Here is a 72,089-nt window from a genome sequence, read left to right as displayed (position 1 = left end):
GCTGGAAGTCTGCTTTTTGGGCCCTCCAAAGAGGGATGGATGAGTGCTTTGGATTGCCAATGGCTATCACCCTCATGACTTGCTTGTGGGCTTCCCAAAAGTGTCTAATTGGCCACTGTGAGCAACAGGGTACTGAGCTAGATAGGCCTTTTGATCTGATAATCCAGGCAAGCTTTTATGTTCTTATACAGTTTATTTCTCACATTACATTCAAGTCACAGCAGCATGCCCTGGCACATGACTTCAGAATCACTGCCTTAAACCAAGGGTTGCTCTAAATCTCAAAATTGTCTCTAAGGAAGTAACAACCTCAGAGCAACATGCAAAGTTTTTGATAAAATAAGCAGAAATTTAAGAGCCCTGCTGAGCAAATGCCTTCTCACTGCCTATAGTCCTCACTGTGAGATAGATAGATAGATGATAGATAGATATAGACACACACACACACACACACACACACACACACACACATATTTTGGGTTTTGAAGTGACAACTAAGATTCCTGGGTCTTGCCTGCAATAACATATGTTATATTACTGCAGACCAGACTTAGGAATATCAGTTGTCACTTCAAAACCAAAAGTAGAATCTCTAGTGCTCCTGGGTTTTGGAGAAAACCTTGACAGCGTGAAAAATGGAATGTAACCTCAAGGCTCAAGAGACCTACCTGGCTCAAGAGAGATAATAAATGAAACCCAGCAAAATGGCCACACATTATTAGGTCTTTAAAACTGCTCATGGCTTGAAGGGGGGAATACTTGTAGTTGGAGCTATCCCAGCCCTTAGGGTGTTCAGTGCTGAGAACAGTTTCATCAGCATTTTTATTTCTCCCTGGCAGGGGTGCTGGACCTTTTAACGGAAACCATCCTGAAATTATGTCACACTTTTTAAGGAGTTAAGTGTCCGCCTCAGCACACACTGTCCCAATTTAGACAGTACTAAGCTCTCCTCTATAATAACCTCATTTATCGATTATCTGGCAACAGCAAAGTGAGCTGACATTATTCAGCCAGTGAAACTTCTCCAGCAGCCCTTCAGTTGCTGAATTTCACATGCAAATGTTTCTGGCATAGAAACACCCCGCCCCCAAAATAAGAAGTTGGCAACATCTATGTCAAGTTAAGAGGGGAAAGGCTGAGGTAGAAGCAGCAAGATCGACCCTCTGAGGTTCTGTACAACCTGGGAGGGTTTGGGTCACAACAGACAAGATACACAGACGCCAGGTAGATGGACTGCTGAGCAACACATGACAAAATGTCGACTGGGATCTTTTGTTGGAACTATGGGCACTAGTAGATCAGCAAGGATTTCTGACTCCCAATAGTTTAGCAGCAGCGAATGAAAAATGTTCTGTGCCATGACTGGCCTTGTGCTATTTGCTCCTTTTGCTTCACTAAGGAAATTTATGAGGACGATCAGGGCCGGCGCGTCCATTTAGGCGAACTAGGCAATTGCCTAGGGCGCCAAAATGGAGGGGGCACTGGCCAGGCTTGGGTGGGATGGGCTAGCAGCAGCTTCTCTGCTGCAGATGAGAGGTGCTGCTTGCCCCCTACACCACCACCCCGGCTCCCGCTAAAGCAGGATTTGGGGGGGGGGTGGGACGGGCGAGCAGCAGCTTCTCGCTACAGCGGAGAAACTGCTGCTTGCCTCTCCACCACCCCCACCTCCCGCTAAAGCAAGCTTTGGCGGGGGGCTGGGGGCGCCAGAAGGTGTTTCGCCTAGGGCGCAAGAAGCCCTAGCACCGGTCCTGAGGACGATCCTGCAATCTTACACAGTCTCACTGAACTCGGTGTTGTTTACCTCTGTGTAGACATGCATTGGGTGGTCCAATTGAATTGGTAGCTTGAGCAAGTCTTTGTATAGCTCTGCTGGCCAGTTTTCAGTTTTTGGTTATACTACACGTGATGTGCAGTAATTTAGATGTAGATTGAGGTGTACCACTTATATATTGCCAATTATAAGATAATGAATTATCAAAAAAAAGGAAGGAAAGAGGATACAAATTTGCATTAGAATGTGCATGTGACATTCTTTGTGTATAAATTATTAAGTGTAATTTAAACAGAAATCTATTTAAATAGATTAAATAGGCATCTCACCATAGCAGGAAAGACTGTGACCAGGTAAACTTTGATTCCTCAGTCTGCTGCCCAGGTAACTAGGTTTTGATAACTTCAAGGTTTTTAGGAGGGATGAAAATTCAGAGCAAGGTTTAAATACAAGCTTGTGCATATATTAAATAGCCAAGATACCATGCATTTCAAAAGAATTTGATGGAAATGCTTTTTAATACTTCAGAATAACCAGAGATAGAGGGGAAAGCTTTGATAGCAGTGCAGTGCTGATCCATATTTTAAAATATGTGTGATATTGTTGATGTTTTGGAGTGGAGACAGTCATTTGAAAAACGAAGTGAGGAGCTACTCCTGCCACCACTATCTAAATGTATTTGTGCTAAAACACGTAAGCCCACTCTGAATGGCGCCTGGGGCTCCCAGTTTAATTGCCTGACGGCAATTGAAGTCAGTTGCCTTGTAGCTAACCTTTTGGCATTAGAACATTGGACACAATGCACTTGAAGTGGATGCAGTGCAAATGAGGATATAGAGGGCTGAATTAGGATATGGATAGGCATACAGACGGCTCCCCCCATATGCTACTTTTGCATGTGCTTACCCAGAAGTGGCTGTCATAAGGTTCTCTGCTTAAAGGCAAGCAGGTTAGCAAAAAATTAGTTCTATTAAAGAACTATGTACAACATGTTTTCTCTCCTTTAGCTACTTTCTCACTAGCTACTAGCCCTGTCTCCTGCTTGGGCCTAACATCCTAAACTAAATATGGGAGGTGCCTTTTAAAGGTATAGGCACATTTTACCTAATTCTAGTGGGGAGGGCAGAAAACAAGACTGTTGAACCTTACCAGGTTTCTCCAAGCACAGATATAGTGCCCACAGTATGAGTGAATTACGCCCATTGCAATATGTTGGCAAATACACACAAGTTGAGTCCCATGTTGAGTCATCTTGGGATACATTGGCAGCTGGCTGCCTTTTTTTTAAGCCCTGGCACTGTTCATTTTCAGGAGCCTGTTATTTTTGCTTGTTTAATTAAAAGGTAGCTTTGCCTACATGAAAGTAATTGCTACAGAAAAAAATAGTTATCATGCCAGGTGCTCTTTTACCCATCTCAGATTATTAAGCCTGATGCCAGGATGTTGTGCATGGCTAGGGGTGGTGGAATAAATTGCTGTAGAGACTACTTCAGCCCAACAGCTGTGGTGATCCTCTCCAGGCAAAGAAGGAGGCAGGAAGAAAAACTTCTGCAGTGCTGACTGCTCTTGGCTCTCACCCATGCTGGCTATGCCTACAAAATTCTAGCATTCCTCCTACATGAATGTTGGCTGTGTGGCTGCAGAAGGAACCTATGGCACAGAGGAGACAAATGCTCAGACACAATAATGAATAAGGCTATCTGAAAGCTCTCCTCATTTGGATATAGAGGGATCCACCTCACCAGCACAATAGCTTCCATATGGGAAAAGCAAGCAGAGCCTGTGGCTCTGACCCTGCTGTGCATATCATCAGAGGGATTTCATTTTTCCCCCCTTTCCTTCTCCCCAATGCAGGGCAAAGTGGCTGTCAGCCAGTGAGATAAAGCGCAGTGTGAAATGTTATTGGCAGAGAGGAGGAACAGCCTTCCAGCAGCTGTGATTCGGGATCCCTGTGGTAGCGAGAGCATGGTGGGGAATGGAGATGAGCACAAGCACAGAGTTGCCTGCACTGCCCTTTAACAGCACCCATCAATATACATTTATGGTTTAATCAACATATGTCCCTTTAACGGAGCAAATCAATAGCGACTCGTCAGAAAGAAAATGAGATAAACAGCAGCTCTAATAGCATTGCCTTCCCCCCCATGGTTACAAATTCCAGAATTGGAGCAAAGCAACAGGGCCGCCGGGTTGGATGCAGTGAAACATGCTATAATTTCAGGAACGCAGGCCTTTGACATTTGCCTGGTTTTTAAAAAATAATGTTCTTTATATAATCACCATTGATCTTAATGAGTCGAGGGACAGGGATAAAAAAGTTTAGATAGTTATTCAGTGCTAGAAAATGGGTGAAGTAGAGTATCTGCTACAAAACGTCACATGCCTAGTCAAGGGGAGAACAGCTGAAGGATGAAACCAAAGATTTTGTGGGAAAGGTGGGCTTTCATGAGGGAGTTTGTTTTTTGGTGTGTACAGTTCGTAATTACACTTTTCTGTTCAGTTCAATGATACGCGTTACTCTAAACTACCTGTTATAATGACTTTAGAGATAAGCAGCAAGTTTGCTTAGCTGAAAACACACACACACACGTCTGTTGCTGGGCTATACCATTCCAGACTGCAGGTGGGGAATCAAATGTTTAAATTCCTGCTACCCCAAATAAAATAAATAAAATTTGCTGAACATTGCACACTAGAGAAAAGGCAAGAACTGCAGTGACAGAGACTGGGAAAAGATGCAGTTAAAATGAGTTTTGCAAAAATGAGTTTCAGAGAAGGATGGGTCGATATCATTCAGCAAACTGCACTAATGATATTAGCCTAATGAGGCCTGCCCTATCCTCTGAATTTTCAGCCTACCCTTTCAGGTTTCAGGCAAGTTTCTAATAGTCTAATTCAAAGCAGAGGCATGAAGACAACAAATATGGGTAGAGAAAGAGTGTAGCATGGCCGGGGCTGTGCCAAACAATTTTTGAGGTGAAAACAAAGGATATGGTAGGATCACATATATCATATAAAGATTGAGAGGAAATGTTACCTTGAGGCGATTCTGTCACCTGAAATATGGTTGTGGAAATGGGCTTATACTTCTTCATCCACCAAGGAGTCAGAAATTGTATTTGCTGCGGTTTCAACTGACAGGCTTTTTAAAAGTTCCCACATCTAGGATGCTGTCAAAGTTGCAGGTGCACAAGCCAGCCTATATCAGTCACATGAGTCTCCTGGCCTGTAGGATAGGACGACTGTACTCTTCCTCTTTTTTAAAGTATAAAGTTTAGGTTCAGTTTCATCAAAATCTCTGTTGCCTTTTTGGGAAATGTACTTAAAAACGGATATTTTTCCAAAGCTTCACATTTTCAAGCTGTTTTCAGCCAGATTGGTAGCAAGCTCTACTTCTGGGTGGGTGAAAAGAGGCTGTTGAAAAGTACACACACACACACACACACACACACACACACGTTAACATTTTCATTTTCATTTTTGATCTGAGCCAAAAGAGCAGTGTTGGTTGCGAAAAGTCAGGCACTGCAAAAATGGAATGACAAAACCAAACCAAGCATTTCTCTGGTGTATAGTTGGTGCCACATGGCAGAATGAGGCCGTCTGCTCAGGAGAGGCAATGGGGGAGTGATGGTGAAGCACCGTCAATCTGCCCAGCACTCCCTAAATTAGCTTGTTGCCCTCAGGTGTGGCAGAGGATGATTTCCTGTCAGCAGTACTGAGGTAAAAGTCAAATCCAAGAGTCCAGACAGCTTTTGTATGTGGAATGGGGTGAGGGTGGGATCACCATTTCGTCTTTCTCCTCAGGCAGCAAAATATATTGGCCCAGCCCTGGTTAGGAGACTTCCCTGAGGGGCTGAAGGTGGCATTTGTGGTTCCTTCCCACAATGACCCGATGAGAATAGGGTATCCTGAGAGACAGAAAGCTGGTCTGCACAACACAGTAAGCCAGACTATGGTTTAGTGCCACTGTGAGAATGTGCAGGCTCCCATGAAGGAACTGGCAGCTGCCTTGGCTACAGCTTCATGGCTAGTGAGGAGCCCTGTTTAGGGAAGTTTTTAATGTTTGATGTTTTATCCTGTTTTTAGTCCTCTGTTGGGAGTCACCCAGAGTAGCTGGGGAGGCCCAGCCAGATGGGTGGGGAAAGATAATAAAATTATTACTATTACTATTACTATTATTATTAGCTTAACCATGAGTCTCACTTTAGAAGGCACACTAAGCTAAACCTTGGCTCAGCACAGCAGTAAAAAGGACTAAGCAGGAGCAAAGTTGTTGCCAGCTCCTCTCTGGGAGCTAGGTCATAGTCTCACTAAGCCATAGCTTGATTTACTATGATTTGTGAACCAGTGTCCTGAACCCTTGGTCTACCAGGTGAAAAGTCACTAAGTCAAGTCCAAAGTTTAAAATCCAGGGGACAATCCACGCAAGTGAAATCCAAAGTCCAAAGGTCAGGAAACACAGCCCAGGATCAATCCAAGTGATCCAAACCTGAAGTCCAGCAGTCAGGATACAGTCCAGAGTCAAGCCCAAAGCACAGTCCCATGGAGGTCCAGAAGAATGCAAGCCAATGTGCATCAACAAGGGCAGTTGAGCAGACCCAGCACCTCAGCTCTGCTTCCTTTGTGTACTTTGCATGCTGATTGCAGCATCTGGGCTTGATGAGGCAGGTGACCTTCACCTGTTCCAAACCTACTCCACCTGAGCAATCACACACCTCCTCACAGAGCTAGCGGGCCTCACCTGGCCAGCTTGCCTGTCAGCCTCCTGGAGCACCCCACCCACTGTTCCCTACGCCACAGAGCCCACCATGTTCATGGAGACAGGGGCCCTTCTAGCTCTGGTGATGGGTCCTGTTGTTCTGGTTCCATCCCCTCGCCATCCCCTGTCACCCTGTGAGTACTTCCTTCCTCATCCCCTGCTTGTCCTTGTGTGTCCCAGTCCCCTCCTCCTCCTCCCTGTCATCCTGCCAGTTCACGACAACAAACTCAGACTGGTATAAGCTGGCTGAGTGGAAATTAGGACCCAGGCAAAGCAGTGCTTCCTTAAGAATCATCTGGTGGGTGTGTTCTCTTTTTTATTTCTTGTTGCTGATATGAGATTTCCTCATTATCTCTGTTGTGTGCAAAGAGCTCTGAAGGGGGTGGCTGGAAGTCCAAAAAACACTCACAAACCCATAGTTTTAATTGGACTGTGCTGCAGGGAAAGAATGAGGAAGAGGTTGGGGAAGTAAATGAAAATGAAAATTATATATACATACACACATAAATATATATGTACATAGTCTAAGTTAACTGGTTTACAAGTATGTACTAAGGTGAATAAGAATAAACTTGAAACACATTTTGGGGATTATTTTATAAAAGAAAAGTGTTGAAAAATGCAAACTAAAACATGAATCCTTTGAATTTCAGCTACACAGCTTTGTACAAGCCTCATCTATTCTGACTTACAGATGGCCCTAAGGGGTTGACTGTGGCTTATTCACATTGTGATAAATGGAACTACAGCACAATGCAATGATGAGAGTTGCATCTCTCAGCACCAGCTCTTCTGTCTTCCAAATAGGTTTTCTTCAATAGGGAGAAAGAGTGCCTAAAAGTAGCACTGACTCCCATTCATAAAGTGAGGCTTGGATGATGCTTTCAAAATTGATTCTGAGTTTGGGGAAGAAGGACTAGGGCAGGGTGAGCAACTCTCAGTCTAGGCCTGCAGCCGGATTTCATTAAGCCTTCTGGCTCCCAACCCACCAACTGCTCTTCAGCAGAGAATGGGGAATGGGCTTTGATGTTGTGCAAAGTGTGCACATTGAGGCACCTTACTCTGCAAAAAAAGATCTGCTGAATTAAAAAAAAAATGGAAGGGAAAATTTCTCAGCAGACTTCTGTTCCTTGGAAACATGCAAGAAGTTGTAAACTTCTGCAACTGCATGTATGCAATTTTCAGAAGGCAACTGCATTATAGTTCCTGCCTTTGTTTGAATAGCTGTAACTCAGGACTTGCAGTTTAGCTGTGCACCGACCTCATTGGCATTCTTCTGCTGGGATTGCCAAATCTCTTTGTCTTTTGTAGGGTCAAAACTTGGAGGACGCTGCCCTATACTGTACTGAGTCACACTACCTGTCAATCTCTATATTGCCTACATGGACTAGCAGTGGTTCCTCCCAGCCCTACTTGTAGATGTTTGGGATTAAACCTAGAACTTTTTGCAGGCAAAATGTGCTCTACCCTTGACCTATGTCCCTTTCCCAAAGAGAGAGTTCCCTATACATAAAGTATAGGGTCTTACTATTTGAGGGCTTGGCTTTGACAACTTCTGAAAAGCAACCCTCAACAGCACTGGAGTAAAGTGGCCATTGATAAAGGTTCTTCACCTGTGGTCTAGAAAGTTGCAGGGTAAAGAGCAAACTCAGGAAAGGAAGTGGCTTCGTCCTTTTGTACAACACATTGACTTCACAGCAACAGTGTTCAGTACCGGCTGTCTTAGTGTAGCATAGTGTTAAGATGACAGGATTGTTTTATAATGGCAGAATACAGTTTAGAGCCCAGAGCCCAGAGTTCAGTGCTCTAACTCAGGGCACCCTAGTATTGCACAATCAAGTCAGAACTGAACAAAAACAACCAAGATGGCGGTAGAGGTGCCTGAAATGCTTTACTAAATTTACCCTAGAAACACTACTAATCCCTGATCTGGATCTGTGATGCAGTATAATTTGGGTGGTATGGATTTATATGGGTAGGCCAGCCTTCTCAACTTGGTGCACTTGAGCTGTTTTGCACTACAAATCCCACCAGCTTCTCTGGTGGTTTCTCCACCAACTTCAGTCTGCCCTTACCCAGCCCTGGCTGCCTGCCCTACACCCAATCCAAGGAGTGACACTGGCTGTCAAGCTTCCTCTTCCTTAGTTTAATATTGGCACTATAAAATTCAGGAGGGAGGAAGTTAAGGGCAAATTAGTTGGTTCCGGCTGCCATTGGTTCTGGCTCCACCTACAGTTGGCCTCTCTGCCATCTGCTCTACTAGTTTCCACAGGCAACCACCACCACTGGTTCTAAGGACAGAAAAATAATAGTTGTTGACTTTTGTATTTTCAAAAGGGACCATCACATAGACTCAAGGTTCATAAAAGTGGAGAACACAGCTGATGCGGAGAGGGCTGGAGGTAGCCTTTTTGTAGAGATGAGCCTAATTTGCTTCAAATAATTATTGTCAAGACCCTTATCTGTATTTTAATGGCAAAGATTCTCTGTGGGTGTTTTTTATTTTGATACACAGCATTTTGACATCAATGGTTTTCAACTGCTGTTCATTTTAACAGTATTTGATGAACAATTTGAAATAGGATTTAGGAAGTTCTCTATTTGTTCCAGTCATTTGTTTATATCACCTTAGATGAATGACTTTCCAGTCTGAATTATGGGATTAAGTTTTGATTCTCAGAACGCAGGTTCTGGAACAGTTCAAAAATTTCATTTCAGCTCTGCTACTTTGACAGGTTTCTGTAAACATCTATATAACTGCATAATATCAGTGTTCTACTTTTATAACAACCTCAACTACTCCACACACTTTTTTAAAGGCCACACAATAGTTGGGAGAGAATAGGTTAGAGAATGTGTGTGATGCTTGTCTCTGGCTGTATCCAATAGGTGCCTGAGCCAGAAAAAAATTTCTCATGGCATTATATTGCACCAATTGCCTTTGGCCGGCAACCACAATCTCTTTGCAACAGATATACTGCCTTAAGGGCAAGATATCTAGGTCCCCCTGCAAGAGTAACTGCGTACTTACTCATAGCTGTCAACTCCCCCCCCCCTTTTTAAGGGAAATTCCCTTATTCCGAATAGGATTCCTTGCAAGAAAAGGGAAAAGATGACAGCTATGTACTTACTATACTAAAAAAGCCATCGATTGAAAAGCCTTGCAGACCTAAGGAAAGATGAAAGTACTCATTTTTTCAGACAGGTGATGTATGTACTCATTATATCAGGGGTGGCTAACATGTGGCCTTCCAGGTGTTGCTGGACTCCAGCTCCCATCTGCCCCAGCCAGCAAGGCCAATTCCAGCAACACTGGAGCGAGCACAGGATAGTCACTCTTGAATTAGCTGAATTGGGTCAGTTGAACCAGCCCTAAGCTTACTGCGCAGACACTCAAAGTGAGTTGCAGACTGTTGCAGACTCCAAGTGAGTAATGGTGACCTAAACCAAGGTTTCGTCACCACTGGCAATCATCCCTACCCTCTGGAAGTGGCCTACTGGGTGTTAAATGTGTTTTTGTTCTCCTGTTGTTTTACCACCATGCTGCACTTGCCAAAGATGGATGCAAGCTGTTACATAAGTACGCCCATCGGAATTCTTCCAGCCCTTTGACAGTGATATCCACGGTGCTCGTGTGCCATCTAGGGGCTACACTGCACACATAACCTTCAGCAGGAAGGGGTATTCTCCAAGACCTTTACAATTTGGTTTTTAAAATCGACTCCCTCAAGAGGAGAAAAAGGAGCCTGTTGCTGGAAGACAACCCCCCCCCCCCACCTGTAGCGGCTCATTAATACTTGAGCCTCGCCGTTCAGTGAGGTTTGCACAGAGGCAACACACTGTTTAGGGAGACAACATTGAACTCCAGAAGCCAGAAATTAAGGACGAGAAAAATGGCTCTAATGCAGCATGCAATTAAAACCACCAAAGGATTAAGGCAAGAATCAGATAAACACAAAACTACTAGAATAAGGAATGTTATTAAGGAAACCCCAGGGAGGAAGCGATTGTTTTCCATTGCGCTCTCTCTCCCCTCTCCAAAGGCCCAGATCTTTAATCTTAGCTGCACCAGCCTGCAGAGTTAATTTTTAAATATGCCTGGTGAACTGAGGCTATTAAATATTCATGGTTTTATCTTCAATAAGTTTGGGTTCTTCCCCCCTCACCAAAAGTAGTTTAGCTGTATATTTTATTTGTGATTACAAGCTGTCTGCTCTACTTAAATGTGGAAGGAGCTGATTACATAATTCCCATTCACACATGATTTTGGACCCCCGCTCCCTAGTTCCCATGTAGCACAAATGCCTGTTTTTCTGTATTCGTGCCATGCTAATTATTTATTATTATTTATTAATTAACATTGTATACTGCCCTATACCTGCAGGTCTCAGGGTGGTTTACAGGATACTGTATTAATGAAGGATACTAATGAAGTCAGAATGCCAGATTTCATGCTGGTACTGCCAAGAGTCCTTTTGCCAGGGCGTATTTGCAGGTAGAACGGATGGATTTTAATTTTATTCTACTTTCATAGGAAAGCAGATATTTCTAACAGCAGCCCCAGGTGGTCTTGTTGCAAGATTCTGTAATCATTAGTTTATAATTAAGACATTTTGGTTTGCATCTGATGCCGAGCCAACAGGGTTTCAGTCACACAACAGGACTTATTTTCTTCTCCTCACATGCACCCCCTAAATCTGCTCCAGAGGGCCCCCCCAACCTTCTGGAGCCAATCTTGAGGGTGCATATGGGGCAGGAGAGGAAAAGGAAGCTCTATTGTATGCATGGCAGTCCATTATGTCAGCAGAGCTGCAGCACTGGATAAGGCCCATTGATTTTCAGTTTCAAAATACTGATTTAAAACCCCAGCATGGATCTTTGTTCAGTGGGATTCAGCTATACTGGCAAGTACAGTTCTGGTTCACAAACAAATAGCAGTTTGGAACTAAGCTCCTTGCCTGGACAAGACATACTCAGATTGCAAGGATGCCTGTGAAAAAGGCAAATACTACCCTTCTGGCAAAAGCTCTGAGTAAGCGGGGCTTCAGCCAACTCTTCGTGAATAGAGGCTGTTTTGACAGCTGGCAGCAAAGCTGGAGCCTGTGCCCTTCTAGAAAAGCAGTTTTGGCCAAGGCAGTTTGAAATTTGCTGCAGCTGAGAAACTGTCCTGTGGGTGACGGTATTTAGCTCGGCAGCAGCAAGAACAGCTAAGAGAAAAGTAGGGCAAAAGTTTTCCCTCCTACTAGAAGTGGCATCAGGCCAAGTGTGTGACTTGAATATCAAACCTGAGTCAACCATCACTCCCTGCAGCTGGGGTGCCCAGTGCACGTTTTTTCCAGGGCTCATACAGGTGTGGCCTGCTGGTTTAGTAGGTAGCAAAGATAGGATTTTACTACCAAGAAAGGGCAGAAAAGGGTGGAGCAAGTCAAAGGCTTGGGAGCATCAAGCAAGCAACATGGCAAAGGGGAATGGGAAGCCAGGGTTTGTTTTTTTGGGGGGAAGGCTTTGTGTTAGGGGGGCAGAACTGAGTTATACACAACATAATTGGTCAGTTAGTTATGTATTTTATTTATATACTTGATGGGGGGGGCAGTTGCCCTCCCTGCATCCATCCTGGCTACGCCCATGATGGAAGCTCAAACATCTTCATCAGAAAAAAGACTATCATAATGAATTCTAAACCAGTGCATTCCTGCAAGCTAGTAGAAAATGGTAGAAATGTACTGGAAACTGTATTTAATACTAATACAGTGGTACCTTGGTTCCCGAACAGCTTGGCTCCCAAACAAATCGGCTCCCGTCGCAAACCCGGAACACCTCCGGCTTCCAAAAAACTAGAAGTCCCTAAATTGGTACCTGAAGCTCAGCCAAAGCAGCAGGTGGACAGGTCTGTCAAATATTTCATTCAGTTGCCTCAGAAAGCTCTGCTCAAAAGTATCTTTTACTCAGGGGACTGAGTAATGGTTAAGCCATGAAGGCCATAGCCCTACATTTGTTAGCCTAGGGACTTTTAATTCCCTGTGCAGATAAATGCATTTGGTGTCAGCTGAAGAGGCACAAAACATTATCTTTCCCTTGGCATACACACATTTAGGAACTAAGTGATGCAAAAGGTGTATAGCTTGAATTCAACAGAAAATAATTTGCTGTTCAGCTGGAAAGCAGAATACTGGAACAAAGCCGTGATAGATAACACAGTACTTAATTACAAAATTGTGAATGGCTGCCATGGCACATGCAAGCAGTTAAGTGCCAATTCTCAGATATGGGACGGCCAGTTTCGAAACATCCAAATGCCAGCTGGCAGTCTTTTTAAAAATTAGGTTTTATTGAATTCTCTTTTATGAGATTGGTCCACCATGTGCAGTTCTGATACTGAGAATGATGGAAGGAAGGCAGGCCGTTAAAGACCATGCAGTGTTGTGGACTTCAACTCACAACAGGGCCAGCCAGCAGCTGGTTGGCCCAGGTTGATGACGGCCATAGTCCAAAGCATCTGAAAAACACCAAATTGGGGAAGGCTGTATGTAATACACCCTTCTCAAATCTTTTTTCAACTACTTCAGACCTCTCACAAAAGATATTCAGATTCAGTATTTTGCTTTCCTCAGGTAACAGTGGCTTAATTTAATACATTTTAAAGATTAATATGGTGGGAAAAATAGTGAATTCACACAACCTCGCTTCTAGACCAGCATTCTGATATATGTTAAAGCATGTAACCCATCCATGGGTAAATGTGGAAAATGTGTTTCTTTAAATGAAATCTTTGATACCAGATGTCAAAGTGAACACAGAGCAAAGTCTGTTAGTGAAGCACAACTCAACCCACACTAAAGGCCAATTTTAGTTACATGCTGCTTCTCCCTCCACATATATTTCAAATTGAATGGCTAATTCTGGATACAACGCTACCTTGCCCAATTAAATCTATAGTGTGAGTTGCTTTCTTGATCCAAGCTGAAGGTGAGGAGCTGCACAGCTTCGTAGCATCCAAGTATCTGGGTGCTATAAGTCAGCAAATTCTTTAGGACTCTCATTTGTTGGGGTCCACATGCCAACATTACAGCAAATAGAAACTTTGGTATACACTTTTACTGATACTCAGATGTTGGGTGCAGATTGAAGTTTCATGCCTACCTCCTTTCTTCATTATGCTTATGAGAAGCCCTGAAAGTAATTATGGGGTAGCAACTTATTTATAGCAGCATTGACAGCCTAGTACTCATAGCCCTGCAATATGTTCATATCATTTGCAGACAATTCTTTTCAACATATGCTAGTGGCTTTAACAGATAAGTGAAATACCCATGTCTTCCCAATGTAGTTTCAAGGCTGTAGCAGCTACCTAAAGTCTTTTTCATGGTGGTAGCTTATTATCATGTCATTGGAAATCAGGGCTCAGGGGTGGATAAAAATCAAGTTCAGACTCACTCTAGTTATTCAGCATGCTCAGGACAGCCACTTACAAGTTACCAGCATTCCAAGGAACGGAAATAACACTCAACAGGAACTCCGTACAAGTGTAAAATATATTCATACTGGACACAAGAAATGGACTACGCACTTAGTTCTTTGTAAGACTTTCCTCTTCCTCTATTTACAGGTAGGTAGCCGTGTTGGTCTGCCATAGTCAAAACAAAATAAAAAATAAAAAAATCCTTCCAGTAGCACCTTAGAGACCAACTAAGTTTGTTCTTGGTATGAGCTTTCGTGTGCATGCACACTTCTTCAGATACACTGAAACAGAAGTCACCAGACCCTCTATATATATATATATATATATATATATATATATATATATATATATATATATATAGCTCTACCTCTATATTTAGCATGAAAAACCAAGGAGTTCACTGTGTCTCTTTATTGGATGAAGGTATATTACAATAGACAAACATATTACACATGCTATACAAAATATACATTCTGATAAGTGAGAAAAATATAAATAGATACAAGGAAATGACAGCTGCAAGCAAGGAGGCATTGGTTTGTGCTGCCTTAGAAATGTCCAGCTACAATTACTTTGGCATTGGCAAAAATCAAAGTATTAGTCAGTGGAAAGAACTTTCCTCCCATCAATTTAAACCCAGAGAAGAGATGGGTGAAGCATGTTTCAAAATTAAGTGCCCTTGCTTCAGTCCCAAACAATATCCCTTACAGTGCCTTTTATTTTAGAATGAGAGAAAAAATTCACCCAAGGAGTCCCCCCGCCCCCCACAATTTATACCACACATAGAATGAGGCACTTCACAATTCTTAGATTCTTTCCTCTGTGTGCAGGAATATTCTCAGCTCAAAGATCCAGCTCTACTGCTAAATCCCAACACTCCTCTGAACCTGTGTGAATTACTTTACACAACAATCTTGCCACGATGGTAAAGCACTGAAGTTGAGTGACTGATGAAAAGGCTTGGGCTGGTAAATTTCTCTCTGCATTCATGCTTTTAAGTTTCTAGCATGAACACTCAGCACCAATTATGCCATGGTTCATTTGAATCCTGGCATATCTCACTCCAGTAATGCATGTCGATACAGGATGAGACCCTGCCACTTAGCCAGCCTCTTTCCTAAAACCTGCATAAGGCATACCAGATTTTTTATGGGAAAGTCAAGCTGTCCTAACTTTTTGGGGGTGGGTGGGTGGGTGGGAAGAGAGCTGCAAGTGCTCATTTACTGGAACAGCTTTACATCAGGCAGGAGAGGAATGCTTTAACTGGAGGCATGTGCTGCTGTACATGCAGAATCAGCAACATGAGATACCACTGCAGTACAGTCTTCCATTAATGAATGATTTTAACCACAGTGTGACATCATGACACACTTTTGACTTGGATTACAAAAGAGCAATTCATGCCAGTTGCCCTTTCTTCAAAAGATGTGAAGCAGACCAGATCAGCTTTAGCTACTGCATTACTCTTACCCTTAAAAGCACGCAGTACTTCACAAGGGTCTGTCTAAATGAAAGACACTTCTCTTGCACAACTCTTGGCCTAAGACCAAATCCCCTGACATCTGAGACTAAAGTGCCTTTGTTCTGTGAATGGTGGAATGGCTCTCCTCCTCCCCCTCCCCACCCAAATATTGCATATCCAGTATTTTCACTTTTACTGCTATAGATCAGATATGGGCTATCACAGACAATAAGGCATCAAGCAGTGAAGGAGGCGGCAGTTAGCATTGATACTCTAATGCTGATCATATACATTCAGTACTGTGAAGCAAACAATTGGCAGAGACAAAGATAGATGGCTACATCTCTCTGCTCCGAGAAAGAGCAGGTTTAGGTTTCTTGTGGACCACAAACTGACTTGGCTTTAGATGTTTAAGACACTTTTGAAGGCCCCTGCTTTAGAACCCTGTAAGACTTTTGGGCGTTATATAAAGCAGGAATAAGCAGCATGAGAGTTGGCACTATCCACTACTGCCAATAAAATAAAGGCAAGGAACTGCCATGAAATGAGTTTGCACTTGTATAGCTTAGGTGCCTGGCTGGGCTCTTGCTGTAACTGGGACAAGCCCTCTGGGGATTCTTAAGTACAAAGGAAGAAGAAAGCACAGTTGTTCTCAGCTAGAACTCCGGCTTCATGTAAGAGGATACACAGCCATAAGAGAATCCCAGAATTCTAACTACTAAAAGAAAGCCTGCAATCAACCTGGTCCTGTCTGATTCATAATGAGTTGTATGCAAATTAGTTAAATTAACTAGGATCCCGATTGTCCCAGCAGGACTTTCTTACCCACATCATCTTAATATAAAATAATACCCAAACAGTCCAGGTAACACCTTTTACTGGGCTGTAAGGAAAGATGGCTGCACGGAACTTGGGTTGTGGCTAATCTGCACATGTACCGGTAGTTTTTCATGTGTTTTCTGACTTAAGAAAATGCCAGGCCATAGATAATATAATTATCTCTAATTCTATATTTACAGCTTGCAGGATGTCTTCAAGCTGCACTCTAGAACCCCAAAATGTCACAGCATGTTAATATTAGTAAGAACTAATAGTGTGGCCTTCTTTACCCTGAGTTAACATTCCTTTGCTTGCAATTTCTCCCCAAATCCCCTTACTTTTGATCATGTGTTATAGGAGACAATTTGGGGTACAACAGCATGTTTGAAGGGTGAGAAATTCCTTTCCATTCCTGCTGTGACAGCTGGAATAACCAAGATTTCCTCTATGGCTAGCTACAGGTGTTCACCTCATTAAATCTGAAGACCCATGTATGTCCAACACTTGATTTCTCTCAGATCTCACCGGAAAGCATTATTTGAGATAAAAAAGTTCTACCTAACCTTTGACAGCTCATCCACATATACACGTTATCACTTCCATCTTTCTAATCTCTAGGACACAGTGCTGCCATGGTGTTAATCTTTCACAGCAGTCGTGAATTTTAGAAAATGACCCAACTTGACAGCTCATTTACCTGAGACTTTCAACAGTAACAGACACAGGAAAACACTTGAGCTAAGTTTGGTGCCCAAATTACATATATCTAACCTTGTTTCTGCTCCTCTGCAAGGCCAGCCCTACCATTAGGTAGAATGAGATGGCTGCCTCAGGAAGCAGAAGCTCGGGAAAGGGTAGCAGCAGTGCAGTGTTGGAATACACACATTTGAGTTGCCCCCATGGCCTACCCTGCACTTCTTAGCTAGTCCGTTGCCCTTAGATGTGACATGGATACTGCCTACTACCAGTGTTCAACCATCAATCCACTTGGCTTCTGTACAGAAAAGGGGCAGGGGCACCATGTTTTCCTTCCACCTCAAGTAGCATAATGGCTTGGGCTTGCCCTGGTATGGACCAGTTCACATGAAAGCCCCATGCAAGACAGACAACAATGTATGTGTGAAGAGCCATCACACAATGAAAACTTCTACAAACAAAGTATCATATGGTAATTATAACCATTGGGGGCAAAACATGATTGTATGAACTGGCCCTCAAGCCTTCAATCCTAGGAAACAAGCCATTTATAGTATCTGGTCAGCAAATGTCCAAATGACAGGACAATAAGTAGTTTTGGCATAGTGTTGTTTTTTTTAACATTTCAGCCTGATGTGTTTAGTAGTGTATACAAAATATTTATATTATGCAAATGTATTTACAACTGAAGTATTTTAGTCACAGAAAGGGTAGAGTAAGTTTATGACTGGGCACAATGATATGAGTCCCTGCTAGTCATCAGAAGGAGAAAATAAGTCAATCAAGTGCTTCATGCTTACGATTACTGAGGGATCTTGAAAATGGGCTCTTAAAGGTTTATTTCTTCAGCAGGAAACAACATCTGTGAAGTTTTCAGGGGACTTCTCCCAGGCAAACAAAAACTTCTCATTTATCATGTCCACTGCTGTGTATCCTTTATTCTTTTCTGCCCACCATTCAGTTCATTAGACTGTTGAGCCTTGTGCACATCTTATGCAGAACAGAAGGAAAGGACTCTGTCATTCCTTTCTCCCTCTTTGCTTGTAGCTTGTAGTCACTGATTTTGTCCACTGATGCTGCAATGCTACACACATACACATGGGAGTAGGACCCATTTAACTTGAAAGAGACTTACTTCTGGGTAGAGATGCCTAAGATTGTTCTGTAAGCCTCTGTTGCAAGCATGGAACATCTTTGACCATGAGGCCAAACCTGAGGTAGTAAAGATACTGTTAACTCCAAGCCTGCTGCTAAGGCTTCTTACTTTTGATGCATTTTATGTAGCTTCATGATGTTCCTGTATGTTCCGAGTCCTGTTAAAGTCAAAGTTATGTTCATGTAACCTGTGGCAAGGTTTGGGGGACATAGCTTGCTCACGTTCAGTCTCTGTGATGCATTCACTTTGCAGAACTCGAGGCACCTCATAGGTCTTTGGTTGAGTTGAGAAGTGAGGATGCAATGATCCCATATCTTTATTGATGCCCCATAAAGGCAGCTGAAAAGGATCTGTGGAAGGAAAATGGGGAAAAAAGACTGAATTTTTAAAGAAAGTTCCTAGCACAACAGTTCTCCATTATCTTTGAAATTCTGGCAGCGAGAGGCACATTATTAAGTCAAACTGGTTTTGCTCTTCCTAATATTTCAAAATTATTGCTACAACCAACAAACACAAGCCTAAGAAACAAGAGGCTCCCTACAAAAACACAACCACAAGAATATTCTGTTGAACCTTACTTAGCTGAAAATGGAATAATTTTAAAATCAAGAGACAATAGCATTAAAATACACCACTTACCACTGCTGCATGGTTGAGAGCATGGCTTCCTCTCACGTAGTCTGTCTTGATTGTTAAGTAAAGCAGACATGTCTCTGTCACCTGAGAGACTATCCAGAGTGATGGCTTCATGCTGGGGGCATACTGGATAGGGCTCTTTAGACATCTGCACCATTAGGCTGGAAAGCGTTTGATCAAGTGGGTCATCTTCAGTGATGTATGTGTAAGGACAATATTCTCTGGTTCTGGAGTAGATGTTGGCATTGTCATAGCAATCTGAGCAGATTACCAATGGCCCTGTGCCACCTAGTGGAAGCAGAATAGTGAGTAGTTAGCAGAATATTCTGGCATGGGCCATCACTATAGACCCTTACAAGGTGGCAGAAGCATAAAGTCTAGCTTGCAGAGATGGCAGTCCTTTGGGCCAACTGGCTGGAATTGGCAGCTGTGCATAATTAAATTCTGTGCATACAGTGGTACCTCGGGTTGCGGACACAATCCGTTCCAGGGTGCCGTTCGCACCCCGAAAAGTCTGCATCCTGAGCGGCGATATTGCACTTCTACGCATGTGCAGACCGTGCGGAGCGCTTTTGCGCATGCGGCAAAACCGCGTTCGCAACCTGCAGCGAACGTAACCAGAGGTATGACTGTATTAGGAAACAACTTTGAAAGCATAGAAAAGAGTCCTATCAGCAAGTGTCACAGCCCCAAGAAGAAAGCTTCAAAATAAAAGTTAAAGAGTGAGGCACTTATAACACATTTGCCGAAAGGGAAAGGACTGTTTTCCCCATCACAGTTAACATAGTAGCACTTAGGTTTTTTGGGTTTTTTAAAGAAGCACAGGAAGACAAAAAAACAGCAACAACAGAGAGCATGGGTGTGTGTCGATTCCAGTATTTGACAATTTGCCTACACAGGATAGAAGCTGTGGGCATGTATTTGGTACAAGTACCTGGTTATTTGAGAAGATATCTGCTCCCTTGAGGCTAACTGTGATAAGCCAACAGAAGTAGAAAGGAAGGCAGAGGGGACTTTCAGCGATGTAGCAAGTGAAGTCTCATGCTGGGATCACTTAACACGTAAGTTATGCTTTGAGCATGCACTTTTGCTTAAGAATGCAAAAAGTGTTTTGCTCGATCACATCAAGCACCACAAAGTCCAGCATTCTTTGCAATAACTTCAGCAACTAGCAGGCACTTGGTGAGCCACTAGAAATTGGCCAGTGGACCATGATCTATTTTCTGTCCACCTCTGATCAAGAGAACCAGGGCTTACCATCTGTGCCTTTGTGCACATATCCATTGGAGGGCGGCATAAGTTGCTGGTTGCTTCCTGCTTCAGAATTACTATAGCCTTCCTGTGGCTCTGACAGAGTCCCTTGGGAGGATAAGTAACTGGGAATGTCAGTAGGTAAATTTACCTCCTCTGAAAGAGAAAAAACAATAGTAATACGATACTGCATTTTTGCTTTGGCAACAAAATCATCCAGCAGATGTCTGTAAAAATGATGGTGCTCACATAGACCTCACAGTATACAAGTAAATAAAGATCACCTTGTGGGGATAGAATGCAGTTCCTAGGAATATTTTCCTTTTATTCTTTTCTAATGCTAATTTATGGCAATCTTTCACAACTGCAAAAATGAAATTTCCCCACTGCGATACAACACCCCTTTGTCAAAGCATAATGAACCAATATTCTGAACATCTACCAGTTATGATGACAATTTCCCTCTCAAATTATGTGGCTTTGTTGAAAAGCTACAAGATCATCACAAGCAGCCAGACTAAATCCTGTCTATGCTCATTTACTGGTTTGTAATACTCTCCTATGCAACCCCTACTTCGTCCCTTTGCTCATTTGACTGTTACATGGTAAAGCATCAGAGACTGTCCATACTTATGTGCATATGTCAATTACCCTCTTCAGCAGATGTCAGGCTATTTTCCAAATGAAGAACCACCCTGGCAAGGGGATCACATACCAAAACTCCTAACCATAACAGAGGATTTTCTTCTGGTCATGCTGGGCTGAAGGACTCCAATCCCTTATCAAAACACACATACTTATGCCGAGTGCTCCTCACCTGTGCTAGTGATGCTGTAGTCTTCACTCTTCCTTCTCATATGGTAGATAACAATAACCCATATCAAGGAGGTGCCCACAACACAGCAGACTACAACAATTATCACAATGCCAACTGTCGTCCAACCATCTTCTTCCATGCCACTTTGAGAAGTTTGGGAAGAGTCGCAGTTTGGTGAGGATATGACATTCAGGTAAATATGGCCACGCACTGTGCCAAGTGTATTGGACATTATGCAAGTGTATTTTCCAGCATCCTCTAATCCAGCATCTACAATGATGAGGAGTTGATTGGCGGCAGCAAAAAAATGTCGTTCTGTTACTGTGAGGGGCCCATCATCTTTGGTCCAGTTAAGGCGAGGGGCAGGACTGCCACTAGCAATGCACTGCAGTACTGCTGTTTCACCTTGGGCCACAGTCCTGTCTTCCAGGGGCCTGACAAACGAAGGTGTTTCTGAACACACACAAAAAGGACCAGATTACATTTAATGCTACAGAATTACAATGACAACTGCATGAAACCAAATTGACAGCAATGTAGGTCATGGACAAAATAAAAGGGGAATGTGTGTGTTTTAGGCTATACTCTGACAGGGAAAGACTCCTGGTGTGGCTCACCTGTGGCCTTCAAATTGTTGTGGAATTACAACTCCAGTCAGCCCCAGACTAGAGGGCCATTAGTTAACTACCTCTGCTAAAAGTGTCTGGGGGTGTTCTGTTTAATTACAAACTTTGTCCAGTTCATATGCCAAAGCTCATGGGAGTATGAGAACAGCAACCTTTAAGAGTTCTTGGTTTTCTAAAGACAAAGTAGTTTCAGGGGGACATATCATTTGTTTAATTAAATTCTTACTGCACATGCATGCCCTATACAGAGTCTAAGTCTCTAAAAACTTAGCACAGAAGAGCACAACAGTGACAGCATATTAAACCAGATCTCTTTCAAATTATCCAAAATTAAGTGGGTCAGCAGCAGGCAACCATACTAAAAACAGATGCTCTTGAAATATTTGTGTTAGGAAATTTTTTTTAAAATGGGAAATACCAGACCAGCTTCTTCCCAGGCTGTAAATCAAACAAAAAAGGAAGGAGAAAATTGTGGTGTCCCTTTTCAATGCTGCAATTGCATCCACTGGAATGAGCTCAAAACTACTTTTGAAAAGTACCACATAACTTTAGCAAATCCAAACCAGTAGGTGAAGCTGATTCAATTAACTTATCTCCCAAGTTTGTTCCTACCCCCCAAATAAGGTGAGACTGAGAGCAGTTCTCAGACTTGTAGGCTTCCTCCTCCTTCTTGTACGCTTCCTTCATTTGCCTGTGGGATAGCTCAGTCGGGAGAGCATGAGACTCTTAATCTCAGGGTCATGGGTTTGAGCCTTATATTCGGCAAAAAGATATCTGCATTGCATTCAATTCAATTCAATTCAATTATCTTCTCATCAGAAAAGGAAACATCTAAACTGAGATCCTGTACTTATCTGAACATCTGGCCTACTATAATAAATAATGAAACTTCCTTTAGTAATTTGAGTACCTTGGGTACTAAAGTAAACATGTTCAGATAAGCATGGGCTTTCAAGATTGGGTGTTACCTTCTCCACATGGTGAATGGAGATGAAGATGAAGTGCGTGACACTTTACTCCTTCTGCAGTCAGAGCATTCAGGCAGGCTTACAAATACCACCAATTACAAGCATGAAAATATACTTCAATAATTTGCTTACCTAACACTGTCAATGTGGCATTTGCCGATAGACTCCCGGCCACATTTTGCGCCATGCAGCTGTAGATGCCCATATCTTCTATTTTCACATTTGCTATGAAAAAGACATCGTCTTCTGGCATCACATGCATGCGCCTTTCACGAGCTGCAGGGAAGTCTGTGCCTCCATCTTTCTGCCAGGAAATCTGAGGTGGTGGATGGCCTTCTGCAGCACATTCCAATTTAGCTACAGCTCTAGTCCGGATTGTTAGATCCATTGGAGTTTTCACAAAAGAAGGCAGCTCTGAATGAAGACACACATTAAAATAACCAAGTAAGGTTTCCTAATACTAGTCACAGTATCCCTAACTTTCACTTTGTTAAGAATGGGCATTACCCTTGTTAAGTTTTTCAAACTCTTTAATTTAGATCTGTAAGAATTCTAGCATACTGCTCTTAAAAACCACCCTAAACAGCAATTCAGATCTCATGAGAAAGGAGGATGTTACAGCTAACCTTTTTTTAAAAAAAATAAAAAATTGGCACACAGCAAGCTTTTGAGTGCTCATCATGTTTGAGCTTTTTTCTTGAATGAGGTTGCTTACAGAAGTCTTAACAATTTTTCACAGGAAAGACAAATGATATTTTTGTCTTTTTCGAATATGCCACCCCTCAAGAGCTCTCTTTCTGTCCCTCTTACACCCATTAATACTGATTACAACGGATGTAAGTTATTTTAATTCTGCCAAAGGTAAGTAAAAATCTGCCCTTGCAACGACAACCTCATTAGGCTGCTTTCATTTAGTAAAGGGTAGTACACAAGGGAATAATTTGAAACTGGCTGCACCTTTAGCAAGCCAAGAGAAAATCTTTATTTGCCTAGCATAATAAGCAGCTGAAGCGGCTTCTTAGACATGGACTAGTTCTAAAGAGGCAGTCTTGGTTTGTAAGAGATTAAAGCTGGTACAAACACTGCTCATTTCCAAACTAGAAAATGCTCAGGGAAAATGCTGCTGTTTGGGCAGCTCTTTAAGTCTGGTCAGAAGGAGTCTCTGGGGACTTGTGCAATCCAAGCTTTTCTACATCTAAAACTATTCCAATGTATTCAGCTCCCCTCTAGTGGATTAAAAAAATGAGAAGAACTCTGGGGGTGCCTTTCCTTTAGGTCTCTGAGTGAAATATCCAAAGTTTCCAAACCTTTTTAGTGATTTATTATTATTATTATTGGTAGAAAGGAAAAACAAAAACTACTGCATACCATTGACAGTCAACTTGGCCTTGTTGGAATAATTAGATCCAAAGTGATTGGAGATGATACACTGGTATTTTCCTTCGTCAGTGAAGTTCACATTGAAAAGGTGCAGGAGAGTAGTGTACTCCAGTACTTCGCCATCTTGCTGCTGGTACCTCACAAAATTCTGAATGTCTGCATCATACAGTATCTCACTGTCCTTTCTCCAGGTGGTGGACATAGGTGAATCACTGCTGCTCACCGCTTTGCAAGTCAGGGTGACGTTGGTGCCTCTTAGTGCAATGGCAGTCTCAGGGTGCGCTCTGATCTGTGGCTTGGGAAAGTTATCTGTGAAACACAGATCACATTTCTTCAGCATGTAACTAAGCTAACAAATACTGATGCAAACTGTAGCAGTTGAGCTTGTGCTGGAGGTGACACTTGCCCTTAATTCCTCAAACTACGAGACATCTATTATCTATGTGTTCACACTAGAACTGGCTATGTGGGTATGAAGCAGGATCAGGGGCGTAGTGAGCCGCTCTGCCACCCAGGGCAGCAAACTTCAAGGCACCCCTCCCCGGGGGGCGGTGTACTGCTCCCCAGCGCGCACGCCCTCACGTCACGACGTGTGCGCAGCCTCCTGGGTGGACTGCGCATGTGTGGACATGCGCAGTCCACCCAAGATGGCGGGCGCGGTCGGCCGGCGCCCCTTTCAACCGGCGCCGTGCCGCAGCCTTAAAACGCGGCACGGTGCTGGTTGGAAGGGGTGCCGGCCGATTGCGCCCTCCATCTTGGGTGGACTGTGCATGTCCACTCAAGAAGGCGGGCGCGATCGGCCGGCACCCCTTCCGTGCGGTGCGGCAACCTTTAAGGCTGCAGCGCGTGAACAGCAGCACAGGCGCTGTGCTGCTGTTCGCGTGTTGCAGCCTTTTAAGAGTTGCCGTGTCGACGGTGTCGATCGCGGGGGTGGGGCCTGCCCCCAGAGTGTGACCCTCCCCAGGGTGGTACCCGGGGCAGACCGCCCCCACACCCCGCCCCTGAGCAGGATGTCAGTGTTACAAGTACAAGCAAGATGAAGGGATTTTGTCATGAGTCCTTAGAACTCGCCATTATGGAATATGAACATGAATAAATCTGCAGGACAGTTGCAAGGTCTCTTAAAACCCAGTTGACGACCTCAACTGGAGGGGAAAGAACCACTTTATGCATTTACCACAAGTGATATTAACACTTCCTTGTCACAATGTTTGCTAACTAACAATCTGAATGCAACCTGCTTTCAGGAATTAAGCCATACTGCACTGGGCGATATTAATTTCCTTCCCTAATTACAATTTAGTTGTTCACACACACTCATATTTTTTCTGAGTATTTTGGCAATGCATATGTGGTGTGTGCAGCCAATTGTTGCTGGAAGGAAGAGAGATAAAGCCCGATACTCAAGCTCTCAGATACTGCCTGCCTAAAGGAGATTCACTGACTTCAAGAAGATCCAGACTACAATGTTAATATCTACAATTGGTGTTTTTTTTAACCCAGTTTAAAGTCTTTGCAGTTAGGTGCAAAAATTCAAGAGTAGTACTAAACAGCAATACTGCAGCTTCTTAATACATTTTTGGATTAAGGGGTAGTCAACATGCATCTGTCAAGGTCTTTCCTAGAAGCCCTGAGAGGACCCTCCTCTCCCTGCTGCAATTAGGCTTGAAAAAATGTCATTTATTGTGGCAAATAGAAGGCTTTTTTTGAAGGCTAATTACAGCTTGGGCTGAATTTGGGTGCGGACACCACTGTGACATGCCCCACCTGTCAATTAGCCATGAAAGAAATTTTCTATTGGTTACAGTCTCTGCAACAGAGGAGGGAAAATTTCAGGACTGCCACAGCTGGGGAAAGGAAGAGTTAACCCCAGAAAATGTAGCCCACTCCGCAATTAGATTTGAAAATTAGATTCTTGCAAGCCTAATTGTAGCAATGTCTTTAGGCTTGAAACAAACAAACAAACAAACAATTGTTATTTTTTTGCAAGTCTAATTGATGGGGCTGGAGTTGTAGTGTGGGCTGGGTGGTCCCCTCAATACTTTCTTATGTTCTGAGATGTGCCTATGGGCCAAATAAAGGTTGGCACCCCCTGTCTTAGATCTTGGGAGAGGAAGAGCTTTTACGTTTCAACATGACATAATTTCACTGGCTTCAAAGACTTCTTTCACACTCTCTGCCCCTAACTCTCTCCCCCCACAATAGATTTCCCATAGGCCCTTCAGTTATTGCTAGACTATGACTCCCATAATCCCCACATACTGTCATGCTAGCTGGGGCTGATGACAGATCAAAGTCTAACAACTTCTAGAGGCCCACAAGTTCTCCACCCCTGATTTACAATGAGTAGCTATAATGGTTCCACTGTGGGGAAATTCCTACAGCCCTTGAAACAGATGATGATCTAGAAGTATCTTTAAATGAACCAGTGGAAGTATTCCAGTTAATCTCTGGAATCTGGACACAAGAGCACCCAATATACATAAACAGGAAGCATAAATGTTCCCTTGTAACACTGCAGGGCATCACAATCCATGAAAATCCAATTCCGGTTGCAATCCAAAACACGCTTACATAAAGTAAGCCACACAAAACTCAATGGGGCTTATGTCTGACTAGACATGCATAGGATTGTAATATATCCACTGAACAAGTCAGCGAAGCCATCTCCCCTCTCCCCAACTCTCACAACATCATTATTTTCCAAGGCAGATGTCGTAAGAGCAATGTGCCCTGGGAATCTAGATACAAATACAGCAAATAAATAAAGCCGTTAAGAGCACAAACCGCAGATGAAGTCTTCAGGGTTCACACTGAGGATACTCTGGCCAGACAGCCATTCGGGGTGGGCACAAATGACACCGACAGCATCCTGCAAATGGTTGTGGTTAAGCCACTGGGGCAGCCATTTCAACTGGCAGTCACACAGTAAGCTGCTAGTGTTCAATACCCTGAAAATGTAAAGGCAAAAGGAAAATGTCTAAGTTTTTGTAAGTAAGCAAATGACACTTCATCTGCAGTCACCAAGCAGATTTCCTCCCCCCGCCACATATACATCTGCTAAAGTATTTGTAACACTATATACGTGAACTGCCTGGTAATGAGTCCTAACTGTATTTTGAGTAGCTTCAGCGTCTCTCGTTGCTGTAAACAAATTCACATTTATCCGTCTTCACATATAATGTGTTATTTTAAATGAGAGGCTGTTCCACAAAAAGGTCACCTTCCTACAAAACACTTTTTTTAAAAGCATCCTTCGCAGGACAGCAGCAGTACAATCACATAAAGGACAAGTAAGATGAAACAACCTCGCACACACTATGCACCAAGTCAAGAGGGTAAAAGACATTAAGAGATGCTCTTTATGTTTTAGACAGCAATAGGGAACATCTGGCCCCCTAGGCGTTGTTGAACTCCTAACTCCAACGGCCCCACATGGCCATAAATTTTGGGAGTTGAAGGTCATTGGGTTCCAGAGGACCACAATGTGGTCCTATCTCTGTTTTAGACAGTTCAGGGGATCACAGGCCTTTAATATAAAATGTAGTGTAAATATGTGGCAAAAGAATATACCATATTTTTAGCTCCATAAGACACACTTTTTCCCTCCTAAAAAGTAATGGAAAATGTCTGCGCGTCTTATGGAGCAAAGGCTCCCTGTCAAGCAAGCGGTGAGAGGTGGGGGGGGGCGGTGGCAGGCAGAGAAGGAGATGCTGCTCGTTCCTCCCCACCGCCTCCGTTTGCAAAAGCAGGCTTCCGGGCCGCTGGTCCTACCCCCCCCCCCGCTGAATGCATCAAGAGGCGGGGGGTGGTACCAGTGGCCCGGAAGGGGAGAGCTGCCCTGACGCTATGCGTGGCGCTAGCAGTTCTCCCCCCCGCTTGCTTTAAAGCCAGCTGGGGAGAGGGGACGGACCATAGCATCCTCCCTTTCTCCCCAGCTGGCTTTAAAGCAAGCGGGGGGAAGAACCTCTAGCTTCACGCACAGCATCAGGGCGATTCTCCCCCCACTTGCTTTAAAGCCAGCGGCCAAGGGGCGGGGGAGCAAGGAGGAACGTTCCCCCCCTGCCCCTTTGCCGCTGGTGGCGGCGGCTGCTGAGGAGGAACGTGCAGCCCAAAAACTCCTTTTCCTCCTCCGCAGTCGCCAGGTTTGAGTCAGAATATTTTTTTTCTTGTTTTCCTCCTTTAAAAAAATAGGTGCATCTTATGGTTCAGTGTGTCTTACAGAGCGAAAAATACAGTAAATCCCAATCCATATCCTTAAAAACTATATCCACACCCACAATCATGCCCCAAGGATAAACCGAAGATTTTCATCAAAACAATGAGCAGTCTATGAGAAATAAAACATGACACTGTAATTTGACTGTTTAGATGATGCTGAGCAGAATACCTGTGGGACTAAATCAATTTTTGCACTGCATTACACACATGTATCTTATTGGTTATATAACTAAATTTGTAATAATGCCTTTCGCAAACACTGGAATTCTGAAAATGCCTCCCATTCTTGACAGCAGGTATCAGAGTAACTGGTGAAAACCCAGAGTAATGTATCAGTCCATTTGATAATTATTTTCCTGAACACACACAGGAAATTGTCCTCAATTGCTCAAGTACAGAGCCAATTTTGACCTCTATACCCTGTGCAGGGAAGAACCTTCAGCGAGACTGTATTTTACAGTCCATCTGGTAAGAATTAGCTAACTGAGAGACAGTTTTAACAAACAGTCTTCATATTCTTCATTTTAGAGAGAGCAGGGTTCTGAAAAAACAAGCCTGATGCTTAGAGGACAACGGCTACTCACAAGGCAGAGAAAAATACTAATTTCCACAAGAAAATAATGTGGAACAGCATTCTCCATCTTTTTCCAATTATGCAGAAAGCACTATGACCTTGGCCCTTTCAAAGTACACAACGCTGTCTCATTACCTTGCAAGGCTAGACGTTTTCTCTTATTTTTCTCTCCTAAGCCTCACTGTCCATTTTCTCATCAGTATTACTTTCAGGCACTCATTTCATGCCAATTTTTGGAACTCAGTCCTGTGAATCGTGTACCAGATACCTGACTAGCCAACCACTACATGCTCCACACCGCCAAAAAATATGACTTGCTGGGCGTGTTGTGAATCTGTTTGCGTATCTGCATTTAATGCAGGGCTTCAACAGATGGTTGCTGCCTGAAAATTACCTTGTGTGGAACTGAGTTGTTTGACTCTAGCACCTTGAGAGGGGGGACTGTTCTGTTTTCTGATGTCAAACCAAAATAACATTTTGCTTCAGAGATTAGGCTTACTGTATATGAATCCCGCCATTTCTTTTGTAGGAAAACAGCTTGGTATCCCATATTCATTATTAAACCACTAGGGCCTCTCAGATGAAACACCACAAATATTTTCAGGACCAGCTTTACCAGCCCAGGGCCCCCCCCCAATCTTGAACTTCTATTATCAGCTTAAATGTTTATGTATGACTTAAGGCTGTTTTCAGAGTATTGCATATACTCTACAGCAAAAATGAACTTGTATACAGATTGTGGTGTACTTCAGACCAGTACTATGTCATTAACTGAAATTGTCAGGAAATTTCTAAAGCCATTTATATTTTTAGCCCAGTTTTCATGTTATATTAAGCCATAGTTTAAAACAAACTACAGTGGTACCTCGTGTTACATACGCTTCAGGTTACAAACTCCGCTAACCCAGAAATAACGCTTCAGGTTAAGAACTTTGCTTCATGATAAGAACAGAAATTGTGCTCTGGCAGTGCAGCGGCAGCTGGAGGCTGGTGCTTCAGGTTAAGAACAGTTTCAGGTTAAGAACGGACCTCCAGAATGAATTAAGTACTTAACCAGAGGTACCACTGTATTGTTCAATGTGAATAAGCAGTGTGCTGGTGTACCTTGCTCAAATATTCCCAGGGCATTCATTCCCAACGCCTGCCATGCTGCAGATGAAACAAGAGTCTGTCTTCTCATGTCATCCAAACCCTGAGAGAAGTGGTTTGCTTCTCTCAGACCATGAGGAGTAAGCCAAGAACAAGCCAAGGAAACTAACCATAAGCATAGGATCAGACAGGACAAGTGAGACTTTGGCTTGTTTTAACTGTGGTGCAACAGCAGGAGTGAGGGAGAAGAACCAATGGAGCATTTGAGCATGTATTACTAAAGACCATGAAGAAATGAAACTGAGTCCCAAGATACTTTTATTGATCACAAGTGCCTTTTATTGATCACAAGTAAGATATTTATACCAGTTGTAACATTTCTATTGAAGTAAAATATGTAGGACTAGATACTTACAGTTCTTTAAGAAGAGGCTGGGAAAAAGCACTTTCTTGAATAGACATTATTGCATTGTTGTTCAAGTCTCTGCAAAATTAAGTAAGAATCATGCCTGCATGAGTGAATTGTGTTCTGCACCTCTGAAAAAACTGGGATGCATGCAAATTTGAAAAGAAAACTTGGTTGACAGAGAAAAGGTTGCAATATATACTTACAGATATTCAAGAGCCTGAAGGCTAGAAAATGCTCTGTTTGTGATTGACTTAATCTGGTTTCCTTGCAGAATCCTAAAATATAACCCAAAGGAAAATCTTAATGAAATAAATTAACCAAAATTTGTTACGACGACAGAGCCTGGTAAATAAGTGTTTAGGACCCGCCCCCACCCCGCCAACTGTGATGCAGAATGTGTTGCTACTATAATGGCTTCAAGCGCCCCTCCTACTTTTCTTGCCTTAAGATTGTAAAAGAGGAGGAAGAGGAGAGTATACACCAGGGGTCAGAAACCTTATTCAGCCATGGGCTGGTCCACCGTCCCTCAGACCATGTGGTGGGCCAGACTATATTTTGAAAAAAGAACAAATTCCTATGCCCCACAAATAACCCAGAAATGCATTTTAAATAAAAGGACACATTCTACTCATGTAAAAACACACTGATTTCTGGACCGTCCACGAGCTGGATTGAGAAGGCGATTGGGCCACATCCGGCCCACGGGCCTTAGGTTGCCTACCCCTGGTATGCACATTTCCAAAGCACAGAATTAAGGGTCAGAAAATAACCAGCAGGAGATAAAGGCAACTTGTAGAGACAGGCAGTCAAGTGGTAGGCACGCCGCAAATTGCATGGGCAGAATTAGGAAAAGTATAAAGATTACGGGTTAGGGGTCCCTTTGCTGGCTCAGAGCTCTCCTGGTCTGTCAGCCTGGCTGCCTCGGTGGACATTCTGGCTAGAAGTTTCCCCATAGCTATTTGTTTTCCAATAAACATAGAAGAGGGGGAAAGTAATTTGTGTCCCACCACCTGGTGGTCCAGGGGCCTTTCCTTCATAAATTGTGAGGGTTAAGAAACCTTTAGTGTGATCGGTGGAAGGGAGAGGAAGAATACAAGCTCAACTGTGCTATCTGCAAGGCTACAAAAGCCCTTGGACCCTGAAATCAGCAGGTTAAAAATTAACCCTTTCCTGACTTCCCTTCCATATGGTATGAAAATGAGCATGACTTTGAACCATGTCTGAAAGAATATATTATAAGAGACAAATTACCTGAAAAATCCTAGCTCAAATTTGGGATGTCCAAGCCAATTTTTTTCTTGGTGTACCAGTGATCGTAAGTGTTACTAAATGGATTTTTCAATTCAGAGTAAAACTCTTCAGGTGATCATTTGTATGAGTGTAATCAAAGCTCTAAATCGTGTAGCAGGGAGCTTCCAATAATAGAAGAGGCTCCCAACTTCAAAAGAATGCCTTAATTCATGGTGGTTGTAAAGATGGATAGGTTAACAAGGGGGGGGGGAGGCTTTCCAGCACAATGGGGCTACTGTTGCGTATGTTTTTGAAGTTTTTACTATCTAAATACAAATACTTGGGTCTTCACTTCTATTCTGGTAGGCATGTCAACTCTATAACGAGTAAGACTTACAATTTATTGAGCCTGTCAAGTCCAACAAATGCTTCATTTGAGTCTTCTATGGCCCAGGAGATCTCATTATTTCGCAAGTCTCTAAAGAAACACATGCACCAAAGAACAACACATGAGAACTTTAAGCCACAACTCCAACACCAGCTCCCCTCCATTCCCTTTGCTGGCTTGTGATTTTTGAAACGTAAGATCTCATCTTTGCAAAAAGATTGTCCGCCTGTTTTACTAGACTGGGACTGTAAATCCTCATAATGAGAAATCTGCTGGCTTCAAAATGGCAGCACTCTTCACAGAGACAGTAATATTAGTGCATAGTACATACCGTACCCTACCCCCATTATGGTGAGACATCTTTGCATGAAAGCAATTTTGGGCACTTCTAATATGTGAAAATGTCCCTATGGAACCAACAGAGAAAGTGAAAGGTAACTGCCCAGTCAACTAAAGTTACCAGCATGCTTGGGACTCATATGCCCTGCAGCACTATTTCCCCAGCAGAGCAACATCTGTTAATCTAGTAAACACAATATGCCATTGACCATGAACTGGGGGAGCCTTCATAAGAGACTTATGAATTGAATTAATGCTGCCTGTACATTGCTTAATCTTTTGGAGTGAGAAGCTTGTAATAACGTTAGCATATTAAGAGATTATATACAGGTCAGGTGAAGAACGGCTAGGCATAAAAGAGCAGAGTTTCAGAGAGAAGTGTGGGTGGTTCTGCTCACAAATCCTGTTACAGGCTAATGGGATTTCTGTCTGACCCTTACACTGCACTTTTACCCCCAGCACAGAAGAGAAGGCTCTTGTTTAAAACCAATTCAGCAAGCTCCTCTTGAGCAGGGGAAGATGCTTCATTAAGGTCTAACAGATTCAGCAGTGCATTTCCTTTACAAGGCAGGTCATAAATATATCACAGCAACAATTCTCATTTTGTTTACAGCTCAGTGAACAGAGGAATTTAGAGCTTAGCCAGCACTTTTATCAGTGACAAGGCATATAAGACGCTATCAATACTGCATTTTTAAATAGGAGGATTCTGCTGTTTGATGCAATCCATTGGTATACATCACAGCATTAAATGTGTTGTTTCATTTGTTTCATTAATATTATAAAGTGAGAATACACTTAAGAAGATCTGCAATGCTTTATACATAACTGCATAAACGTCTGTAGTCCAATGACTTGCCTATTGGCTGGTTCCATAACTAAAAAGATTTCTCTCAATGGCTGTGTTCATGGGTCACACTAAAATTAAGCGGCTAAACCATAGCTTAGCAAAATATGTATGAGCCAAAAGAAGTTGCAGCAAGCTATGGGCTTATGCATAATAGCTCTTCTTTTTCTGTGTGGTTTCTGCTTCCCTGTGGTTTTCTGTTCTGTCCAAATCATCAAATTGTAGTGAGGCTGTGGTTAACACTAGTATGTTTGAAACAAGCCAAGTTAAATCACAGTTTGTTGGTTCAGAAGCTTCAGAAAGCCTCATGCTGACCCTGTGGGAAGAGGAGATGGGAGGGGGGATCATGTGAGCCTGAGGCTTGCTATGTCTGATTCTACTTACTGAAATTGTGCTTAACCAGGGATAGCTAATGCGGTACTTTCAGCCAGCATGACCAATGGTCAGATATGATGAGGATTGCAGTCCACAACATCTAGAGGGCACCACATTGGCTACCTCTGCACTAAGCTGGTTTAGAGTAATGAATTAACACAGCCAATAGGTCCGCTAGCATTAACTTAGACCTTACAAATGCAGAGAAGTTTGTACTGCATAACAAATCTTCTACAGCCCACTTTTCTGCCTGGAACTAGGTCCTTGAAGTGGTAAAGTAATAAAAATAGAATATATTCAATTTTATGAGAATTTTTCTGGCTGTTAAAATTCCCACATTTCCACCCCACTTTGAAGCATGGCAAGTTCTTTTGAAGAACCTAAGAAACTCAAAGCAAGCCCTTATTGTGTGGGACAGCTGAGTTTGCTGTTCATGCCTTGTTAGGCATGAATGCTTGGAGCCCTGTTAAACATTTTCACCCCACTGTCTAAAGAGACAGCGACCCTGAACCAAAAAGCCTGTGGGTCAGCTGCCTGACACCTCTTAAGATTCTAACAAAATCCACTAATTAAACTGCTGCTCTTTTTCATGCTATTGTAAGTCTAAAAGATTAGTTTTAACTGGATCATAAAAAGTTTGTTTTAAGATTAAGAGACTATAACTGCTTACATAAGCTTTTCTGAAGACTGTGACTATTTAGGCACGTACTAAATGAACCAACATTTAACATTTGCATTCATTTTTTAATTTAAAATCTACTTTTCATTGGGTTTTTACTTTTCACAGTGAATAGCTATACTCTTCATAATAAATGTCTACTTTATTTATCTGTTTTACGCACACTTACAAAGTCTGCAGATTTGAAAGTCCTTTAAAGACACCATCTGCGATATGACTGACTCTGTTGTCACTCAGATTTAATCTCTCCAATAAAATCAGTCCAACAAAAGCAGATTCATCTAGGCGGGTCAGTTGGTTGTATGATAGATCGCTGAAATGTAACACAATGGAGAGAAAAATTTAAATAGATAAAAAAAGTAGAAGTGCAGTGACATCACAAAACAATTTTATTTAAGAATGAGACGTTTTTGTTGGAGAAATTAAGCAACTTTCCCTGTAGAAACTAATGGAAGATCATTTTTGCTACTGATTTTACTCAAGTTAACATCAGAAAAAAGCCTCAAGGAATCAAATCATAGTTCTTACAGTTCAGAAAGCCTTTGGCAGAACTCCCACGCATCAGGACTGATCCTGTTAATGGCATTCTGGCTGATATAGAGCTGCTGTAATGCCTTCAAACCATACAGCCAACCCTTGTTTATGTCTGTCAGGTTATTCTGTTCCAGTTCTCTGTAGAAGCAAAAGCAAATGTTATATGTATTTTCAGTGAGCACTATACTTTTCTACCACTTTACTGGGGACACATGCAGAGTGATTTACAAATACTAAGCTTCATAATAGTCCTCAACACAGAAGTAAAAATCAGAGCACAGTGGAATAAAATGGTTAACTAGGAAGCAACATGGGGAAAATGGCCTCGTGAGGCAGGAACAGGGTTAGCTGATGAATTCAATAACTCACTTCAGTTTATGATTCTATTATTTGGGAGAACATGACCTGCCACCATTCTATGGAAACCTAGAAGTTACACAATAGGGAACAAATTGTTAAATGTGATGATTACACTCTCTACCAAAACCAGTTAGCCAGCTTGGTCCAAACTACTCAACCCTGGGAGACTCTGTTCAAATCTCTAGAGGCATCCACTTATCTTTCTGCTTTGCTTCTTCTAAAGTTAAACAAGTGGTGACCACTTTAACACTACAAAGACATCATAACAATGTGTTTTGTCCTATGAAGGAACGTAACTGAGAAGTAATCAACTCTATCAGAAGACATGCCAGTAATTCAGCATAGTGCTTAGGAAATGGCTTGTATGATGGAATGATCTTCCTTCTCTGTGCCCTCCCAGTTCTGGAAGTTCTCCCACCCATTCAATGAGGAGGAAGGAGAGCAGGGAAGAGACCCATTGTGCGAGTGGATGTCCTTGCATGGGCTTCTGCTAGCAGGACTGGTTAGTTAAATCCAGTCCTAGGTTTGTTGATTATCAAGTACAATCATCCAGGCCTTCTAATGAAGAGACCATAACAATGTGTACTTACAATTCTTCCATGTTATCCAGTCCAAAGAAGGCACCATCCATTAGCTTGTTAATTCCATTCCGCTGCATTTTTAATGATTTTAAGGAGTCCAAGCCTTGGAAGGTAAGGCTCTCTATTGTTTTAATTCGGTTTCTTTTAAGTTCCCTAAATAATAGTATTATACATGTTAGTTGGTTGAAATCAAAGTATAATCTTTATTTGCTCTATGCTTCTTGTCTCACAAAAACACTAGCAGTACTACTAATATTCTGATCTATGCGGATGTCATTTAGCCATTCAAAAGGGAAGTAGCACAATTGCAAAAAAAATCAAATGCAAGTGAGCAAGAACTTAGTTGCAAAATCATGCAACATGAATTCACTGATTATCCATATGAATTTCCCTACCAATTCTCTGCAGTTTTGGAGAAGCAATACACATCAGCATCACAGCATGGAAGGAATTGCTTGAACTTGCCCTCCCCACCTCCTGCAGTAATGATTATCCCACTACAGTGGTACCTCGGGTTACGAACTTAATTCGTTCTGGAGGTCAATTCTTAACCTGAAACTGTTCTTAACCTGAGGTACCACTTTAGCTAATGGGGCCTCCCACTGCTGCTGCCGCCGCGCAATTTCTGTTCTCATCCTGAAGCAAAGTTCTTAACCCGAGGTACTACTTCTGGGTTAGCGGAGTCTGTAACCTGAAGCGTCTGTAACCCGAGGTACCACTGTATAGCCCACTTTCATTCTTTAAAAAATGTGCACATAAAATGCAAAGATATATTTAATCTCATATCTTTTTGATAGCGCTTAGCAGTAGCAAATGAGGAGGGTGGCGTGGTAGCAGTGCCCTCCCAGCCAGTTGGCAGGATGGGGCAGAATGAAATCTTACTGAGGTCAGGGGAACTCTGGTTGGCAGCAGCGGTGGCATCCCTGCAGATGCACCTGCACCTGCAGGGTGGACACCATTGGTGACCTAGCGCCCCTCCTGACCCTGTTCCAGTCCAATGAGTGAAGCACAGCCGCACCCACACCCTAAGTGCTGTTGCTAACAGTGCTTGGCATATTCAGCATAAAGGTTCAGAACTGATTATAGGGTATAATCACTTACAATAACTGTACATGAGGCAACCTGAAGGTCTTCAGTGGAATCATGCTTATTCTGTTTCTGTTTAGTTTCAAAACGATTAAGAAGCTGGTTAAGTTATCGAAACAGCTTGCTTCCAGAGTAGTGATTCTGTTGTTGCTCAGGTTCCTGTTAAAAAACAGTCAAAAGGAACACACAGCTTCATATAACTGAATCCTGGTTGACAAACTACACAATAATTTCAAAGGAGCTGCTACTCCTTCCCTCAAGGAAGCTCAGTTTCAAAAAGGAGAAAGTTTATTGCAGGTTATTTCACTGATCATGAGTGGCTATAGTCAAGGGCTAATCAAGCACAATTATGTACATAAGAATATAAGAAGAGCCTGCTGGATCAGGCCAGGGGCCCATCTAGTCTAGCATCCTGTTATCACAGTAGCCAACCTAATTCCTGTAAGAAACCAGTGAGCAAATGAGCACTTTCCCCTCCCTTGGTTTCCAGCAACTGGTATCTGGGAACATTGCTGCCTCCAACTGTGGAGGTAGCCACTGATAGCCCTCTTCTCCATGAATGTGTCTAATACTATTTTAAGGCCATTCAAGTTGGTAGCAATCAATGCCTCCTGGGGAGAACTAATGTCCACTTCTTTATGTCTGTTTGAATCTAGTGTGGGGTCACCAACCCAGCACCTGTGGGTGCCATGCCACCCATGAAAGCTTCCAGTGGTGCCCCTGAGCAGGTGCCCCAGCTTTCATTAAAAACAAAAAAGTAAGTCTCTAGTCCTCCTATAAAGTAGTTTTGGAGCAAAATGTGCAGGCGCCTTACAAGTGATTTCTGTGAAATTGGAGTGGTATGGCTATGCTGTATATTTTCCCTGGTGCTGAGGAATGTTCCCTGTTGTTAATAGACAGAAATAGCATCTGTGTTTGTGTGTGATCTCCATAATCAGCACCAGCAGGACATAGCTGACTTCCCAGGGTAAGAATGAGGTTACCGAGGTTGGTCGTCTCTAATTTTGTGTCATGCCACACTCCACGCAGCAGCCATTTTGTGTTATGCCATGCTGCCTCCATGGCAGCCATTTTGTAACTGGTGCCCCACGCACTCTCTCAAAATTCAAAATGAGCCCACTCATCAGAAAACGTTGGCGACCCCTGATCAAGTGTAAATCAATTTCAGTTGAGTAATCCACACCATGAACAATTATATAAACATTTATCATGTTCATCCTCCTTGTCCCCTCCAACAAACAGAAATGTGTGTTCCTGCAATCCAGAGGGACTTGGTTACAAGACCTTGGATTATGAAACTATAGCATTTCCTGACCACATTAGTAACCAGAACAGATTTATAACTTTTCAGAAATCCTTTCTGTTGAGAAGTTATGTGAAGATGAAACATTTAAGTACTCTGTTGCACAGCATTCCATGCTAGTTCTTGAATCCTTTGGGAAAGGGGTTGAAGATGGATATACAGACAAAGTATGTGCTTTCAACATAGCAGGTTAGCAACCTCCTCCTACTTACAGATACTTCAGCTGCATCCGTGGGAATGAAGAGGCTTTGATTTCAGAGATTAGGTTAGAGCTGAGGTCTAGGTTCTCCAAGGAAATGTAATGCTGTAGCTGATCAGGGACAATCTCTGAGATTGTATTATGCACTCTAAAAATAGAAAGAAAAGTGCTAGATCATTACTGAAGTTCAGCAGCAAAATTTATAATATTTTAGGCTAATGCAATGTGTCTCTAATGCAACACATGAAGTTATTTTGATGCCTGTAGGAATCTGGTTTAAACAGCTAGTTGAAAGCTGAACCTCATTCTCTTAGTATAAGTGTAAGGCTGAGTTTACAGCAAAGCATCAAGGGATAGGAACATTTCTCTTTGGGAATTATGGTTCCAGAACAACTTAACTGAACAGCCCACTATCCAGGGGGCACAATGTAACAGAAGTCAGAGTAATCAGATGGGCAAATTAGAAAGATTATGGACACTATTAACTGGTGTTTTGTAATGTAAAGACATACACTACTTCATACATAGATTTACACTGAATTATAACAATAACAACAATAATAATAATACCCTGTCCATACCCAGCCACTCGGGGCGGCTTACAGTTTATATAAAAACATAAACAAAACATCAAACATTTTTAAAAAACCTCAAGTGCATGCTTCAATTTCCTTTAACAACGTTCCCACCAGTCAATGTTTGTGCATTTCTGATGCTCAACTGCAGATTTTTAAAACCCATAAATATTTACTTACAGTGAGAGTTGCGTGATATTAGAAGTCAATTCACCAAAGTACGGAATGTCAGTTAGCTCATTGTAATTCATTTTTCTGAAAGAGAGATTCCTTTACTGGCACTTTGGATATATAGATGGTCAATAAAGACAAAAGGTAACCTAAACACTAAGTATTTAAATAACATCACAACCCTTTCAGGCTGGTTTGTGACACCTGCAAAACTAGCATATTCCTCAAATTCATATCAGTATTCAAACGACAACCTTCTATAGCTCCTGCCATATTCACATCTTCTAATCAGCTTTCTTTCCTGGGACCCTCCCTCTGGGCTGTTCCCTGAGCCAACCCTACTGTCAAATGACAAGCAACTTTGGTGCCCTCAAGATCATGGGTAGGCAAACCAAGGCCTGTGGGCCGGATCCGGCCCAATTGCCTTCTAAATCTGGCCCGTGGACAGTCTGGGAATCAGTGTGTTTTTACATGAGTAGAATGTGTCCTTTTATTTAAAATGCATCTCTGGGTTATTTGTGGGGCATAGGAATTCGTTCATCCCGCCCCCCAAAAATATAGTCCGGCCCCCCACAAGGGGACACTGGACCCGCCCCCTGCTGAAAAAGTTTGCTGACCCCTGCTCAAGATATTGTCAGGACTGCAACTCTCATCAGCACTGATGGACCTACTGGCTGAGGCTGATGGGATTGGGAGTCTAGCAACAAGTGAGGGCACCAGGTTGGCCATCCTCTCTGCTTAGCCCATTTTTCCTATTTCTCCTTTCCTAAACCTCTGCCTGTTCTGTGCCCCTGAAATATTACAGCAGCTCAGCTGTTTGCTGATGGAAGTTGCATTACTATGCCTACCAGCAAAACAAACCCATGGCGTATTACAATATAGCTAGAAGAACTTACACTTCTTGTAGTGTTTCACCTGGTGAATCAATGCTCCAGTTAGAAGATAATAAATGACTCAAATCTCTGAGGATGGAAAAAGAAAATTGCAAGATTATAAATAGTTCAGACAGTATAAAACTAAACTTATAAAACTTCAATGATGGTGGAAGCATTTGCAAATTGATTACATACAATCTAACATTACACCAAAGAGACAGAGAATCTTCCAGTCTCACACCTGCAGCTTTTAATTCAGACCACATTTCCAAAATTCATCCAAGTCATCTAGTCCTGAGCACCTACCACATGTCAGTCTATACTTTAAACTAGTAGTGCAAAGTCCTAGTACACTAGGAATGCCCATTAAAAGGGGGACAGGGGGCAGAATGTGCTTTAAATATCCTGACTAAAAGTATGATAGTTTGGTTAAAAGATGTCAAACTGGACAAACTAATCTACACTGATAACATGGATCGTGGCACTCTTGGTTCTTTTATACAACTAACTGAATAGACTGCTTAGAACATGGTTTTCCCCTAGTATGTTTTAGATTCTATCTACTATCAAGAAACCAGCCCAGATGGCTTGTGATATCCCAATTGGACAGGTGCCACCTGCATAAATTACCAATTACTGAATAGAAAACCAATGTTTGCTATTAGTTTGAATAAGCATCTATTGCACTCCCTATGACAGCTTTAAGATGGACTGAAGAAATCAAATGTTAAATGTATTTGAGACAAATGCCAGCTCCAAATCAACTGCTAAAGTGTTGAGATAAATACGAAATAAGCCAAAATACATCAACTTTTGCTTCGGGGAATAATTAAACTAACCTATTGAGAAAAAGCCTAATTTGTCAAGATTTGCCAAGATAACCCACGTATTACTTGGAAAAGGTTTAAATTCGCAATATTATTAAATACTATTAAGCAGTCAACATACAGTGGTGCCCCACTAGACGAATGCCTCGCTAGACGAAAAACTCGCTAGACGAACGGCATTCGTCTAGCGGAAGCAGCCCCACAAGACGAAAAAGTCTATGGGGCTGCTTTGCAAGACGAAAAATTTTCGTCTTTTTTTTTCGTTTAGCGGAGCGCAGCTGTCATTGCCGCTTCGCTAGACGAAAATTTTCGCAGGACGAATTATTTTCTGTCTAGCGGGGCACCACTGTACTGGAAATTTTGAGTTAACTAAGACCTTTTAACATACTGCAAGACATAAGGGTGGGTGGAATGTAAAGAATATAGTCTCAGTTATATAATGTTTTAAAAAATAAGTCACCTGACTTGCAAAATTACAGTAGTATCAGGATTTACAACAAAACATTTCAGATATGAATATAGGGATATAATCTCTCACGTTTTTTAATATCAACTTCTATGAAAGAAGCAATAAATTACTTTTTGAATAACCTATTATAACTGAAGCGAACACAGTAGAGAAACACATTTGATGGAGCTGTCCTAGTTGATGATGATATTTTTATTTATATACTGCCCTTCATTACAAGATCACAGGGCAGTTCACAAGATTAAAACACAATGTAAAGGCACAAATAGATTGTCAAAACAAAAACAAGAAAATATTAACGCCCCTCCTCCCACAAACACATTTTAAAAGGCTGTAGAATATCAATCAGTCAAAGACCTGGTTAAAGAACTTGAGATAAATCAGAAATATAATTATGCTATTACTCCAGAATGTATTGCTCGCAACAAGAGATGAATAGGCTCAACAATAGAAAGTGACTAATCAAAGTTCTGGAAATACAGTCGTACCTCGTGTTACGTTCGTCACGGGTTACGAATGCGCCAAACCCGGAAGTACTGGAACGGGTTACTTCCGGGTTCGGCGGTTTGCGCAGACGCACATAATGACATCACGGCCATGTGCAGAAGCGCCGAATCGCATTGTGCACATGCGCAGACGCGGTGCTTCAAGTTGCGGACCTTTCAAGTTGCCAACGGGGCTCCAGAACGAATCCCGTTCATAACCAGAGGTACCACTGTAGCAGGAATTGACAAACTGACTGATACTGTGTATCAAAAGTAGTAAGCTGCATCTCCAAGTTACTATGAACAATAGTCTCAACTGATTATTTAAATATTTGTGGGCAGAAACTGTTGAAGGCAAACGTGTTTTGTAGATTATTTTTATTTAATTAACAAAACAAATTAAAATAACCCAATACCAGAGTCAATTCAAACATGCAGTTCCTTACACGATAAAGTAGTTGTGGGCCTGTACTCTGATACTTCATATGGCTGGACATTTGTTTTATATCACACCACATGTCAAAAGATTATATCAGACATATACCGGTAAATTATTTCTGCCGTGTACTTTTCCTATGAGACATAATTTTTGTAGGATTACCAGCCTCATACAAACAATATACTTAAGTCTAAGTAACACATGAACTTACCAAACATGTGGTCTTTTTCTATGGTAGGGGAAGTGGGAAACTTTGGAAGGAACTTGGAAGAGCATGTTTTAAAGGTTGAACAGCCTATATTTCCACACTTTATTTTGCTGCGTATTTTATTATTTTAAATCTCTGCTGGGGTTCTTTTACCAAAACATACTTGCCCCCAAACTGGATCTTAGAATCCAGGGAATTCGCCTTTCTATATACCACTCCTCCAAACCATTTTGAGGTAGGTAAAGCTTTATGAAAGGAATCATCTTTATGAAATCAAGAGGAACTTAAAACATCCAAACCATACCAGAATTGACAGATGGGGCATCATACATATCCAGTCAAAATATTCAACGCTGACACGGCAATTTCACTATAGCAAGGCCTAACTGAAAGCTTTCAGAAAACGTGCACACCTTTCTACTAAATCTTATGTAGCCAATATTATTTGAGTGTTATAGCAAGTGTGTAAAAATCTGGTGAATGTTTACATTTACACATGAATGCCAACCACGCCAAGTTGAATTTTTAACTGTCAAAAATTGTTAAATATTTTATTCACCTTACGTTATAAATGCTTAGAATCATGATTAGGTAGGTGCATGTAAGTTTTTGAACATTTACAAGATTTGCCTGGAATTTACAATATTCACAAAAGACAGAACTGTAACATGGAATATTATGGTAAATACATATGTAGCCAAGGTGCTGCCCCTGCTAGTATGGCCAATGGTCAGGGATGATGGGAATTGTAGTTCAGTAAATGTGTGGTGGACACCATGTTAACTATCCCCTTGATAATATATTTGGGAAACCTATTGGCTGTGAGTCCTGGGAGACCTGCTCACTGCCTTGCAGGCCTTTTCCCACCTGGCCTAGGAGGGCAAGACCCTGACTGACTCCAGCTACAAAAGCTGAGACTGCTGAAGAGGACAGATACCATCTTGGTGCAGACCCAGGTCATTGAGTCTCAGCTGCCACCTGCCATGGCAGGTTGAGCAGTAACAGCAGCAGATATGCTCAATGATTATGATAATATTTTATTCTCTTGTTAATTATGTTGTTTTAAATGTGCATTTTCTAACTGGCTTCCTTTAAGTAATGTTTTCTTTTGAAATGTTTTAAGATGTTTTTTGTTAACTTTGCTGTTTAAGATAATATTTTCATTTCCTGCTAATATGTTGCTCTGAATGTAATTTTATATTTTACTTTCTTCATTAATGTTTTATTCTGGATTGTTTTATTTGATGTTTTAATGTGTTGCAAAGCACTCTTGAGATTTTTTTCTCTTTAAAATATAAAGCAGTATACAAGTGAAATTAATAATAATAATAATAATAATAATAATAATAATAATGCTCTGCAAGTTGAATAAAAAAGAAACTTATTCTGTCAACATCAGCATGATTGTATGCATTTTATGGAAGTTTCCGACCTGAACTTTCAAAGGGGGGACTAAGTTGCTGTTTCTTATTGCAAGAATAATTTCCCTGCGGATTCTTAAGAGTGAGACCTTGGGCCTAAAACTGGCACTCCTAAAACAACTACAAGCATACAATAATCAAAGCAGACTTCTATTTTTACCTTGTTAATGCATTTTGGCTTTCTTCCAGAAAGGAGATGAAACCCAGGATGCTTGTGCTGACAGTATGTGAGAGAGCAGGGTTGGCACCTAGAGCAAGTTTATGAAACAGTCCAGATAACAAAGATGGCAAGCAGTTTATCTTGTCAGAATGAGTGAACTGTTGACAGACGCTGGCATGTTTGAACAATATCTCCATAAAAACAGAAAGTTCTGCCCCAGCTAGTCAGCCATACCTATCTATCGATGTAGTAGCTATTTCTTCCGATTTTTCTAAAAGCTTTGTACCCAATACTAGCTGATAACAGCACCTGCTACTTAAATTTTATAGCATCTCTCTTTTTAAGATGCAATATTATTATTGCTATAATGGAGGTGCTACACCAAAACAGGAGACAGAAGATCAAAAATAAATTCTCATTAATTGTGATTTTAAAAAAAATCTGGTTTGAGCAGACTCAAAAGGATACAAATTTGCTGCATTGAACTTTCAACCTTTGAGTTATGTCAGGTTATGTCATACTTAGAGCAGACTAATTGAAATAATGGATTTAAGTTAGTCATGAGTCGTAAATTGACACTACTCTTAAACATGGCTTAGTTAGTCTGATACATCCCTTTGCTACAAAGCAACTCAGTGGACAGTTAGGAGCCAATTCACACACCACTGTCAGGTTAGTAATGAAATATGTGGAACATTTCCTCAAAATAATTTACCCTGTTATTCTTTCTACCAAATCTTGCAATGACCAGCTTCATATTTTGAAGTATACTGTAATCTAGAAACCTGCCACACCATCATGACATTGCAATATTTAGCTAGTAATGTTTTAAACAGACAGAAGTAACAACAAACAGGTTTTCCAAAGGCAGCTCTGCTTGCTTGTGTTGCAAAAGCAACATGCATATTAGGCAAAAATAACTGCACCTTGTTATATGAAGCAATCAATAACTGGTTAGGAACAAAGTGATTCAAGCAGATGATTTCTCCCCCTCCCCTTTCCAAACATGTCAGAGCGTACAAAAGTCATGCCAAGGCAAGTAAGAAATTCATAATAACCTTACATGGAAACAAAAAGCTGACTTGAGTTTTGCTGCTTAACTGTCCTACATCTACTGTTAGAGGCAGTGTGCTTCAGAATGCCAGGTGCTGGGAATCACAAGTTAGGAGAGAGCTGTTAATTTGGGACATCCGGTTGGCCACTCTAGGATGCCAGACCAAATGGGCCATTTTTCTGATCTAGGCTGTTCTAGTGTCCTTAATCAAGCAATCTATTTTGTCATTAAGTCACAACCAGTTATAATTTTATGACATGAATCTGGCAAATAAGTTAGATTCATTGCTACACGGTTGGTTGTTTATCTTGTAGGTTTCTGTTTTTGCTTTGGCAAGGACATTAGCTGGTGGAATATGAAGGGCTGACTACAAGATCAAGCAGATATACCTTTGCAAAAATAAGTATAACTTAAACCTGTATAGGAGGAGGGCCCAGCTGCTTTAATAAAGTCTAGTTACACCTGTCTACAGCAGGGATTTCATGGAGAGTTGCAAAACAAATAAACAAAAGGCAATTAAGAAATCTCTAAAGAGAAAGCCTTCCCCTGTCACAAACAAGTTTTACTGTACAGAAAACAAACCACAGAAGGGAATCTGTATACAGTGGTACCTCGGTTTATGAACTTAATCCATTCTAGAAGTCCATTCTTAAACCAAAACCATTCTTAAACCAAGGCACACTTTCCCTAATGAGGCCTCCCGCCGCTGGTGCCCTTCCACCATTTGAATTCCGGTCTTAGACTGAGGTAAAGTTCTCAAAGGGACGCATGTGGCGCTGTGGTCTAAACCACTGAGCCTCTTGGGCTTGCCAATCAGAAGGTCGGCGGTTCAAATCCCCATGACGGGGTGAGCTCCATTGCTCGGTCCCTGCTCCTGCCAACCTAGCAGTTCAAAAGCACGTCAAAGTGCAAGTAGATAAATAGGTACCACTCCGGCGGGAAGGTAAATGGCATTTCCATGCACTGCTCTGGTTTCGCCAGAAGTGGCTTAGTCATGCTGACCACATGACCCGGAAGCTGTACGCCAGCTCCCCCAGCTAGTAAAGCGAGATGAGCGCCACAACCCCAGAGTCGTCTGCAAATTGACTTAACTGTCAGGGGTCCTTTACCTTTTTTTTTATAAGTTCTCAAACCAAGACACTATTTCTGGTTTTGTGGAGTTTGTAAACCAAATTGTTCTTAAACCAGACTGTTCTTAAACCGAGGTACCACTGTAATGGAAATGGAAAATTGCTTGTGTCAAGTTTCTTTAAGTCATTACAGTACTTTACACCAGGGTGGATTTAATTTAAATCACAATTTTCATCACTAGTCAGCAAGACTTGATTTAAATCATTTTTTTACAGAAAGACTCATTCTTGCTGGTATCATCTTAATATTTACAACCAGAGAAAGGTTTCATTTTTGGAATAATAAATTTTCAGAGTAGTTTTTATAGTTATATCAAAAATTACTGATTTGGTTATACTATTAGAGATACATAAACTTTCCCGTTCTCTCATTTGTCTTCTAAAAAGCCTGTGTAGGAGGTAGACAATAGAGGGCTCTCGTGAACAATATGGGATGGGTTGCTGCTGGGATGAGAATAATCCAATACCCTCCTATCAAACATTGTTCAGGAGGGACTCCTGAAATAAACAAGAGGCTGGAGGGGGGAAGAAGAAGATAGGATGCTAGCACGAAATTGTATGGATAAAGCCCGTTAAAACTGTATTCTCTTCAGTTTTTCAATACTATACATACTATGAGACTATCAACAGGAAAAATACACTAACGCTGGTCTCAGAAGGGAAAGCGGTTTGTCTTTTACTGCTGTTATAAACCAAGCATCTACATAGTCTACTCCACAGGGGTTCAGCTGTAGTAAGCAATGAATTATTAAAATACCAGTATCATGTAGTCAGAGGTGCTGTTAATGTAGCTGTTCAGTACCACGAAGCTGTAAATAATTCAGGGAAGGTATGAAGAATCACAGCACATTTTTGAAGCAGTTAGGTCTGAATTTTACAAAGTAGCAGAGAAGCGTGGATCTTTCCTTCCTCAGCAATCAAAACAAGGGCAGCTTTTTTTTTTAAAACCCCATTATCTTCAAATATTAGCTTGGAACACTTAGAACACCAATTACACATTAATGGTGCTATTACAGACTTTGGCAAAGACATCTACAGAACTGTGCTGCAATCTGTAACTGTGCTATATTTGTAAACTGCAAGTGGGGCCTTTATTTTTGTATTTCTTCCACAGTATGAAATTGCCACAGAAACTGTGCCTCCCTTCAGGCTCATGCTTCACAGTAGAAAAAGAGCATTGCTGACTAGGGACTTGTTCACACTAGAATGGGTCCCTGAGGCAATGAATGAGGGAAGAACCTCAGCTCCTCCGGTGCCAGTAGTGATGTTAGTGAAAATGCAGATGTTTCAGAGGGAAGCAGCAAATAAGAGACTCACACAAATGCTCAGTGACTTTATACATACAGCTTCGCAACATTAAGACCTAGAACAGACTCCAGCAGACTTGAGGCACTCTCACAGATGCTAATCACATCTTTGTCCCACCATCATCACTTATGGTAAAAAGAAAAAGGTTTTGGCAGCCTTTCATGTTTAATCAGTGCCCATCCGAAAACCACAACCTATACCAGGGCAAAAAGGGATCAGGGATTGTCTTAGCTGCACAGAAATTCAAACTGCATTGCCAATTTCCTTCTGTCTGCAGCATCTAGACCCAGATTAATGGTACAGTTGCCTGATGTCAAAAGTCTCCTCTTTCAAGAAGGTCAAACTGACACCATGGGTTTCTAACATTAAGTCAGTGTCAGCAAAGTATCCTGCTTGATGTATGGTATTAGATCATCATTTCCAGAGTCAACAGAAATGACTTTCTAATAATACTGCTGCAAGTGAGCAGTTGCTATAGTTATTTTTTTTCCCCAAATATTTTTATTTTTCAGCAGATAAAATACGAACAAGTTGAACATACAATATTTTACAATATTACATAAAACTCCGTCGAGTTTTCTGACTTCCCTCCTTCTCATCTCTGGTTTTCTAACTTCTCACTACTTTCTCGCTTTTTCTTATTTCCGTTCATTTTACAAACTTATTTTCCTCACTTTGTCTTAACATATCATCCTAGTGCAAGAATTCCGCCGACACCCGAAAGTGCTGCTAATTTTTACAATCTTTCATATAATCTAAAAATTTACCCCACTCCAATTGAAACCTTTGGTCTCTTTGATCTCTTACTCTCCCAGTTAGCTTGGCCAGTTCTGAATATTCCCATAACTTTAATTTCCAATCTCCCACCGAAGGTAAGTCTTTTGATTTCCAATACTGCGCCAAAAGTATCCTTGCTGCTGTAGTTGCATAAAGGAAAAACCTTTGGTCCTTCTTTTTTATCTCTTTTCCAACTAAACCAATTAGGAAAGCTTCCGGTTTTTTCGGAAATGTATATTTAAGTATTTTCTTTAATTCGTTGTAAATTACTTCCCAGTACTGCTTGATTTTATCACATGTCCACCACATGTGGTAGAAATCACCGTCCTTTACCCCTTGCTATAGTTATTAGTTAACTGCAAATAGGGTAGAACTCTCAGATATTATTAAGCAGCAGTTTGCATTATGAACAGGTTGAGAAAGCCTGCTACACAGCATTCATTATCATGCCCTAATCATTTAGTAGATGCTTGCATAAAATTCTTCCTCTGGCTAGCTGTGCTTTCTTGGGCTTGTGAAAGGGATAAGAGTGGCAACCTTGGAACTTGGAGTGGTATCATTTTCACCCACCTAGGAATCTGCATATGACTGCAGAAATGCTGTCAGCCATGTATGCTTTATGGCAAACTCCTCAGAATCACTACCAGCCATGCATCTAGCACCACTCAATTACCATTAATATTTTTAAAATTATTATTCCTATGAAGTTTTAGAGGTTTGCTATGTTAAACATTTCTAGACGTTTGTTCTACACTGAGCACATTTTTTATTTTGACACTGCAAGGCTTCACTTGGCACATGTTGAAAAGCAACACTCTAAAGAATGACAGATTGGTTAGAAATAGAAGAGAAAGTAGTAATCACTTTGACTATATTGAATACCCCACCACAGAGCCTGTTTGACTGCATCAGCTATTAGCACAAAGCTACTACCCCCATGGGGGTATCCAACTTGCTATTTTCCTTTGCCATGAATGATTCATAATTCAGCCCTAGAAAAACAGCCAATGGTGTCTTTCACCACTATGCCAACAGAAACTGCCAACAAAATCCCCTGAGGTTCTGTTCTGAAAGTTATGAACTAATGGGCAGATGTGCCAAGGGCAAATAAAGCCCTCGTGCCCTACATCACAATAACGCGTGACATCTGACAACTGATTTTTGTCTCTGAAAACCTATTATAGACAATTCAAGTGAAAAGTAATAATTTTACACACTATTAACTTGCTATTTGTCAAAATACTCCACAATCACAATGAACGTACCCATGCTGTTATTTACAGCACTTCGAAGATTGCATAACATGAGAACCCCACCTTCTCACTGTATTTGCTGCTAAGCTGTTCTGTATACACAATCCTTTGCCTGCTTGGACATAAGTTTTTTTTTTTTTTTGAAAAGCTAAAAATCTGCTCTCATTACAAATGTCAAGGAAAGATTTTCTTTTGTTTTCCCAACAAAACACCTCACTTATTCTTGATGAGGAAACAATTTTTCTTGGCAAAGGCTTACATGTAACCTGGAAGAGACCTGAAAGGCTTGTTAAATGTAATAAATTCCTAAATGGTGGAACATTATTAGTGCACTAATATTAAGTAATATTAAGTGCACTAATATTAAGCTCAACTTCATAGGTACCAACAGGCAGAGCATTTCCTAGCTAACATATTCTGGGTGAGAAAAAAGGTTTAACTTTTAAGGTTACAATTTACATGAAAATTCTCACATTTTTGCAGTGAGGATGATTCTGAATGATCAAATGTCTAGCACTTTATGCAAAATAGTTTTTCAGCTTCTTAGAAATGAATGATAGAAACCCATGTCAGTGTCAGAGAACTGCTTGTGAATATACCACAATAGTATACTGATGATTGTGTTGATAGGCAGTTACAACACAAATAAGATGATTTCAGTACTGGGACTAGTCTACCCAGTCTGCTTTGTAGAGTTAAAGCAAGAGTGTCTCGTTTAATAAAACCTACTGTTTCACTTGAATGCCATCAGGAACGACACTTATTTTCTGAATTATCATGAAGTGAATGAAAGCAAGGGTCTCACATGATTCAATACCCATGTGGAAAACAACCCTTCTTCAGTTCAGCCTCCACACCCAGGGACTGGAAACAGCCAATATAACACCATTTTTTTAAAAAAAGGAATAAGGTGGGGCAGGGGGGAGGCTTTCCTGGAAATTACAGGCCACATAGCTTAACGTCTAACACTTAACGTCTAGCACTGTTAAAGACAAAATCACCAAATATATAGAAGAATAAGCCTTGCTGAAGCACAGCCAGCATAGCTTCCACAAGGGTAAGTCCTGTCTCACTAACCTATTAGAATTCTTTGACAATATCAACAAGCATAATAGGAAGAAGTGATCTACTTGATATTATGTATGTGGACTTTAAAAAAAAAGCTTTCAACAGACCCCAAAGTAAGTTTAGCAGCCATGAAATAATAAATTTTTGTTGTTGTTCAGTCGTTCAGTCGTGTCCGACTCTTCGTGACCCCATGGACCCTATTCCCCAAGAGAACCTCAACAGGAAGCAAAGAGTAGGAATAAATGGACAATGTTCCTGATGGAGGGAGGTAGACAGTGGAATCCCCTAAGGATCAATACTGGGACCTGTGCTTTTTAACTTGTTCATAAACCATCTGGGGTTAAGAGGTGAGCAGCGAGATGGCCAAGATGCTAATGATACTAAGTTGTTCAGAGTTGTTAAAACAAAAAGGATTGCAACGAGTGGAGTGGGATGGTCAAGGGAATGGAGAAATTCCCCTATAAGGAAAGAATGCCAAATTTGTAGCCTTTTAGTTTAGATAAAAGTTGAGTAAGAGGAGACATGATAGAAGTGCATAAAATTATGCATGGCATGAAGAAAGTTGATAGAGGAAAAGCTTTTCTCCCTCTCCCATAATGCTCAAACTCATGAACACCCAATGAAGCTGAACATCGGAGAAGTCAGGACTGACAAAATAATTCTTCACACAATGCACAGTGATGGCCACCAACTTTGAAAGAGAATTAAACAAATTAATGGGTGTAAATACAATCAATGGCTACTAGAGAGAACAGGATGCTGGACGAGAAAGGCCACTGGCCTGATCCAGCAGGCTCTTCATATGTTCTTAAGAATGGCTAGGATACACTTGCCAAAACAAGTACTTTTAAAATTACGGACTTTATAGTTTTAAAATGGATAAATCATTGTTTTGTTTCATTCACTGCACATTATAGTTATGGTGAAAGGCTGTTGCTCTGTGACAGGGCACACACTTTACATGCAGAAGGCATCTCTAGAGGTGAGAAAGATCCTGTTTGAGACCCTGGGAAACTGTCACCAGACTCACAATACTGAGTTAGATGGCTCAGCAGCCTTGAGCTAAATTTCTTATAATGTAACAAGCAAGAAAAGGAGAAAGTGTGTTCTAGCTCCTCAGCTTTTTGCCACAAATATACTAGTCCTTCCCCCTCCTTTTTGTTGCAAACCAAGTACTGAGTTAAGGGGGGGGGGGAATTGGGAGGGACCACAGAAGAGATCCTTTGTTTCAGATTAAGTAATTGTAAAATCATAAACTGTCTTGGCCAGGACTGGCATTAAGAACATTTAAAACTTAATTAAGATAAATACTTGGCTATAATAGCAAGAACTATTTATTCTCAAGGTGTGAATGGATTTAATCCCAAACGTTTTATAGGTTGTGAGTTCTTGCTCATCCCCACCCCTTCAATTTAGTGAATTTGAGGAAATTAACACATATGCATTCCAAATCTTACATGTTTACTTTGAAGTATGTATCATTGTGCTCAAAGACACTTATTTTATTTTAAGGTGGCTCTAAGGGCATGCAGAAGACCCTAGGCTCAATCCCTAGTATGTCCAGGTAGGGATGAGAGATACTGTACTCTGCCTGAAACCCTGGAGAACTGTTGCCTGTCAGCGTAGACAATACTGAGCTATGGTTTGATTCAGTATATGGGTGCTTCCTATGTTCCTAATAACACTTCATCACGACAAGGATGCCTTATGGAGCAACTGAATGATCCCCACTTTCCTCCCCTGCACCTCCTGCTTCTGTCCCAAACCCTCCAGAGCAGATTCGGGGGCACACACAAGGGGAGGAGAGCCAGGAAAGCACACTGCACTAGCACAAATCTTTGCATCAGTGCAAATATTTAACTGAATACCACCCATACTTTTTGTTATAAGAAAACTCAAAGCAACTAGGTAAACTTCTGTACAAGCTCAGTATTTGAGTGCTTTGCATTAATCCAATGAACACTACACCTACAATCTAGAGAGCTAGCAAATACACAGAATCAGAATTGTAGAGTTGGAAGGGACCCTGAGGGTCACCTAGTCCAACCCCCTGCAATGCAGGAATCTCAACTAGATCATACATGACAGGTGTCTATAGCTCATCATAGGGTACACCTTCTACTTTATGGGCTTTAATTGAGTACTTGACACACTCTGCAAATGCTTTTTTTGGGGGGGGGACATAATGCTCAGTCATTGTTAATGAAGAATCCTTTCCCAGAAAGACACCTGGGATATAGATACAGACCACAATTAAATCAGTCACAGTTAAAGCAGTCAATCCATAAGACAATACTACCATCCATTCTCCACATGAACACCATGTTAAAACACATGGATTGGAATTTCAAGTGGAGATTTTGAATGGGAAAATATATGTTTATTTAAAAGACAGAGGGGCACGGAGGAAAAGAATGGATGAACTGATGTTGTGCCTTCAACATGGTGAGTGAAATAATGCAAGATGAAATCTTATATATAGCAAGTCAGAAAAAAAGCTTAGAAAAAAGTAACATATCCTTACATACTTTGGAAAGAGAACAACAGCCCCAGTGAGCAAGATCAAAGGCCTATCCAGACCAGCAATACATTTCAGGGAATGGCCAGGGCACAAAAGCAAAATGTTCTCCCATAGTTTGTCACCAGCACAGAATACTATAAATTATATAATGCCTATCAGTTTGACAAATTGTGAATGGATCTGTCACTTTTGCCCTGCTTAGGGTGGTGCAACTAGACTGAATTTTTGCAATGCACTCTATGTGGGGCTTCCTTTGAAGAGCCTACAGAAACATCAGTTGATCCAGAATGTATCCAGAATGTATCAGCAACAAAACTAGTTGATGTTTGTCTACATGAGCCTATTATACCTGTTTTACAACAGCTGCACTAGTTGCCTATTCACAATTCAAACTGTTGGTGATTATCACTGAACTCATAAACAGCATGTGCTCAGGATCCCTGAGGGTTTGTCTCCTCCCATATCAACTTGCCTCCACCCTAAGATCCATTAGGGAAGCTCTTCTTCATGTTTTGATTGTGAACAAGGCACAGCTGGTTAGATCACAGAAGTGAGCCTAGATTGTGGAACTCCCTATCTTGGATGCCAGCTTGGCCTTCTCTCTCCTTGCTTTTTGCCACTTTAAGACATTTTAGTATTAGTCCAACAGGCAATTGACATGCTGAGTTCATCAGGATACTTTTGTGATCTTATTTTAAAGACTGGTTGCATCTTCTGCACTTGTGTTTTTTGCATGCCTCTTGAATTTCATTCCTGCCAACCTAGCAGTTCAAAAGCACATCAAAGTGCGCTGCTTTGATTCGCCAGAAGCAGCTTAGTCATGCTGGCCACATGACCTGGAAGCTGTCTGTGGACAAACACTGGCTCCCTTGGCCTATAGAGCGAGATGAGCGCTGCAACCCCAGAGTCATCCACGACTGGACCTCACAGTCAGGGGTATCTTTACCTGAATTTCATTGTTATTTAAAATGTTAGGTCCCTGAGCACTAACAATTCTGTGGAAGGGTGGGCTATAAATATTTTTAATATCACCATAGTCTGTGGACTTCATCAGCTGCTGTGCAACATGCACAGGGTCAACAACTCTTGGCTGGTATTGACTGCAAGAGAAGGTTTGTCATCATGAACCAGCTGCCTCAACTTGGGAGAGGGGCATGTTCTTGTCTCTATCACCATGCTAAGCTACTATTACTGATTTCTTTTTTAAGTTGACTTCTATAGCAAAAGAAAATGGTGATCATCCTCTGGCTATCAAGTGATAAAGTAAAAACAGCATAACTAAAAGAAAAATGTTTAGTTTAACAGTAACTATTAAACAGTTTTTAAAAGGGAACAAGGTTTAGAAATCATAAAGCATTCATGTAAAAAATAAAAAGCAAGTTTCAAAGATGTATTCAAAATTAGATCAAACAAAATTCCAGATGCATACATTTTGCAGGATGAGTATCAGGAACACTGCTTTAAGGTGCTTCTGATCTTACTTGCAAGGCTGGTTCCAGACAGCAATGTGGCAGGAATGTTCTTGGCCCACCTGGCATTTGTATTATGAGATGCCACCAGGCACTATTTTGTCCTCAGTGCTATTAAATATCCATGTAACATAAGGACCAATTATTCCAGGATTTGGAGCAAAGTGTCATCAGTAAGTTTGTGGAGTTTGGTGAAGACTTTTTAAAATAATAGCAGGTACTTTAAGCGTTTCTGATTTTACAGTTAACTTTAACCAATTTTATTCCCACTATATCCCTTTTGTACACCACTTAGAAACTACTGTATAGTGTTAAGCAGTATATAAGTGGTTGAAAAAATGAATAAAATTAAAGATTTTCCTGCAGCTTGGATTAAGCACTAGAGGACTCAGCATGCTCAGTGAAAATGGAATGCTGACTAACTGTTGAGGTTTGGAGGGGTGGAATGGAATGAAGAGACTGGAACCCTGAACAAAGGATTTCACACTGTAATGTTTTGTTTTAGGGCTCCATGTGTTACCATCTATATGCTGTTTGGTATAAGTCTTGCACAACAGAACTAAGTCACACATTTATTACACAATATGGAAAGCTAAATGCCATATGACGTGGCTCTCTTATCTTGATTAAATAAAGCCCACGCTCAGTAGCAGAGCATTTTCTAAGAGCAGGAACCACAAGCAATGATAGCACTTTTCTAAACCTTTAAAAGCAAAAAAACATTTTTTCAATTAAACTAGAGCAGCTAGCAGCTGTTCACCAGATTTACTTAATCAAGCAAAGTAGCAGAAAGCATCTCATGTACTTCTGCCTGCAATCCCAAACTCTTACACAGGAACATTTCCCACTGAATTCAGTAGAATTTACTTACAAGTCAATATACACAGGATCAGGCTGCAAGATTGGTAAAACTCCTTCTCTCATACAATTCATCCTGGACCCTGTGGTTGGTAGGCTTGTTGCACTAGGCAGTGAGGTAGGTATATGAGAGCTTTCTCTGTTGTGGTCTGACTGTCAAATATGCTATTGCTTGAAGCTGAGAAGACAGAGACCCTGACAGGTTTCTGCCACTAAAGCATTCTTATTCTCCCAGGCATGTGAGGTAAAGTAGTGAGTCCACTTTTGTACTTCCAGGCTTTTCTGCTTTATTTAAAAAAATACTTTTAGTGACCATCTTAACTAATATACATTCTTTGTGTAACAGCTGTTTATTTCATGACACCCTGGAAATCACTATGTGTGATGGTCTATAAATTTGGATAAAAAAACTAGGCATTACCGGTATATTCAGAAGTATAAAAATGGTAGATTTAAGATTAGACTGCACTAAAGGATTACATACACTTCATAAACATCTATGCAGAAAAGTAATCAGATTTCAAACGGGGTTTTTACGCACTTACAACCCATTTCTTCCACACACACACACACACATTTGGAAGAAATGGGTTGTAAGTGCGTAAAAACCCCGTTTGAAATCACGTGTGTGTGTGTGTGTGGTATATATATAATGATGCTACAGCTCCTTTATTTAGAAAGACATGTTGTGAGGGAAAACACATTAGTCTTGTATGCACATATACATCCATGCATACAAGACTAATGGAAATTCTGAACTGTGGGGCCAACAGGACATAAAATGCAAAAGGTCTGTGACATTTCTAAGCAAGGAATATACATCTGAGCCTGTATACATTTGCGCTTTGCACAGAAATGTCACAGACCCCACTGTTTATCATTTTTTCTCTCTGTACCCACATGTGTATATATAGTCTGCCAACTCAGGATAAGACTTCATGAATCTTGACAAAGTGAGCTCAAGTCTACAAAATCTTATGCTGGAATACATCTGTTGGTCTCTAAATTAAAGGCTGCAATCTTAATGTCTACTCAGAACCCCACTGAATTCAACCGGGCTTACTCCCAGGTAAATAGGGTTAAAATTGCTGTGTAAATTAGTTGAATTTCGTTCCAACAGGACTTAACTGAGTCATGGCAAGTTTTTCATACTGATGTCAATAGGATCCAAGTTCTGGATTTTAATTGCCACAATACTTTTTTCTTGTGTACATGGCAAGTTTAGCCATCCTCTGCTTTATTGTGCAGATTTAGACGCATGACAAAAAACAAACAAATCGCACTCCTCTGGCTTGACTGTAATATCCCCAAGATATTCAAAGTCACCTAACTAGCAACTGCCTTCCACAGTCAGTAGCAATACCATTATTAGGAAGCAAAATAAGTAGTCTCATAATTAAACGACTTGGCATTAAGGCCAACTATGAGAGGTCAGAAACAGCCCTGGGCTCATGACCAAAGACTAGAAGAGTCTCATCAGGAACAAAAACAGCAACCACACTGCAAAAAGAAATCCCAGTTCTGTCTTTCACAATATGAATTGCAAACAGATTCCATTTTTACAAGTCAAAACAATACAAATACATAAATGTACACTATCTTACCTTTTTCACTTGCCTTTGGTATGCTATTTATAGACACTAGCTGACTACACAGAACAATATTTAGCATAGGGTTACCTTAACCATCAATGATGCTTCAGTGTCTCACTGAATAACACAAAGACACATCCCAGGATCTTCCCCAAGCAGTTGCCCCTCTCCCAAGTACTGTGGTTCCCTCAAGGGGTCTTGTGAACTTCTCACAGAGAACTTCCAATACCTGCAACCCACTACTATTACCAAAATTAGTTGCTAGAAGTCAATTTGGTTTATTTGGTACATTTATATCCCATCTTTTCTTTCAAGGAGCTCAACATGGTGTACATGTTTCAAGACTACACTGACATAAAAACTACCACCATGCATATTTGAGTGGATAGACACTAAGCAAAGGAATACTGGGGCAACTTATTTTCATGAGGACAGCCCCAAATTTGCCAATCAGAAAAGGGACACTCTAGAAAAGGTTGGAATCAGAACTACAGAAACAGAAACAATAAGAGAAGTAATGATGGTAACTGATGCTCAATACACTTTAATAACCATTTTTAAAGGAAACAAGAGTCATACTATATAGCTTTATATATTGCTCCACAATAACCCATATCTAATATACAGTACCACTAAGTGATATCTGTCCAACATGTTCAGTGAGATAACTGACAGGCAATTGTAACATCATAATTGTTAAAAGGGTCCACTCATGGGGGAATAGCACAGTAGCTATCTAGTCCTTTATCTTCTAGTGAACATACTTCAGCACTTCTTGGAACACTGTCACACACTCCTTAATGACATTGAAAACAGTCTCCTATCTGCCTGCCTTGAAGTAAACATCATCTGAAAACAGGGCTGAGCAACTGGTGTCCCCTCCAGATGTTGTCAGACCTCAATTCTGATCATGACTACTGGCATGCTGGCTAGGGCTGATGAGAGTTGGGAGTCCATCAACATCTGGAAGGCCACAGGTTCTCCACCCGCCTTAAAATAGCCACACTGTCAGATTTCCCTGATTGTGGACCCTTAGGCAGTACAGCAAAACTCCACAACTCGTGTTTTTGTCTTTTTTGTGTGTTCAGCAAAAGTTAACAGACCATACCACAGATTCAGCAAGGCCAGGTTCAGTAGCAACTCCTGCCAACTTTTATCAAGACCAAGTGGAAACGCTGTCTGAAAAAAGTTCCAATAGGCGATAATAGGACACAACAGAAACCGGCAGGTGAACTATGCTGTTGTTGTAACAGCAGCAGAATCCAAAGCGGATCCCTTCACACAAACGAGTTGCACGTGAGCGTCCCACCATTTGGCGAACAAACACAAATCCATAGTTAGGAGGGGGGAGAGAAGACTCAAACAGTTCCCATTGTTTTGAGTCACGAACTTGGCACCTGCAAGCGAAGGGATCCACAAGATCCTCTTACCTGCCCATCCTTCAGCATCCACGCATACAACCTCCCCCCACTCATCTTTGCCCAGCATCAAGGAGAAAAAGCGCGAAGGGGGGCGAGATTTGCCCTTTAGCATCTGAAATGGACAACTTCTGAAACCCCCATTCAGGATACCGCTGAAGAAGCGAAGCGCTTTGCCCGTGACGACTGAGGGGGGAGGTGGAAGCACCTGCCGTGTCTGCGGGGCGGAGACCCTCCTGCCCCGGTGAAAAAGCCCCGCTGGGGAACGTGTGAGGAGGGAGACGTAGAAAAGAGGATACTCACCTCGCGGAGGGGCCACCGCTGCGAGGCAAAGACGAGAGCAGGCCCTGCTCCAGGCTCCGGCCGGACAAGCGGAGGCGGCTGCAGTCCAACACACCTCGCCGGCAAGAGCAAGGCGAGGCGGCGCACGGGTCCCCGGACGCCCCTTGAAGAACAGGCGAGAGTGGGAGCAGCAGCAGCAGCAGCAGCGCCGCCGGGAACAGCGCCATTGGCGGCGCCCCCCGGCCAGGCCCGGAGCTCCACCGCATCCTCCGTCCCTCTCTTTCTCTTTCTCCCCCCCCCTTCCCCGCCCCCGCGAAGGCCCTGCCAAGCCAGGCCTCGCCGCTACGAGTTCGGCCTCACGCACGCCCCGCCCCCTGCTTGCTCCCCGCTGCCTGCCAGTGCGCAGAGCTGAGCCCACAGGGGAGGATCCGGCCTGGGCCTGGCCGAGCTCTGCGCACGCGCGCCGAGCCTTGGGAGAACCGCGCCGAGCCTTGGGAGGAGGGGGCGGGGCCGCGGAGGCGCCTCGGGCCGCCGGAGGGCGGCGCTTGAGCGTCGGCGGAGGGCGGGGCTGGGCAATTGCACCGCGGGGGGGGGACGACTCCGCCCTCCACGCCCACCTTCACCAGCGGTGGTGGTGAGGTTGATTCGAGCGCCTTCAGCAGCCCGGTCCTAGGTGTGTTTACCCCGAAGTAAAGTCCAGTTTTCAGCGGGCCTTACTCGTGAGTAAATGGGAACGGGGCTGCGGTGTTTATCTGTCCACCTGCGGGATAAAAGGGATGTGGTTGCCCTTCGTCCGCCCCTCCGTGCTTGCGGGGTAAAAGGGATGTGGTCAGCCCTGAAGCTGTGCGACCCTCCTCACCGTCGCCCCATAAATACAGAACTCCAGTGGTTTTTTATATTTAATCCCTTCACATCCACCTATCAAATTCCACATTATATCCATGTCTATGAACAGAAGCATGAAAATCAGGGACCTGGCACTTCCCAGCGTCACCATTGTGCAAAAACGTGAATCTAAGGCATTGATCCTGCTGATCTTACATAGATTTCTTCAAATCCAATATCAAAGTAGAACTCAAACCCCTCCCCAAGGACTGCAGATATTGGTGTCCATGGATTGTACCACAAAAAAAATCACACACATCACTTTCTGATACCACTGGTACACAATCTTGGAGTCTGCAGAGGAGGCTGTCATTTCTTCTTGTAACCGAGCACCCCCAAATTCTATCTGTAGCCCTTTTTGGTCTAGCTACTGTTAAAGGACCTTATTAGGGCCTTATCTTCTGGGGGGGAAATCAGTATTTTCTCAGTACTCTTGCCAGTCAGAATGGGTGCTACCATTAGGCAGGGTGAGGTTATTTGCCTCAGGCAACAGAGGTTGAGATGCCATTAAAGGGCATCAAACTGCCAATTATTTAGCTTATTATAATATTTTCACAATGTGAAGGCGCCATTTATACTTTCTGCCTCTGGCTCCAAGTGTTATGGGCCATCTCAGTTGCCACCTTTTGTGTCAAGTGAGATGGGATTCTAAGCAGGGGTTGTGTGTTTTATTAGACTCCAACCAACTTACACTTTCCCTTTTCTTTTTACAGATGGCTGACGACTTTCATCTTGGCTGTGAAGTTCATTAAACCTGCAGCAACTTCTTATAATGCTATGAAGTTTGAGAGGATGACTTGGAGAAATATCCTAGAAGCTGGTAGCTGAAAGGGCAGAACTATCAGACAACATAACTTATTTGGCACTGAATCAGAAAAAGAGAAAGATGCCAAGTGTCCATGGTGGGTCGGCCTCAGACATAAAGTGTGATACAAACTGATGGGTTACACCTGCTGTTGAAAGTCATGTAAATGGTGTGGTCTTAAAAGTTCACATACAAAGATTTCTCCAATAATAAAGTGTGATAAAATGAACTAAGAAACTTGGAACAACTGATAAATGTTCAACCTTGGTTTGATCCAATATAATACAGAGAATACATAGGTCACAGGATAAAGTAAAGAGTCTGTGGCCCTATAAAGACTAACAAGTTTATTGTAGCATAAACTTTCATGGACTATATAATACATACATAGTGGAGGGTAGTAAACTGTAGTCCATAAGAGTTAATGCTGTATAAGCCCACACACCCATACAGCTTTTGAAAAATAACACTATTTACCAGTACGGAGTATCACCACCTTTTTTTGCTGCCCATGCCAGCCATTTTATGCTAGCACCCTCAGAACTTTTGTCAATATATTTGCACTGGTACCTCATTTTTCAACCAAGAAAGAATTGTATGGGGGTGGAGAGAGTGTGTGTTTTAAGGAACCACAAGAGTCTTCATTGTGTTTGCTGCAACAGACTAACGCAACTACCCTTCTGGAAATAGAATATACCCTAAAGTAAATGATATTGATATAATAAGGTTACCTCTTTCGGTTTTCCAAGAGCAGAAAACAAACAAACCAGTGCTTATTCGGGTTACTCTTAGGACACATGTACCTTTTGGTATTTGCACTCCAACCGCAAATCTAACATTCTGTTCCCATCACAGCATCTCCATGCTACTTGAAAAGTCTTTGCCTGTTGAATTTATGTCTGATGTGCACTTGTTGAAGGCACAGAATACCTGTCATAGAAGATATTGCATACAGTGCCTCTCGTCAGGCAAAACAGAGCAGTACCAAATAACAATCCATTCATATTGAGTACTTCTAGGTCATATTGAATGCGAGAAAATTAAACACATTCTTCTCACTAAAATCGAAATCTGAAAGTGTTCAACTTTGGGTAGATCATGCCCTATGTACTTAATATAGGAAGAACTCTAGGTGAATCTTCAAAACTCTTTGGTCACTGTCATTTCATCAGGGTGTAGTTTCAAACTCTGCTCTTTTTGCAATAATACAAATTCTCCCTATATTCACATTTCTGTTTCTTCTCAGCAGAAGCTGCTCTTAGTTTGAAATTTCCATTAAGTAGCGGCACATTCCATTGTACTCCTGTATTGTAATTGTTGTTAGCAGGTACACATCTGTTAATTTTGAGGAGAAGTCTTTTCTAGCAGGTTCAACCCAGTCACACTTACATTGTAACTATTTAAGCACTTTCACACCTCATATTACAATTTTGTCAAGTATCTGTTTTTTCTCTCTCCCCTTAACTCGATTAGAGGTTAATTACAAAGTGGGCCTATTGTGATTTCTTGTGTTAAATATGCAAGAGGTTTGTTTACTAACAAAGGATTATAATAGATACTGTAGCTTTTTTTTTAAGGGAGAAGTATGTTATTTGTCCTGAATCTGAGTGTTTGTTTGCTGTCAATTTACATTACAGAGAAAATATTTTTAACTAGGATATCTTATAACTAGGTGGCTTGTGAGCAGCAGCAACAGACTGAAGTTCACAATTCATTTCTTTCAGAGACTTGATAATTAATGCAATGGGTTCCTTAATATGAAAAATTATTATTACTCATGTCAGGATCAGAAACACTGAACCAACCAAGTAATGGAAATTCCACAATGTAAAAAGATGCTGCATTAACCACCTGAGCTCAGCCCTGATAAAATCTGAATCCCTCCTTCATGTGCCTCCTCCCTGAGAGGTCCGGAGGGTGGCAATATGAGAACGGGCCTTCTCTGCAGTGGCTTCCCGTCTATGGAATGCTCTCCCCAGGGAAGTTCACCTGGCGCCTTAATTATACGCCTTTAGGCGTCAGGCAAAAATGTTCCTTTATAACCAGGCCTTTGGTTGATCTTATTGACATCCAACACCCTTTTAGAATGTGGGTCTTTTGGGGGGGGTTATTGCTTTTGGTTTGATTTTATATGTTATGGTCTTGTTGTGAACCGCCCTGAGACCTGAGTGTATAAGTTGAGTAAATAATAATATTAATCAGATAGTTTGTGCTGCACATATGCATATTCCTTCCTCCTCTCCATTAAGAATTCCATCCTTTCCATGGTTAGCTTTAACCAGGGTTTGCAAACCAAGGCTAGTATTAACCTCAGTGCACATGTCACATGATATAACAAATCATGGAACAATGAGGACAGAGGAAAATGAGCATGTGAGGCTGTCGTGGTTTGGAAAAAGCCACGTCTGTATTAGACCTTATTGTCAAAACAAACAATCTTCCAAAAAAATTGAGCATAGATATTTGTGGTATTACCGTTTGCGACCATTTCCTTATTCATCTGATAGCACTTTTGAAAAAGCAAAATGAAGAGAAGGGATACAGCCAGACTACTGAGCTAAGGCCCCTCCCTAGAATAAATGCATATAACTACTGGTAGGTGGAGAAAGACACTGCTGTTTAAGTACCTATTTCCTGTATTTCACTGACACAATAACCTATGTTCCTTCTTTCCATTATATACAGAGGAACAACTTAATGTGAGCTACCACATATGATTAAAATATAATATGGAAAGTGGTCCTCTTAAAACTCAACTGAAAGCTACAGGAACAACTGACCTGATTGTGAACCTTAGTTGCTTGGGTTGCAGCCCTATGCTCACCTTCAGAAGTAAATCCCATTGAACTCACTGGGAGTTACTTCTGTGTAAAGTTACAGAGAGGCCAGACTGTAAGAGCTGAACATTTGCTCAAGGAATGAGGAAACACAAAAGTGTATAAGCCACTTTTTGGACATGTTTATGCCACCAACTGAGAAACTATTCTGAGTTATTAGCTACAAAACCCTTAGTTCAAATCTTGCCTTGGCATGAACTTACTTGGAGACCTCAAATCCCTGTCTTGGTCTCAGCTATGCATTTGCAACTTGGGTTCAATACAGTCATACCTCATGTTACGATCGCTGCGTGTTGTGTTCGTCACAGGATACGAATGCGCTGAACCTGGAAGTACCGGAATGGGTTACTTCCGGGTTCGGCGCTTCGCGCATGTGCAGAAACACAAAATGACGTCACGCGCATGCACAGATGAGGCGCGTCAGGTTGCAGACTTTTCAGGTTACGAACAGGGCTCTGGAACAGATCCTGTTCGCAACCAGAGGTACCACTGTACTACTAAACTACTTGACAAGGCAGGGGTCAGCAAACTTTTTCAGCAGGGGGCCGGTCCACTGTCCCTCAGACCTTGTGGGAGGCCGGACTATATTTTGAAGGGGGGGAAAGGAACCAATTCCTATGCCCCACAAATAACCCAGAGATGCATTTTATATAAAAGCACACATTCTACACAAGTAAAAACACCAGGCAGGCCCCACAAATAACCCAGGGATGCATTTTAAATAAAAGGACACATTCTACTCATGTAAAAACAAGCTGATACCCAGACTGTCCACGGGCCGGATTTAGAAGGCAATTGGGCCGGATCTGGCCCCCGGGCCTTAGTTTGCCTACCCATAGTACATAGCAAAAAGTAGTTACCACATTTCCAAATATAATCCTATACTTATTTTAAAAAAACAAACAAACTTGAAAATGTGATGTCAAAGACTAAGATTTGCTACAACACTTCTCTTCCAGGTGTTAAGATTCTTTCATATGTAGTATACAGTACCTCTTCCTTTAAAAAAAAATCACCTATGTAGACCTTCACATCCTCTGCTGTTAAATGAATAGCTGTAAAGGAAGTACCTAGCCACACTGTTCACTGTGCTGATTTGTGACAGGATCCAGTGGTAGTCTGCTGAAAGTGAATGTTTAGGGGCATGCTAAAGGTATGGAGGGGTTTTTCTTAGGGTTTGCAAGAGAGAAAACCAAAACCAAAATGAAAGTCTGTTCTTAATAAGTATCCTCAATGAATGAGATTTGTTGGTGTGTACTCCCTACTACCCACAGGTAGGATGGATAAGTTAGTCATTACTGCCTACTTCCTGTTGTGCAAGCCCTGCTGAGAACCTCCCAGGCAACATTCCATTCAGTTCTCTACAAGTGTTTATTGGCAGGACCAGTTAGTCAGGTGTTGCCAAAATGCAAGAAAAACATACCCCCCCTGCCTCCGGTGCTTACCAGGTGTGGGGGAAAGCCACCCAGGAAGTGGCAACACCCTCTGTTTGATCCCCTGCTTCCAGTATTATTGTGATCATGCTTGCCTTTCTGTACAGTACAGATTCATTTCTGCTAGCTGATTTCTCTCTCTCTTTTCTGGGTCAAGCTCAGTCTTCCATCATTACCGCCCCCCCACTCCTAGTGAGGCATCTTACAAGCTTTTGAAGATAAAGACTTCTACAAACTGCAAGAATTTGCGGAGATGGCCTTATTAACAAACAATTTAAGAGATAATACCAAACAGGATTTTGTAGGCAAATGGGAAGTCTATAAAAGATACATGCTGAAATATAATAAGAGTTTTCTTACCATGCCAGCATTCGAGGGATGAATGGTATAGAAAGAGATTGTAGAAAAAATGAGGAGCAAGGATATATTTAAGAATGTATTTAAAAGGTGGCATAAGAGATAGCAAGGGATTGAAAGCATTCATATAAATTTTTGTTCAAGCGAAGGGGTTTGTCAGGAAGTCGTAAACTATGTGGGGAGATATTTGGTTTTTATTTATTTAATTTCCTTTTTTTTTCTTTTTCTTTTTTCCTTTTTCTTTTTTTATTATTTTTATTTTTATTTTATTTTTTTATTAATTTTTACCTTTTTTTTTTTCTTTAACTATTTTTCTTTTTATCTTTTTTATATTATTATTATCTATTGATTCACTATTTTGGCAGTGTTCAATAGGTGATACAGTAAGAAGTTACAGTGTAAAGCATGACACGGATTAATATATCGGTATTGTAAATAACTTTATTATCAATGTAAGGCACTTTCGTTGTTTTCTCTTTTTTCTTTCTTTTTTCTTCTCTTTCTTTGTCCACGATTGTTGCTTGTTGTATTTGAGTTGCTGGAACTTTGTATGTGGAAACTTTAAAATATGCAAATAATCAATAAATAAATATGGGAAAAAAAAAAAACAAAATGCAAGAAAAACATACCCCCCCTGCCTCCGGTGCTTACCAGGTGTGGGGGAAAGCCACCCAGGAAGTGGCAACACCCTCTGTTTGATCCCCTGCTTCCAGTATTATTGTGATCATGCTTGCCTTTCTGTACAGTACAGATTCATTTCTGCTAGCTGATTTCTCTCTCTCTTTTCTGGGTCAAGCTCAGTCTTCCATCATTACCGCCCCCCCACTCCTAGTGAGGCATCTTACAAGCTTTTGAAGATAAAGACTTCTACAAAAGCCTTGTATTTCCTGAATTACCAAAGAAAAACGTGGATTCCTGCTGTATTTCTTTCTGAAAATGAACAGTTTATGTTTCCTGTAGTGATAAAGTGGGATATCAAATCCAAACTCTTCTTCTTCTTCTGTTGGTTTTACATATAAATTAAATGTATTTTTCATGTTTCCATGTTGCTGGGCTTGGTTTTGGCTTTTGTTTTTATATTACCACAATATTTTTGAATGGTTGGTGGTTCATAAATTCTTTAAACAAACAAACACATTTATCATGCTTCTAGTTAGAAACTATCTTTCCAGTGAGGACAAAGCAAAACGTTGATTTAACACTTCAGTCACACAACCTGCTCAGTGCCTGCTGAGTTCAGCTTGTGCTAGCAGCAGTCATACAACCCCCCTCTGAGAATGTGCTACCCGACTGAACTCAGCATAGACTAACTGTATTTCCAGCGGCATCTGTGTTTCCGAGCCATAAAATCTCAGCGCAAAGCCTCCACTTCACTTCTGAGAGATCCCCGTCTCCACTCCTGCTTGCACACATGTAGGAGCAGGATCGGGCAGCTCAGCTGAGGAGCGCTTGGCTGCCTTCAGGTGGTGCAGGGGCTCTCAGATGCAGCTTCCGGGCTGCCTCCACCTTCCCTAACCCCAGCTGAGCGGCCCAAATCCAGCTCCTGTTCCCATGCAAACAGCAACATTGCAGCCCAATCCCACTCCTACTTGCCTGCAAGCAGGAGCAGGCTGGGGGTGCTTGACATCCATTGCCTGCTCGCTTGCCAGCCCATCCCAGCCTTCCCTCACTCAGCGCCTCCGGCTGTGGCAGCAGAGGGACCCAGCGCTGGAGGGCAGCAGGCGCCTGCTCACTTGCCACCCGGCCCACCTTCCCTCACTCAAAACGGAAGTGTGGCACTTGAAACGGAAGTTATACTCAGAACAGTGCACGTTCGGCTTCCAAAAAAAGTTCCAAAACCGAACACTCATTTCCAGGTTTGAAGTGTTCGGGTTCCAAGTAGTTCGAGAACTAAGCTGTTCGAAAACTGAGGTGCTGCTGTATTTATTTTCCCCAATTTGAAGAACTCTATTTATTTCCCCCGATTTGAACTGTATTCCCCCCCCCCGTGGTGATTTTCTTGAGTCAAAATGAGAGTACCCCTAAACATTTTTTAGGGGGGGAAAGCACTGAGTTATACCATAAAATTATATATCAATGGAAAGATAATTTAATGAAGAATGTAATGCAATAATTTTTATGAAGGATTATTTATTACAACAGCAGTCATAAAGAAGAAACGTGAAACACACAGAAAAAAATGAGATATACGGGCTAAATTGCTGTGTTGACACTTTGCGATAAATGAGTGGGTTTCGGGTTGCAGTTTGGGCACTCGGTCTCTAAAAGGTTCGCCATCACTGCACTATAAGGTAAATGTTTCCTTAAGAAGATAGCTCTGAGCGATCCAGCCCCTCCCCCCCATTTAAACCTACTGCCAATTTTCCTAAATCACTCCAACTCAGTTTTCTCTCATTAATCGGGCACTGGGGACTATACCTGCAGTCTTCACTCAGGTCCATAGTGTCTTTCTTCTGAGGTCTCTCAGGCATCTCTCAGTACAAGTTCTGCTGCATTCTAGGTTGAGCATTGGTTGCTAGCTCAGGTATTCAGCAAGGCTGCTGCCTCTTGGCTTTAGAACTCTCTCAAAGTCTGTTTCTTACACACTTTTCTGTGCAGACTTCCTCAAATCCAGCTAGTGATTTCAGCTCTTGTCTTCCCTCAGGTGTTTGAAGCCTCAAGGCCTCGATGTTTTCTTCAGTTGAATTTTCCATCCTCTTCCTCACATACCCTCAAGCGGTGTTTTTTTTCCTGGTGGTAGGCAATGGTACGTAGTACCATCACGGGGGTTCTCTAACCCCTTCAGAGCATCGTGTTCCTTCACTAAGCTATGCAAATGCTTCCTGGGCTTAGAGAAGGAGTCATGAGTTTGTGTCCCAGCAGAATGTTGGACGGTATGACCAGGGCCAGATTTAAGTTTGATGAGGCCCTAAACTACTGGAGGTAATGGGACCCTTTATATGTCCAGCTGTCCTTTGTCAACAACAAATTGCCACTGTTTTTTGTGTTGAATATATGCTATATGGTAATTTATGGACCTTATAGATATCTAAAGCCATTTGCATATAACAAATAGGAGCCTACAGAACACAAAACACTGTTGCTGTATGTAGGTTTTATTTTACTTGCTTTTTATCTTATATTTTGGAAGTGTACATCTAGTTTTTTATTTCTTTTTTTAAAAAATTGGGCCCCCCAAGAGAGTGGGGCCCTAAGCGATAGCTTGTTTAGCTTATATGTAAATCTGGCACTGGTATGACCCTGTAGTGAAAATAGGCACGCGCAGTCAGGTACTGAGACTACAGAAAAAGGTATGGTGTTGCAGCAAGTCATTTAATTATCATGCCTCATGTAATATGACACAAAGTGGCAGTTAATTGAACATCCCAGCCACCAGCAATCTCCGCTCTGATATTTTGCATACATCACAGCTCTTAACAGAGAACTGAGACATTTTATAGCCAGTTAACTTTCATTTTTTTAAAGTGAATTTCCTTGTACATTCTTTTATATACCTGTATTTTACCCCAGAAATAAAACCTGATTTCTTCAAAGGGGTAAAAAGCAAGTTCTTATGTCCTGGAGAAGACTGAGCCCAAGTTATTTTCCTTATCATCTAGTTTTCTATAGGGAGGGTTTTTTGTATGGAGAAATATTGCATTATAATTAGGTGTTGTCTACCACTGACATACCTGTACCTATACTGCCACCAAGTGTCTGCATGGAAGCTCACAGTCTGATACCTGATGTTTTTCTGAGCTCTCTGTCCCAAATGGTGTTGGCAAACACATTTGAAAATCAGACTGCAAATGCCCTGGGTTTCCCTCAACCCAGGGCAGACAATTCACAGCTACCTGCTGCAGATCATAGCAATGCTGCTGCCTGCCACCATCACCGGTAGTTGCACATGAGGGTCTCACTGATGCCAGGGATGCCACCAGAAGACATTTTGCTGAGTGTCCCCCTCACAGCTGGCATCAGGCCATGCCCAGAGGCAGCAGAGAAGAGGATGAACATAAGGACTTGTGAAAGGGTGGAGTGAGGGGCACAATGGTTATATCCTGTCTCAGTACCCCAGAGCATTGAAAGACAAGAGGCAAGTTCCTGGCAACCTATTTATTCACTTAAATCAGGAAAAAGGAACCTTTGTCCCTCCAAAAGCTGTTTGGTTTCATCAGCCCCAGGCAGCATGGCAGTCTCTTGCCTTGTGGCAAAAACATAGAATTACCCAGAATATAGTTTCCCTCTTTCTGTGCCATACTGATTTGGGGTTCATTATTCCTCATTTTAATGCTAACTACCAAAATGGTCGATCTTACCCACTCTAGCATTAGGCTTTGAGCTGCCTAGTTCATCCTGGAATCTTGTTGTGCTTTTAATGTTGCTAATCCATTCCACCCAATATTACTAATGCACAATGAGTAAACAACTCAGCATATGCATCCATCATTTTATGGAAGCACACTTTCTTTTTGGAAGTCTCTTGCCAGCTCTTTAGTTAGATTTCCACTAGATGGCATGAGCATTCCATTTTTTGCTCCAGCTATGGGGCAAACAACATGCTGTATAACTTTCTGGAGGGATAGCTGTGTCAGCCTGTTCCAGAAATGATGGCAAAAGAGCCTTGTGGTTCCTTAAAAGCCAGCAGACTTGTTGCAGAATAAGCATTTGTGGACTACAGCCTGCCTCATCAGGTGTACAAAGTTTTATCCTCAGTTGGCAGGTTTTATTTGTGCATCTTTCTAAGTTGCCTTTGAAAACTATAGCTGTGCCAGGGTGGTTTACATTAGAAGACAATACAGGTATGCAATGCATTTCATATGATTTTTGGCTGTTGTTTTTTAATAGCAACTATCTGTGGGCTGGTTGTAGTGTTTAGGATTGTGTATGGAGAGGGTTTTATAACTCTTTCCTCCCATGCTGATGTCCTGCCCCCACCTGTTATTTGCCCCCATTTTGATCCAATGGAAAGCTTTCTTCCTGGATAAAAAGCAGCTGGAGGAGGTGCAAATTCATTAGGAATACAGTATGAGAGCAAAGGATTAACCTTTTGTGTCCTGGTACTGATTCTGATCCCCCTGGCAACTGCTTTTTCAAAACCTGGATCATCAAGCTATCTATATACACATTCACACCTACAGAGTAGCTTCAATTCTATTTTTGGAGATGCTGGAGAACGAACCCGAGACAAGGAAACCATGGAAGGGGAGAGGGAAGTCAATATTTAGCTTTCAATGTAATGTTTTATTGATAGTGGGAAATTGCAATGATGAAAAGCATATCTAAAAAGGTAAAGGGACCCCTGACCATTAGGTCCAGTCGTGTCCGACTCTGGGTTTGCGGCACTCATCTCGCATTACTGGCCGAGGGAGGCGGCGTACAGCTTCCGGGTCATGTGGCCAGCATGACAAAGTCGCTTCTGGTGAACCAGAGCAGCACACAGAAACGGCGTTTACCTTCCTGCCGGAGTGGTACCTATTTATCTACTTGCACTTTGACCTGCTTTCAAACTGCTAGGTGGGCAGGAGCTGGGACTGAGCAACGGGAGCTCACCCCGTCGTGGGGATTTGAACCGCCGACCTTCTGATCAGCAAGCCCTAGGCTCTGTGGTTTAACCCACAGTGCCACCCATCCTAAAATAACCAGGGAAGCATTGTAGGCTGTGGTACAGACCATGGCTATTTCAAGGCCTGCTGGAGCCTGGTTTTATACCTGGTGCCAACAACTGGCTGCTACCCATGAGCCACAAGACCTGAGCAAGTGCACCTATATTGCTGCTGAACTCGACTGCCTCTGTTACTTAAAACCATGCAAAACTTGGTCATCTGCATATTTAGCTTCCAATTAAGTGTGCCTATTAGGATTTCAGCTTGTTTGATTCCCTGTATATCCATATACCTCCGCTTCCTATCCTGAAAGCCTCAAACACTTTTACCATTAAAGAAAACATGAAGCCTTTCATGATATTAAGGCAATAATGACTTGGATTATTTGGAAGGCCTGTCTTTTGATGTTGTGTACTATCATCGTAGCAAGGCACGGCAGAAAATTAAGCATCATAGTCCAGCCCCAGCAAAGCTGTTTGCTGATATGAACACAAACCCAGTCATAAATTGGCAGGTCCTAATAGTATATCATCTATACCTGCTAGAAGATATTTTTCTTGTGACTCTGGACATGTTCCTTCTCTGGTAAATGAGTTACTTTCTGACTGACAGGAAGCTGATAACATCCTTCAGATTTGCATGCTGTCTGCACCTGTGCTCTTTAGCCCTGGGACCTTGAAGTCACAGTTGTTTGTACAATCCTGTTGTCTGCCTTCCTTGTTTTGGTCCATTCTGCAGAACAGAACACTTGGAATAGCTGCTGTTATGAAATTTTTTCCCCCTTTGATCTAAAAACGAGAGGGGGAAGAATGCCTTGTCATTTATAGTCTGGGTTCATATGGCAACCAAGTCATAAGATACTAAAGATTCAGACGAGATGCTTCATATTGATTTAATGCCTTGTGTCTTACTAGTACACCAGCTTTTCTGATAAATTGTTTGCTTGTTTATTAAATTTCTATACTGCTTTATATTTTTAAGAGAAAAAAATCTCAAAGCAGTTTCCAATCTATATTACAACAGTGGGCAGAATTCCTGTATTGCAGGGGGTTGGACTAGATGATCCTAGGGGTCCCTTTCAAATATTATTTTAAAGCAATCCAGAATAAAACATTAAAGAAGAAAGTCAAATATAAAGTATATATTCAATGCATCATAACTAACAGGAAACTAAAATATTATCTTAAAGATTTTAAAGCAAAACATTACAAAGGAGGTCAAGTACAGAATGCATATGTACTAAGCACAGACTCACTCCAGTGACATCTTCCTAGATTTTATTGGGACAGGGGCACATGAATCACTTCCAACCAACTCATGACTTGCAAAATCGGATATGGAGATTTGCATTTCCTTTAGGCTGTGATTGTGAGAGCGTATGGCAGTTGCTGACATGAACTCCTTTGATTTCTCTAGGCACCACCAGTAGATGGCACTAGAAGGCTAAGCAACAGGGTTTAACCTGGCGGTCTTGATGACCTGGAGAGGTTCTGAAAACAATCAGGTTTCTGAGACTTTTTGAACTTTCAAAATGGGCTTCACCTCGTGGGCTTACCCAACCCAGCTTGAATTTGTTCCACCCGTGAGAACCCAGAGATATTTGCATGCCCCTCTGCATACAGCCTACCGCTGTGTGCAAGGGCCTCAGGATGAGGACATTAATCTCAGCACTGGAATTAGAAAAGGCATAGATGCTTCTTAATGCTTCAGAAAGCCTAAAGGCAAAGCAGCAGCTCTTTCTGAACCACCTTCTTCTCAAATCATGTTGGCATGATAGGGCACTGAAACTGCAGCCATCCACAATCTGCTA

At 41.8% G+C, this 72,089-nt stretch overlaps 1 protein-coding gene and 1 long non-coding RNA gene across 2 annotated transcripts; one reads left to right on the top strand and one right to left on the bottom strand.

Moving 5' to 3' along the window:
- Positions 1-14,387: 14,387 nt before the first annotated feature.
- On the bottom strand, positions 14,388-58,672 carry LRIG2 (leucine rich repeats and immunoglobulin like domains 2). The gene is made up of 18 exons (XM_033152971.1): positions 58,399-58,672; positions 39,660-39,725; positions 38,773-38,847; positions 38,031-38,165; positions 36,531-36,674; positions 35,439-35,582; positions 34,483-34,626; positions 34,124-34,267; positions 31,724-31,804; positions 30,300-30,371; positions 30,103-30,171; positions 26,591-26,754; positions 23,792-24,112; positions 22,556-22,837; positions 20,830-21,282; positions 20,019-20,168; positions 18,765-19,049; positions 14,388-18,475 (listed from the first exon to the last, which is right to left on the bottom strand). The coding sequence occupies exons 1-18, from the start codon at positions 58,641-58,643 to the stop codon at positions 18,246-18,248; spliced, it is 3,204 nt and encodes a 1,067-aa protein (XP_033008862.1). The 5' UTR covers positions 58,644-58,672; the 3' UTR covers positions 14,388-18,245.
- A 323-nt stretch (positions 58,673-58,995) lies between these two features.
- On the top strand, positions 58,996-60,296 carry LOC117047795. Its single transcript, XR_004426774.1, has 2 exons — positions 58,996-59,096; positions 59,976-60,296. It is a non-coding gene; the product is annotated as an uncharacterized LOC117047795 (long non-coding RNA).
- Positions 60,297-72,089: the final 11,793 nt, after the last annotated feature.

The sequence above is a fragment of the Lacerta agilis genome, chromosome 6, assembly GCF_009819535.1.
Source record: "Lacerta agilis isolate rLacAgi1 chromosome 6, rLacAgi1.pri, whole genome shotgun sequence".
Lineage (NCBI taxonomy): Eukaryota > Metazoa > Chordata > Lepidosauria > Squamata > Lacertidae > Lacerta > Lacerta agilis.
The sequence above is the reverse complement of the archived record's forward strand: the minus strand, read 5'-3'. Positions and strand labels throughout refer to the sequence as shown.

What these genes read in the sequence shown, in the direction of transcription:
- LRIG2 (XM_033152971.1), bottom strand. Translation starts at nt 58,643, where the DNA reads ATGCGGTGGAGCTCCGGGCCTGGCCGGGGGGCGCCGCCAATGGCGCTG. An exon ending in AGCGGTGGCCCCTCCGCGAG is followed by an intron (nt 39,726 to 58,398) that starts GTGAGTATCCTC and finishes TTCCATCCTCAG; the next exon opens with AGATTTGAGTCATTTATTAT. An exon ending in TGTGCACAAAGGCACAGATG is followed by an intron (nt 19,050 to 20,018) that starts GTAAGCCCTGGT and finishes TGCTTCCACTAG; the next exon opens with GTGGCACAGGGCCATTGGTA.